The sequence below is a fragment of the Cydia strobilella genome, chromosome 1 (genome assembly GCF_947568885.1).
Source record: "Cydia strobilella chromosome 1, ilCydStro3.1, whole genome shotgun sequence".
Classification (NCBI taxonomy): domain Eukaryota; kingdom Metazoa; phylum Arthropoda; class Insecta; order Lepidoptera; family Tortricidae; genus Cydia; species Cydia strobilella.
The window spans coordinates 6,354,795-6,426,883 of NC_086041.1; the positions used below are offsets into that span (position 1 = coordinate 6,354,795).

A 72,089-nucleotide genomic window follows, 5' to 3' on the forward strand; every position below is an offset into this window, starting at 1 on the left:
CTACTGCCCTTACTTTGATGAGGGCGGTTGCTAATAAAACTTCTATATTATTCCTACATTCTTGCGTAATTGTTGCAACAGTTTTCCGTTTATTAAGTAGGTCGGAAGTATCTTGTTTCTGACTGTAGGCATCATGTACGAGCGTATTATGTTTTCCTTGACACGTGCGGCATCGACTTGTTGAAATACATTCTTTATCGTAGTGATTGTAAAGGCAATTTTTGCATAAATTCAAACTTGCAATAATGCCTCGTTTGCTTTCTGGCTTTGCACCTTGAAATGTTTCGCAATAAAATATGCCGTGATTCTTATTACAAACTGGGCAATGTTTTCTTTGATAATAACTTGATTTAACATCATTTGAATTATTTTGTGATAATGATGTATCTTTAATGCCTACAAATGATTTGTAGAAAGGCTTTCTTGATGCTTCTGATTGTTGGAGTGTTTTTGGTATGTCCAACTTGCGGCGGCTTGCTTCAAATGATGTGAACTTCATTTCTAGGAAATCTAGAAACTCCTTTAAGGTCGGCAAGTCACGTGGGTTCTTCAATGATTCGACATACTCCGTATGAGTTTCCGCGTCCAACTTTTGTGATAAAATATGGACGATGAGCGGATCCCATGACGAGGTGTCCACGCCGAGGTTCCTGATGGCGTTTAGGCACTCGTTGGTGGTGTCATGTAGACGCTTGATTAGTTGATACGATTGTTGTTGCATTGTTGATAGCGACAACAGGTTATTGAGGTGGGCGGTGAAAATCAGTTTTGTGTTGTTGTACCTGTGGTTTAGGATTTCCCAGCAGGTGTCATAATTTTCTGAGCTGATGTTGAGATGTTGAATGAGTTTTTCAGCTTCACCTCTGACCTTATTTTTCAAGAATTGCATCTTTTGTGCGTTGGACATGGAGCGATTATGATGTATGGCTTCATTAAATAGATCCTTGAATGAAACCCACTGTTGGTAATTCCCACTAAACGGCGGTATGTCCATGACGGGGGTTGATTTCTCCCGGTGAGCCATGGACCATATTTTCGAATTGATAGATTTTTTGATGTCTTGGAATTTCTTCTCATATTTGCAGAACGTTTGATTGTAGGTTTCGTCATCTTCGAAAAGTTCACTGTCGATGTCCCAGTAAAGAGTGTCAATTGTTGTCCAACGAGACTGGACTGATTTGAGTAAATCTTCCAATTCCCACTTTTCATTGACGGTGGACAGGTCGATGTAATGTAAAGTACGCGCGAAGGCCTTGAAGTTGCTCTGTTGTTTTCTCATCTTCTCTGATAATTTGGCAGCATCGACGCTTGGGTTTTCGGTGAAATTGAAAATAGGTGGAATTGCGAACCCTGGATTGACTGGAGCCCGGATGTCCGTCTCTTCTTGATTTTCAGATTGTTGTGGTTGAGGGACGGCGCGGCTCTGGTGATTTGATGGCTCAGGGTGCACTTCTTCATTTTTAGTGTTTATTGTTTTTTCTTCTGCCCAATTGGACATTTCTGGCGAAGGGTGTGTTGAACGTTCTGCTCGCTTCGGTGAGATTGGCCTAGGCCTCGGTGATAGAGGAGCCTTTTTAGCTGTATCCAAATGATCTAGCAATACAGACCGAGCTGATTCGTAGAAGGTTTTGGTTTTGTTATAAATCTTTTCGGCATAATAAGTGCAATCTTCGTTCTGGAATGCTACCAACCTTGCATGATTGTTTTGAAACTCTTGCCAAAATCCGTCGAGGCCGGTCAACTTGTTATTGATGTTAGACACAGTTCGGCGGCTTGGACCATCTTTTTTGTAGTTCTCAAATAGCCTGTTCATACTGGCCATGAGCTGATTTTGTTCGTTGCGAATTGTTTCCATTTCCTTTTCTAAACTCATCTTGATTGATTGATAGGTATTAAAGTTGATATTGATAATAAGTATTAATCAACAAATAATTGATAATACTGTGGCCACTGATTTGATGTTTGATATTGATGTTTGATATTGATTTTATTTGCCGTAGCAGATTTCTCTTACTTGGCTTGATAGCAGACGTCTCTTGATAATCTTGATAATGATGATCTTCGATGATGAACTGATACTCCTATGACAATGACAATCCGCACGGTGAGACCCGCTTGTGGGAGGCCGTTTGGACGAACTCACTGCCACAGTCACTGATAAGCTTCGAAGGACCAAAAGATGTACGGGTTGTACATCTGAGTTGATATGATTCTTGATCTTGATGGTTGATTGATATCTTGATGGAAACACTGATTTATGTATATGTCTTTATTTATAACCAAGGTATATAATGAGTACTAGCTAGGAGCACGTATGTACGTAAACTGAAATATAAATCGAATTAAAGCGTAATCGCATAAACTGCAATCATTCATTATATTAAATGCTGACGCGAGAAATGTGCGATGCTTGCATTGTACAACAGTATTAATTTATAATGTCTTCCCAGTTTCCATTATAAATATTCATGATAATAAAATACAAATTACTAGACACTTGCGCTAAGGGAAAAGTTTTTTCTGAATACCGTATCAAGATTGTCCTTTGGATTCCGTTTAAGTGTGTGACGTGAAGGAGAATGCTGTCTACTGTAGTCACGTGCTAGTGGCATATGCACACTGTCTCGAAGTCTAGTCATGTATTTACGCGTTTCGTCGCGGAGCCCAGATGCAAGATGCTGGAAAACCTAGTTTAGACATTTATACTCGACGAAGCATTTGGAAGCAGGATTTTCTCGATATATTTACAAATGACGTATTTACTTTCACATTACGATGTTGCCACTGAATATGGCAAGTTTATTTACGTTTAAATACTTTGAACTACCTACTTTATCTAAGGACATAACAATATATCACATCTCTAATGTGTTTGTCCCTTTCTTTACACCGATGAAAGCAAAGAAAATTTTAGTTCATATTGAAATTAAGTATTAGCTATGTTTACCTCACATCTTTTTTATCAGAAAATCCGAAAAAGACACCTTATTTCGTATATACATATCAAGTTTTAGAAATTACTATTCAAAATGTACCTACCTTTAGAACCAAAACAGTACCTATAGTTCTCGAACGAACATGGAGATTTAGGAGGGTCAGTACGGAACCCGCAGTTTGTCTCACGGACAAGGGTCTGCGTGCGGTTAGAATTAACTTGTCACAACTGGAGAACAATATTATTTGGATGTAATCGAAGCACTAGTAATAAATTTAATTAATTACGGCTTTAACTATCCGGATTTAGTTGTTAGGCAACTTTGTGAGGTTTAGGAATGGTCCCGTTTTCTAATGAATCAGTGTTTTGCATGTAGCGTGTGAAGAAAACTTTATTATGTTGTGGCGACCATATGTTTAATTTAATTGGATGTTGTTTTGTGATAGCAAATTAACATTTACTCGCAGTTGGTAATTAAACAAAATTTTTGATACAATTTGCTCAGGAAGGCGAAGTGATAAGTATACGCTGTCTATAGCAGATAACTATAGCCGTACGCCATCTTAGCTACTACATGTGTCTAGAAGTTTTCATTTCAACAGTTGTACTTAGTTTATACAATGTACCTATGCTAGGTATAATATAATATTCCCGAAAGTATAACAGTCATCATAGTAAAGTAACAAATATTTGTTACTTTACTATGCAAGCAACATCACGGAAAGAACCCTTTACACTTATGCACACTTACGAACATGTGGCATCCAGTATTTACAGTTTCCGGGAATCCTCGTACTCGTTAAGTGGTTCTATTCCACTATATCGTCCCATATGTATGCAGCAACCTTGCCGAGTTTAGAAAATGCTGCAGCGGCTTATATTGGCGCCCATCCAAGAGGATAGCCCACACGGCAATTTTGAACAGATTAATTGTTACTACTTTTGCCAAATGCACTCTGGAGTCCAGATTTATGAAACGAATTTCGGATGTAACATTTGGTGTCATATCTGTGTATTTTGCTAGCAGATGTTTCGGCGGCTTAGCATTCCGTGTGAGACATAAGTCAGGGGTTTTGTGGTATAAATTATTGTGGGTATTATGAATGTACGAAGACGGGTTTTATTTTGTTTATTTTATTTTTGCTGCTTATGTAAACGGTAATAAAATTGTGTAGCGTATAGATTCTTAATACGTTAGGTACGTATTAAGAATCTACATATACAAGCATTGCATTTCATCTTTTAACTTGTGTCAAAAGGGCATTTTTCCAGGGTTCTAGATGTGATTAGGCGACAAAAAGGCATTTTGGCATTTAGCAACATTTATTTGTTTTTTCAGCTTATAAATCTTTTAATGTAGTCACGATTGAACACCGTCAGTACATAGGTTAGAAAATGGCTAAAGTAAGCAAAAGGTTTTTTTAAAAGTTTTATTCAAAGGAATGCAAATCAAATTATTTTAGACAACAAAAACACAATAATATTCAATGATACAATATTATATTGTAGGTACCAAATATTAATGTTAATGCAAACTTATGTAAAAATGTTACCTTATTTCATTAAATACCTACTAATTGTAATGTACGTAACTTTATATCTTAGATTACGTTCAATATACTAAGTATTTCTATATTTTTATCTTGCTACCTTCCTCAAACTCACCAATTCCAATAAACGATTCAGGATTCATCAAATAGGTGTTGCAGAGCGTTTTACTAGCAAAGCATTGTTTTGTTTCCTCGTCGAGATAGCGGTTGATGATGGCAGCGGCACGCAAGTCGTTGGTTGCATGTGCGGGCGGCGAGCGCAGGTCGTGCACGACGAGAGGCATGCGCGAGCAGTTCTGCAGTTCGAGTGGGCTGACAACAGGCGAATCGGGTATGGGTGACCGCAGGAGTACTATGCGGGATTGAAGTGCGCGTGGTGATGGTCGTTTGTACCGCAACGCCTGTATCACTCGTGCATACGCCGCCTCTATAAGCAAACGCGCATACTGCATTGAGTGAGCTACGCGCCCTCGTAGCGCGCGCACGCTCACATCTACCTTCTGTTGCCATGATGGCGCTTCACGTAGCGCTGCATCCAACTGAGCTGACGCGACGCCCATGAGCGCACACATGTGACGGGCAACTGCTTGTTGGAGAATCGACTGCGAGTCGATTGCGCCAGCGCACGCCACAAGTAGCTGCCGCTCCAGCTCGCCTAAGAATTGCTCCGGTCCGCCGCCCAGGCAGAACACCGTGCCCGTCATACCTGTGATACATACAAAATGTTTGGTCCTAACATTTATGGCTCGAACTCTAGAGTAACTAACGTAGTTTACAGGAATAAAAGAACTTACCGTGATCTTCCAATTTGGCGGCCATCTCGAGAACTGACAGTACACCTATCTCGTGACCCAATAAGTAGAATTTATTTGTCCCGCCTCTTTTCTTTAGAACCATCTGTAAAATACCCAAGCTACATTTAGTAGGTGATAGCTACTCCTGTGTTTGTATGTCATCTAATTTTGTAGATAGTAAGAATAATAATAACATGTTGCTGAGTATCATACCGTGATATATCTAGCCGTCATCTCCTGGAGAGTTTCATCGGGATGGTCGAGTCCGGGCTGCAGCACGACTGCGGTTAACTGCAAGCGTTCACATAGCGCGCGGTACCGCTGGTGTAGCCCTTGCAGTCCCGGCACTATGTACAGGCACGCTTCGGAAGCGTTGAACTCGTCATCTCTCTAAAAATGTTTTTAAAGTGAAACTTTTATTCTATCGCCTCAAATTTTTTGTTCCGTCTAGCATGTCGCATTACAGAATTACAGCATTAGTAAAATTCTACTTTATTTCTAGTACTAGTCTTTAAAATAAGCTTCATTATCGGACTAACGTTAATAATACTTAATTAACGAAGGCTGACATTTGCTTGTAATTTCATACAAAACTTTAAGGACAGTAGACCTTATTAACCTTAAATACAGGCGTTTGTCATGAAACATTAATCATTAGTTAGAGGGTCGACACTGAATTATCAATTAATAAATTTCAGAATTATGTAAAGCGTAAACTTATTTCTAAAGAAATAAAACTACGAAAACGGATTATATCGCGTGTATTGAATCAGTCACCCGTTGACCACGAACGCTGTAAAGGGTTCGAAACGTAGGGATGTATTATAAATTCAATATACGCGATATCATCCGTTTTCGTACTTTGAACAGGTTTAATTCATCAAATTCTATCTGTCAAAATCTACAGTGAATGGCAAATAGTCATATGGTCATATCATAAAAGGAAGTTTACAGTCACATACGACTTTGTTTTCAAACGTCACGGACCCCACGATTCCGTCAAACAATTCCCAACGGTAGGCTACTCGCAAGCGCGTAGATATCTCGAAAACCCCAGTATAACGTGACCGTGAGATCCTTAACAACCTATGCGTAATCAGAGAGCTTACTTATACCGGTTTCTTTAGTCATTGACTCGCGTATGATAAATTGATAAGTAAGCGATATTAATCATTGATTACAGCCCCATTCCGTGTTGTATGGCTGAATTACATTGGCGTTGGGCGAGCTTTTGTAAGACAATTAAAGAGGATATTTATAAGATTAATAACGCGATATGTTTTCGAAAATTTTCAGTTAAATCCGAAAAAATATCACTTGCATCGTGGTTTCATAAAACCACACAATTACTTTTTTTTAAGTACACTTCCAGTTCAGTTCTAGTTTTTAAAGCTGATTGATCTTGGCCAAAAGTTGATTTTTTAACTTCGTCTTAAAAGGAAATTAATTATTGCTACTAGCATAATAGTTTTCCTACAAACCATATCGCTTCCTTGTGTAAGTGTGGGCATCACCACTGTGTCAATCGTGGCTAAGAGTTCATCAGAATCAACGAAGGGAAAGAAAGCACTTAAGCCGCGGATAGGCGCGGAATTTTCTTCTTGTGACGTGGCATCAATTTCCCGTAATCTTGAAACACAAATCAACATTTTATTAAATAGGCACATAATCAATTAATCTATAAATTTTAAATTTCATGTGTTAATTTTGTAGTACATACTTTTCTATACTTAACATTTGCACCTCATTTTCAGTGATTGTTACATTCTGGTTGTCTAAAAATACCCTAAGGGCTTGAATTTTATCCGCAGTTAAGTCAAAATCTTGCAACGTTTTCATATTTGATGTATTTTCTGATATGGTGATACCTGGAAATCATTGGGAGTGTTTAGATATTATAGTTAGAAACAATAGTGTAATAAAAAAAGTTTTGAACAAGTAAGGTTAAATGTTGTATATTCGCTGGCATAAAATCAGTCTTGGCAATTCAGTGAGCAAATCCGTTGGGTTATCTAAATGATTAAATATCGAATAAGGGCAAGTGTCAGAAGTCAGCTCATCGTCAATATAATCAACATAACGATCAAAGTGGTTGTTAGGATTTGAGAGTAATTTAAATTGCAATTTTGTGTCCTTTACTTAGTGTAGAATATTTGAATAGGTACCAATGATATTGTAGTTTGCTTTGTTTCGAACTCACCAGTTATTTTTTCTATTTGCAATGTAAGAGAACCTTTGCTATCAGAGGGACGCCGACCAAAAATCACAGGTTGCATTGTCTGCAAACCCTGCTCTATTGCATTAACAATGACACCGTAACTCGTTGGTAAAATACCTCCAACCTGCAAGATATATCGAATATAACATTCTTTAATTTCTTAAATCAATAACGAAATAACAACTAAGTATATTATATTTCAATCCGATTCTACCTTTGTATCCATCGATAGGGAAAGCATCATTGCCGGCAACTGATATGCTGCCCTTGAGACACAAATATCTTTTCCTACAGATGTATTGATACCAATCACTGCGAAGTACCTGTAGTGAAATAATTGAAAGTAATAAAATCCAGACTATTGTATAAGAGGCATCTATATTGTACCTACATTTTATATTCTAAAACCTTACTTGATAGAGGGGCACACTTTTCTAGTCTCTGCATCCAAATCGGCCAAAAGGGATTTATAAAGGGCTTGTGTCTGACCAGTCTGTTGTTCCGCCATCACTATAAATATGCCCTCAACTGGACCCAGGCCTGAACTTAGTTTCAGCAGGTTTGACGCGCAATCGTTCTGCGCGAGATCTAACGAGGTCGTTATAGCATTCACGCCTAATTTCCGCCAGGATCTGTCAAAAAAATAATGGAAGTTACAACTAAACTTTCTAAGACAGTTTACTATTTAATTATTTGGAACCTTGGATCCTTAGTAACTGGTCAGTTCTTATGGACCGACATGTGAATGTCGTATGTGTGTGCATACATTTTCTTGGATTTATTATTAAATATCTTCTAAGATATCTCAAATTTATAACAGTGATGCATATATATTGGATGAGGTGCTGCTAAAATCATTTGCACCGCAGCCTGTGTCAGTAATACGTACAGCAGTTGTCTACTGAGACGCGGCCCAATGTGGGCGAGCTGCAGATGGAGTGCGCGTGCGCCCCGCTGCACCAGGCACGAGGCAAGGCACATGGCGAGCCCAGACGAGTCGCCTATCACCAGCTGGCAGTATGCTTTTGAACATGTTAGTCTGCAACACATTGACGAAGAGCTAAAGACCGTTAAACTATAACTAAACTAAGTTTATCGATAATGAATGAATTTAAGCCAATTGTATACATTGTTCAAACAAAGAATACTTGTAGCTTTCCATCAGAGAAGGGTCCTTATGCACATGGAGCATAAGAACCCTTTAGGCATGGAACGCCACATTTGTTGCTGGCCGATTTCAAGTTACGTAGACCAGCCAGAAATGGAAGATGTGACATTTTCTCGCTAAAAAACATTTTTCTTCTCGGTAAATCCGCGTCGTTTAGTTTATCCCGGCCGGATTGATGGTAAACGATCACAGTAGCCTATGGACGCCTGCAACTCAAGGGGTGTTACATGCACGATGCCGACCCTTTAAAACCTTGTTCTGTATGTTAATTATCGATGACGAAAACCTGTATTGTCTATAGATATTAACCATTAAATATTAATAATTATGAACCTGGGCTCCACAAGTGATGTCGGCAAGTCATGAACGCGCAGCATAACGCGGCCGCGGTGTCGACTGCGCGCGAGCAAGCGAAAAGCGCGCGTAGCGTCGCTGGGCGCGTACACGACGCGTGACAGCGGACGCACCCAGCCCCCGCTGATGCCCTCCGCCACCAAGTGACGCAGCCTCTGTGTTAAACTTGTGTTGTTACGTTCGATCTCAATTATTTATAAACTGAGATAAAAGTGTTTCGAGTCATACAGTAGAATTTTCTTAAATGAGTTTTTCATAGAAAATTTTATAAAGTGAACTAATAATTAAGAAGATAAGTACAGTAAACATAACACTTATAAGCCTCACAGCAAGATCATAGTACAGGCCATTTTATCAAGGCAAATCAATTTGCGATAAATCCGTGTTTATTTACTCTTCTGCACGGCGATGAATTTAAATATAAATTGTAAAAAATCCTAAGACTTGGGCGTTCCAATTAGTCTTGATCTAATATGTTCAGTCGAGTGCACAAACATCTTCTAACGTTCCCAAAATACATTTACATGCCCGTAAGGCACTGACATTAGGGTCGTGTAAATATATTTAGTAAACTTAAAAGTGGAAAAATTACTACCTTGGGTGAGACTTGAACTCACGGCCTCTGGATTGATACTCCAGCGCTCTGCCAACTGAGCCACCAAGACCTCATCCATAGTCAGCAAATCTTCCCACTATATGGGTCTAGGGGACCCTAGAGACATCTACCGTAAAAGCGTTACACTTCTTAAACGGCCACCGGAGTTCCAAGTTATATTGGAAATTCATCAGTGACGATGTGCTATCCATTCTAAATTAACTCTTAACAAAGTATAAACGTCTGCGAGCGATGCTATGAAGCTCAGAATAAATTTAAAAGTGGAAAAAAATACTACCTTGGGTGAGACTTGAACTCACGGCCTCTGGATTTATTCTGAGCTTCATAGCATCGTTCGCAGACGTTTCTGCTTGTTAAAAGTCAATCTATTTTGTAAACGTTGGCTTGTAAAGGTGTTTGAGAACTCGATCGTACTATGTAGTCAAATGTGTAATTGCCTATTTGTATTTATTAAACATGTCGTACACAGGTACCTTGAAAGTTTCGATGTCATTATGCAGGAAAAGACTGGAAAAGTCCACACGAATGTAAGATCTTTCTTTGGTCAATGCTCCCATTCTGAACGAATACACTTCATTATTTTTCACTTGATGAATATCCAATGTGTACCCGAAATGCGTACAGCACTGAAGGTATGCCTGATGAAAAACAATGAGTGATTAAGAATATTTTTTATTTATTTATATTACAACGAATACATTACATATGCTCGATAACTGTAGCTACGGCTATAATTGATATTTAAACGAGATTTCAATTATTTACTGACTTTTACGTGCTTACTTCTTAGCTGGCAGTTTTAAGGTTACTGTTAGCTTTTAAACATTAAATACCGTTTTACCGAAATATTGTGTGTGTAACAAAACTCACATCTTTGTGATCACCTCTACCGCATATAACATACTCGCAGCCCCATCCGCCAGTGGCCGGCAGCACGCGATTCATAAACGTGTCGTCTCGGCAACAGATTATATCTTCAGCTAAAAAAAATCTTTTTCACCTCAGCAGCTCGAACAAGCCTACTTTCGTCACTCCCTGGAGTGAGGAAAGTAGCTTTTTAATTTAGTGAAGGCCATGAACTGCCACTTCATACTTTTATTACAAATTCTTTTTTTTATTTTTATTTTCTGTATTATTCTGTGTAATTCGAAATACATTTTGACCTTTAATATGTTCTCACTACTGAGGTGAAAAATTATGTGTGCAACACGAGAGCAAAGTTATTTTACATCTCGTGTTTTTGAGTCCCTCGATCGCTACGCTCGAGATTCTACCTTGGAATGACTCGCTTCGCTCGTGATTCAATTATAGAATCTTTCGCTTTCTCGGGACTCAAAATAAACACTCGCAAGAAAAACCAACTTTCCTCTCTTGATGCACAAATAACTATAATCAAATCCTTATATTGAAAATAGTTTATTTAGTGAATTTTATTCTAGCACAAGTAATAGTTATGCCAAGTAATCAGAAACTTATAAACGTTATAAATGAAACAACTTTATACCCACCATCCAATTTAGGAAACATTTTCATTAAGAACTTTTTCTTCGCCGCATCACCAACAACCACAAATACGCGACAGTCTAAATGAAGCGCCATGGCGATTATGGCCTGTCCTGTTGCGCCTGCGCCACCGCTTACGAGGATCTTCGAGCGTGGCATCAGCCGCGTTTTAATAGCCTAAATTTTTAAACAGATTGTTTAGAAGCAAAATATTAACGCCAACGGCTTAGTGCATAAGGCTGATTCTTATTCTATTTTTAGGGTTCCGTACCAAAAAGGTACAAAAGGAACCCTTATGGTGCGACTCTGTCCGTAAGTGTCTAACACATTGCTAAATATCTCGAGAACTACTTAAGCTATCGATTTGAAATTTGGAAATATTTGGAATAGTTATGAACAACGCTAACCCAGACATCTTGGAAGTTAATCGGAGTAATGAAGGAAAATGTGAAAAAAATACTCTCCGAAGTTTACCACCGAAAAATTATTATTTTTTACATAATAATAACATCATAAATATTGCAGGAAAAATATTATAATCACACTTATATCTAGAAAACTTTTTTTAAATAAACAAAAAACATTTACTAATTTAATTTGTAATTGAAACCCCTTTGCGGGTATTTATTATAATTGAAATTTCTATGAGATTGCACTATAACTTCTTTCAAATAAATCAGAAATTTATTGTTGAAATCGGTTCATATGATAAAGAATTACCCTAAAAAAACAACATACATACAGGTCGCGCAAATTAGTTAGCCAATGGACGCTGTAAACAATTATGCTTATGCAATTGTGCTTGAAAATTTTAAGTGTACGGAGCCCTCGGTGCGCGAGTTAAACGAACTCGCACTTGACCGGTTTTTTTTCTTGGGATTAGGTAGTCCTAATCCCAAGAATTGGCTTAGACTGTGGATTCTATAACAGCGACTACCACCTGACATTCCAATTGTTGGTGTTAGTCCGGTTTACTCACAATGTTTTTCTTGTACATCATTAATTGTAGGGACTACCTTAACGAATATGAGGAGACTCACAAGGCAGTAAAGTGCGTGCGCGAAGGGCAACGGTACAGTCGCAGCGTCCTCGAGAGTCCAATGCGCAGGCACCGGCCACAACAACTCGGGGCGCGCGCGCACATGCGAGCGAGTCGAGCCACCGCGCAATAGGCCCATCACACGAGACCCGCTACAAATATAAGGTCAGGTCAGCTAAAAGGATACTTTTTCGAGATAACGACGACGCAAGTAGGTATGTAAAAATATAAAGTTTGTCCTTTACTACACTTCGTCAATTGAAGAACAAATTTTTCAATGTGTATTCCAACAATAACTGCTAATCAATTCACATCTAGGTACATTTTTAGGGCAAACTCTCTTGCCAAGGGTTTCATTCAAAAGGAAAATAAAAAAATAAGAGAAATATTGTGAAAATTAGGGATGGGATGACTTGTATGACGATACAAAAAGGTATAAAATAATTAATAATAATGTACATTGTGCAACATTTTATTAATTTAATAAAATATTGCACAATGCTTACATAAATACTTATCTAACTCTTTATACCTAAGATGAACTAATTACCTACCTAACCCATATAACTAAGAACAGCTGTAAAAAGTAATGAAATAAATGCATTTCTATTTGTATTTGTATAACATCCATGACAAATTGAAAATTCACATCCAACGGCGCCATGATTAAAACCCTTCTTCTAACTATCTAAGAGACCTAATGGTCCAAATTGCCTTGGATGAGTGCAATAGGTCCCTAGTAACTTGATTTGAGCAACTTACTTTTGTAAAGTTCCGCTAAAATCCATTCCATAGAAACCTTCGAAATTTGTTTGTTTATTAACAAATGGTTCATTCGCTGCCAATATATCGCTAGCGTTCAGTCCAGCAAAATGCACCTGTACATGCCAAAAAAAACACCTAATTAAGCTTCAATTAAATTCAATTCGGATGACGTCAAATAATAATTATCCGTACCAACTGCAATGTGCAAGGTATGAGTTCAAGGAAAGTGGCGTATTAAAAAAGTCGTTACGCATCATTAGGTAGCAAACGTATCAAACCCTACCTTTACCAAGATCCCATTACTTTCGGATGCCGGGGCTGTCACCCAGTGTAAAGTGTTTAGGTCACCAACTTTCCTGCTCTGTAACATTTTCTCATCTTGACTGTTATATCCACTCTTATCCTGAAAAAGTACAAATATGATATCAATTCATGTGTTACATAAGTAATAAAAACAATTGTAAGTATATTTAAGAGCTTACATTTAAACCATTTTGAGGTTGATATCTATTGTCAAACTTGGATGTGTCGAACACAAAAGAACCTGCGTCTGGTTTGGCAATATGACGAAATTTGATGCCTTTCAATGTAACACCACCGCACCTGTGAGTAAATATATACTTAATCACTTAATGATATTTATGGTTATTTGATTTTATAACGGAAAGGGTAAATCAGAATTATCGCCAGTGGATTATATTTCTAAAATTAGATTACTAATGGAAGAGTGCCTAACCCAACTGGCTTCCAATATTAAAGCAAATCTTATGTTTATCATTATGCATTTTGACGCTTCTAAAACTTAAATAGGTTAAGTTAAGCTATAAATTTTATCTACGCACATATCATTAGTGCTCTAAAATGCTTTCAGAAACCGTAGGAAATGACCAGCATTATTACAACCGATTTACTATGAGAACTTTCTTGTCTGTGGTAGTAGGTAAAATCTATACTTTAATGTTATTACACAGACGATTTTTGTATGGTTATGAGTTTAAATTTGGAACAGCTGTCAAAACTCAAGTGGGTCTCTATTCTAGTATCCAGATATATAAAACAGTTATCGATACGAAACGTTAATTCAGTAAGTTTTTTTAATATAAACCGCACGACATTTGATCTCGAGTGACATGAGAATAGGGACTTCATTCGTTTGTCTATGAATTTAAAAAAAAAACTGCGGATGCATGACATACGTGAAAAAAGTTTTCATTTACCGCCATTTGACGTACAGTTTATCTTTTAATTAGTTTTAAGTATAAAATGAATATGTCTTGTTGTTTTTAAACAAAGCAAAAGTTTTGTGTAAAATGAGCGAAAAAGATTGTTATTTCGGAGACGCCAACTCTCAAATCTGCGTGTTCCGCCAGAGAGCAACGTCGCCCCATATCGGCTGAAATATGAGGTAAGTCAATATATCATAGAAAGTTTATAATATGTGTGTAGCTAAAGTAATGTATGTAACTGATCTGATAACTCGTGTGATCCACACACTCGTATTTCGATGCCTTTCATTATGTAATAGCAGTCACATAAACTACTATTAATGTATTTATTTTACAACTGATGTTTGTTGTTTTTGACTATACGTTTGTTTGTTATGTTTTACCTGGTATGGTCCTGTACCGCGCACACTTTGAATGTCAAATCCTTATTTATTTGTATTGATTTCGTGTGCAAATCTGTGTTTATTGTGATGGCTCTGATGAAAGCAGGCCGTGAGACGTAGTCGTGTGTCTGACGGATTATGTTGAGCTGCAGCAGAGCATCTAAGAATGGCTCCCAGCGCCCAGTCCATGACACGCTACCCGCTGAATATGACCCGTTCATTTCACGTATCCCTTGGAATTCTTCCCTGTTGGTTGGCATTAATAATTCGCTTAAAACTGTTATAGACTGGATGGGTGAAAACAACCTAGTAGTAAATTTAGAAAAAACAAAATGCATGCAATTTCACCTCCAAAAGTCAGGGTCCTCGGATGATGTTGTGGTCAAATATAAAGAACAAAATATAGAACACGTAAATGAAATTAAATTTCTTGGCATTCAAATAGATAGTAATGTGGGATGGAGAGGGCACATATGTAATCTGTGTAAAAAAAAAAAACAGTATGTCTATGTCATAAGAAGACTGACAGAAACGGTTTCGCAGCAGTCAGCTCTCACTGCTTATCACGCTTATGTATCCTCTAATCTCAGATACGGAATTATACACTGGGGCAATGCTGCTGATTGTGATATCATGCCTTTATTTAAAGCCCAAAAGAAAATTGTACGAGTTATGTTTAAAGTTCACCAAATGACAAGCTGTAGACCTTTGTTTAAGAAATTAGGCCTGTTACCACTCCATTCAATCAATCAATCAATCAATATCATTTATTTGCAAGAATACTTAATTTTAGTTACAGGATGTTATTGTAGTATATTGAACAGTATTCTATCGTGATTAAACGATGCGCAAATTTTATAGTCCCTACATAACAATTAATTATCAGTCTAGCACATATGTTAGACTGAAAATAATTCTATTATTGAATTTAATTTTAATGCATGCAATAACAATTACAATTACGATTAATATATTTCACTTGGACTAGTATCATATAATACATCACATTGGTTGATTATAACTACGTTCCATAACATTTATATTGAATTTGATTATTATAAGTATGTAATATTAATTATTCGCATTATTGTGCTCAATATACTCCTTGACACTATAAAAACAATGTTCTAATAGAAAGCTTGTCATTTTCTTCCTTAATTCAGTTGTGTTTAGACTTCTTAAATTGACAGGCATACTGTTGTATAGTAGGATACACATATTATACGCGTTATTTTTGTATATAGCCGTGTTGCATCTTGGCTGATATATTAGATTTTGATATTGAGATCTCTGAGTCCCTGAGAAGAACTCAGATCTCATTTTAAATATGTCTGGGCGATTTTTTACAAATAGAACCGCTTTTAAAATATACATGCAAGGTAATGGTAGTATGTTTAATTCCTTAAAGAGTGGTCGGCATTCTATGTATATTTACGAAGCATGTGTATTTGTAAAACAATATATGGACCGATTCACTGTACATGTAAATACTCATCCTCGCCCAGCTACAAATACGCTAAAAATTCTTCCCCCAGGAAATTGTATTTCAAAAACAAGCTTTTATACAAATACCATCTACACAATGGCCCCTAAATTGTTTAACAAATTACCGGATCTGCTCAGAAATGAACATCTGTCGACATTTAAGATTAGGTTAAAAAAATTATTAAAAGATAAATGTTATTACAATATTGATGAATTTCTGATGGACACTTTGACAAATGAATGATTGACTTATATAATTAACCAGTAATCATTATTTATTTTAAATTATTAATTACAACTTATTGATTATTTTTATTTTAAAATTTTAATATAGTAACATTTCTAATAATATTGCATGCGCTAGGTAACCAAAATCATTGTACGTCGCAAGACATATTACAGAGAACAAATTGTTTATAACACTTGTATTCATTACCTGTAATGCACAATTGATGAATAAATGATTCTAAATTCTAGCATTTATGGCCCTTTTTAACATGTATACACGGATCAATTATATAAAATCAATTAAAAGTCGAATTTTCGAACTGATTAAGTAAACTAATTAAGTAGGTAAGGTAATTTACGACCGGTCTGGCCTAGTGAGTAGTGACCCTGCCTGCGAAGCCGATGGTCCTGGGTTCGAATCCCGGTAAGGGCATTTATTTGTGTGATGAAAACAAATATATGTTCCTGAGCCATAGGTGCTTTCTATGTTTATAAGTATATCGTCGCCTAGCACATATAGTAAAAGCTTTGATTAGTCTCGGGCTAGGTTAATCTGTGTAAAATGTTCCCTACTATTTATTTTATTTTTTTATTTATTGAGTAGAAGATGCATGATATTTTGAGGGTGAAAATGTATGATACGTACCGGTACATGTAGCCCCTTTCATATAAAGTTTGATATATATCCTCTGTCTTTAATATGTCTTCCTTTAATTCTTCGTATTCAATACTCTCTGACTTAACAGTGTTCTTCAAAACTATAAAACCTGAAGCCACTTTTGTGATTCCGTCATCGATCTAAAAAGTTCGATTTGTATGTAAACGTACCTATTTCATAAGCAATAATTTAACAGGTAACTAGTTTGTAAAGGTAGGCACGCACTTACTCATTCTGCACTAGTTTTTAAAATAGAATCCGAATAAGAGGTGGTAATTTTATAGTGTAGCCCAAATTTGACCCTCAATACACTATTTATGTTATATTATAGGCAAGCAGAAAAGTACTCGTACGTACAGCGAAAGTAGTTTAAGGAAACTATAAATCTTTATGACTCGTACAAGCTTGTAATAGTTGTAACAGGATTAAAAGAAATATAAAATAAAAAAATAACCTCAAACCGTCCATTCCCGCGGTGCAACGCCACAGTGAGCCGTAGCAGGCGCAAGTCGTGCAGAGTTGGCTGCGAATACAATTCCACGTCGCGGAACTCCACAGGAAGTCCCCGTCGCGGCGCTCGTGCGACCATTGTGAGTGTGTCCCATGCGCACACCAATGCGGAAGAAAATGGGAACAACGTCTTGCCTAGAAACATAATTAGCTATTACAACCAATAATCAACATTTTTACTACAAACTAGGTACATTACGAACATCGCCTGATAAAGCTGTAGCTTACACTGCGCCCGCGTGACTGACCAATAGCCATTGGTTCTGTGGCCCTATGTTATTTATTTAATACTCCGGCATGCTCACACCAACCACGTTCACATATACGAGTACGTTCTTGGATTTTTAAGGCATACCTACCTCCAATTCGGTGACCTCGTAAGTAAGCATATTCAGCATCGTGTAGAGTTATCTTGAAAGTACATGTTGAAGCCGATTTTCTTTCGGGACTTGCATATAACGCCAAATGCCTGTCGATTGTAAGTTAAAAGTTATTAATTGTGTGAGCACCGTAGACTGTCACTTTATGTAGCAATACAGCATGTACACATGATCCGCGATTCTTACTGCAGCACTTTATTAAACGTTCCATTTCCGATGTCTCAAGAAGTAATCCATCTGTGTCTATTGAAACATTCTCGGAACATGTTCTTGTATTGCTGCTACAAGTTGTTGTGTGCGACGGCTTTTCATACTTCTCGATTACAATTATATAGATGTTTATGTGGTAGCATCAAAATTGCAATGTGATTATATCTACTGGTTTTGTTTTTAAGTATTTTATAATTTATTTACCATTTTTGTTGATGAGCCCATTCCACTAAGTGTGACAGATGAGGAGTCCCAGTTGAAACAGGAAATTCGACTTTTGGGTATAAATGACGTATATCTGGATAATGTCCTTCCATGAACAACCTGCAAAACAAAACATTTCAATACCAGTGTTATAGAATTAAATTAAAAAAATATATTTTTTGCTGCGTCACACTCACTGTCCAATAGCTTCGAGTAGGAAGCGAGAAATATCAGGGTGCCCACGGCGTGTTAGCGGCACATGCGCACAGGTGGGCAACGCGCGCTTAAGAATAGCCTGCAGTAATCCGTGCGGTGCCACCTCTACCAGCACCGCGTTCTTTGGAATCAGTCGCGCACTTTCCTCAAAAAGCACTGGATTCTGCAACATCAAAACACAATTTTTTTTACTCTCTTGAGATCCAGAGGCCTATATCCCGCAATGACCGTTTTTTTGACTGATTTGATGATGATTGCCTAATTACAGGTTTGGCAAAGGATATTTTGGCAACATAATTAATTCAAATTACCAGAAGATTATTAGTATGGTACTCGGCCGAAGAATACTTGGCCATCTCTTCGTTCCATCTGTCCTGTGGTACAGATGTTGACACCCAACGCTCACTGCGAAGTTTCGGAGTTTTAATTACTTCTTTCAAGTATTTTAGGAGTCCAGGCCCTGAAACAACAAATAGTTAATAATCTAATTCAATTTTTGTTTTTTTATAAGCATGAATGAGCGACGTCCCGTCGGTTGCCCTGACGTTGCCCTAAATATTATTATGTAGCAAGTTTGTAGGATAAACCAAATTTAGGACAACTTGACTTTGGAGCTAGCGTAAGTTCAGAACAAACCGCCCAGGCTTCAAACCGTACAAAGTGGAGAGGAGACTAAAACTCAGTTATGATCATTTGATAAATTTTCAGAAAAATTAATTGTTAGTCACCTGCTTCGGCGATATATCGTGAATGGTATGCTATATTTGAGCATGGAACTTCTTTTGCGAAAATCCCGTTAGTGGTTAACTGAGCAACAAATTGACCCATAATTTCTGCCGGACCTGAAATGGTGCTGGAATCGGCCGCATTGTGGCAGGCTACTTCTATCTCCGGTGGACACATCTTAGACACCTGATGAAAATATGTAGTTTTTTTATTTACCAAAAGTTTTCTATCATAATATTTAGGTACTCAAAGTCAAAAAATTCAGGTGATTACACGGTAAATTATTTGATTGTCATACGCACTTCTGTAAATCCTATGCCAACGGCAGCCATGGAGCCGTATATAAAGGGGGTTTCCACAGAGACGAGCCCGCGGCTGTACGCTGACAAAATCATCTCCTCGGCCGTAAGGCAGCCATCAGCGTAAGCGCACCCCAGCTCACCTACGCTGTGTCCTGATGTTTAATTTTTTTGATGAAAATTCAATCACTAAGTTCCCAGGTGTAAGTTGCAAAAGATAAATTTGAGCATAAATTATGAAATTATAAAATTATACTGACACGTTACCTATAATTTTATCCGGGACCAAACCCAATTGTAAGAGGATATCGGTCAAACCAATCTGGACAGCAGCAATTCCAACGAACGAATGTAGAATATTGTCGTAAATCGTTTTGTCGGGCGACGTTATGATATGGATAATATCGATGCCTCTTGGTTCCAATACTCGTCGACAACTATTTGATAAACGAATCACAAATATTAGTTTTAAAATTCTTAAAGATTTGTTAACGTGTTCCCTGCTTTTACTTACTGGCTATATATTAGTAAACACATCCAACAGGTGGTGATATTACTTTATGTTCACCATAGTCCCGCAGATAGCGTCAATATCAAGGTACATTTAACTATAGGCAATAGTGGGGTGCTGTGATATTTTATTGCAACTATAAGTAGCAAATTCTAATTTTATCTAGGAGTACGATCATCTTGTCGGAAGATATAAATAAGTGTGAAAATCGTTTGAAACTTTGACGACTAATAACTGTGACTTGATTGCATAATACATATCTCATAATAAAATATCAAATACCGTTCTATGGCAGCAGCAAAGATTGGTAAGCGCATGAGTTGTGTTCCCATCCCAGCCCACTGTGAGCCCATGCCGCTGTACACGAACCATAGCGGCCGTTCGCCGCCGTCGAAATACTCTGCCTTTTCAACCAGGCTCGTGGTTTTCGATTCATTGTCTGTTCCTAAAAAATGATTATTTATTTATGTTTGTTTTGAGGGTTTTCTAACAATTTGATTTACATTATCCCCTCCCTATCCCTATTATTCCCTCATTCTTTTACCATTACCAACATTTTCAAAGAAAAGTGCCTACTTGCCTAAAATGGTAAATCCTCTACCAAGGTGACCATTTATTTTGTAAGAGTGGATATTTTGAATCAAGGCTAATTCCTCGGCGTCTATAGGTCTTGATTTTAAATTATTGATAATATTTTGCACAGCTGAATCCGTTCGACCCGAAATTAAGACTAATCGTGGAATATCGCTGTGATATTTTGTCAAATCCTAAAATAAAACAAAAAAGAATTATTGCACAAGATTAAGTAATAAATTTTGCAAACATGACCAATAAATGCAAAAGAAATACTTTGTACAGTACCTTGGGCTTGTAATGTCCATGTAAAAGTATGTGAGAATTGACGCCGGTCAAAGACAAACCATTGATTGCAACATAGGTCCTTGCGGTCGGCTTATGGTCGGTCAAGATCTTGAGGCGGCCTTCTCGCAACGCTTCCACGTCATCACGAGGTCGCTCGCAGTGCAGGTTGCCCGCCAACCGTCCCGTGTGGTACCCCAAAAGCACCTGCGGGTCAGCAAGATCCCCTTATGATAGTTATTCTATCCAGGAATAAACTGCTTTACTAACAAAGTATCAGTAAGTACCTACATCGTGGAAAATCATTTGATATTTATCATTCCCTTTTCGGCGGAAGAAACGATCGTGAGAAAACCGGACTCAATTTAAAAGAACCGGACAAGTGCGAGTCGGACTCGCCCACTGAGGGTTCCGTACTATTTAGTATTTGTTATAGTGGCAACAGCTATCACGGTTCACGAGAGGCAGCCTGGTGACAGACAGACGGACAGCGGAATCTTATAGTAATAGGGTCCCATTTTTACCCTTTGGGTACGGAATCATTTTTTAAATCAGGTTTCCAAAGAGAACCGTGATTTATTTTAGGATATGGCCGGGAATACGATAAGAATGAGGAGTAGGATAAAAAATTGACGATTATTACTATCCATGCTTTTGTACGAAAGAGAATAAATTTGTATCCAACGAATATCCAGAATTTTCTGATTAAGTGTAAAATAGTAGTAAGTAAATACACTTCATTGCACTACAAAAGAAGAATTCTATAACACATTTACAATGCAAATAAAGGTAGCAACAGGCTGTAAGCGATCTCTTCCAGACAACGTAGCTAAGTGTACCTACTATTGTAACACTATAAAATTTGTTGAAAAAAAGGTTATTCTTTACTTAAATCTCTAACTAAATTATTTTAATGGTCAACAAAATAAAAGAAACTGAAACCTTGGTAACTCCCATTATACCCGTGGCGGACTCGCAGTAGCCCACATTGGACATGATGCTGCCAACATACAGGGGCTCGCGGCGACTTCGACAAAAAACTTTATCTATCGCATCCAGTTCTATCTTGTCAGTCTCAAAATCGGCTAAAACACAAACAAATAAATTTTCATCACACTTGCTTATTATTTATTATGTTTCTAATATTATATTTGAATAAAAAGACATACATATATGTTGCATAAAAAGTCACGGACACGTGTTACCATTACCTGCTCCAAAACCTTCAACGAATTCTACATCCCTTGGTGACACTTTTATTTCTTCATAGAACTTATCTAGAAATGTTGTCATTTCTTCAGGTTTCCGCTTAAAACTGCCAGTGTTTTCAACAGATACATAAGCTGTTTTTACAAAAACTACATCGGCATAAATTCTAAAAAACAAATGTGTTTGTTTGAGATGAAGCGTAAAGTTAATTAGGTACATATTACAGTTGCATCGTAAATCGATATGTTTTACCTGAGAGCATCCTTAGCTTTTTGTAAGAAAAGCACTGAAATAGCTTCAGATTTCACGCATCCGTCAGCTGCTTGATCGTAGGATTTTGTTCTTCCATCCATACATAATGTTATATTTCTGTAATATAAATATATGAAAAAAAGTATTATTTTTACAATAAAAAAGTCTCTTGTTCATATTGGATAGGTAAGTGATTCTATGTTCCGCCTTTTTATAAATTATTTCCACATATTGTTTTCTTATGTGCCATTTTCAACCAAAAGGGTACTTATTGTCGCTTGTCAGTAAGGCGCTATATCCATATAGCTTCAATTAGAAATCAACCTTATCGACAAGCGACAATGTGGTACCTTTTGGTTGAAAACGTCACTTATATGTAGCTTAGCGTAAAACATAATAATAATAATATATATGTATCTTAGCAGTTCCGTAATTAAATTTTACCTGCTGAAGTGTACGGAAGTCTGCGGGTGCATGCACAAGTTGCAGCCTCCAACGACGGCTGCTTCGCAGTCACCCCGAGTCAGCGCCTGGTAAGCTTGCTCTAGAGCCACTGCTGAGCTACAGCACCCGCCGTCGATAGCCAGCGAGGGCCCCTTTGCGTTCAGCCAGTACGACACCCGGTTGGCGAACATTGTCTTGCTGCATCTGAATTACAATTTACGAAGATCGTAAACAGATTTAAATACCTATTGTTTCTGTTTTACACAGTTTTTACTCGACGGCTAACGTATCAAAACTTCGAACCGGACGGATTAACTTATGGCTTTTTACAAGTCTTTGTCTTTAGTATGCCTTTACGTGCACCTACGGATTATAATTTGTATGCCGTTTTTTGAAAGTTTACCTACAATATAATAGTACGATATGACACTGTGTTTTGTAATTTTATAGTTTACTTTCGTACATAGTACAAAACATTGTATTTAACTTACCCTGCTATACTAAAACCAGTCTTGCCTGCAAAAGCTGCATAAAACAAAGCTTTCTCAGTTTCAGATAAGCAACTTCCGATATAAACACCAACTTTCTTCCCGGACAATTGGTTGGGGTTGACTCCTGTTAAAATAATTCTGAATATTAATTTCTTATAATACTCGCTAATTCTAATAATACTCGGAAGTTTGGCTTAATTGTCGTCAACGGTGAGACAATGACAAATATAATTTAAGGAAAATTGTTTCTAACTGATTTACATTAGACGGCAACAATAATGGCAGTATCAGCAATAATTGTATTGATTTTAGTTTAGGTAAAGTATCCAACTATTAATCAAGTGCCTCCTCTTCAATTTATGTAATTAATTACCTACTCTGTTTAATGTTTATGTATTTAGTTGTGGAGAATCTACATACACAACAACAGTCATGTGTAGACTTGTAACTGACAGCTTCATTTTAAATTTAGAATTTTTACCTCCATACTTGAGTGTATGATTTTGTTCATCCATTATTCATTTCATTCACCCCTCTCTTAGTTTCAAAACTTACCTGCATCATAAATAGCTTGGTAAGCATGTTCAAGAATTTTCCGGGACATCGGATCTAAGTTTACCCCAAGGTGATAATGTACTCTGAAAAACTGAGCGTCGAACGTGTCCAGATCGGGGATCAAGCCCACGTGCTGTGGAACTTCTGGGTGGTTGTAGTTCCATCGAGGTGTCTTTTCTTCGGCTGGGTTCACCTAAGTAATGTTATAAATTTGAGTAATGAGATATTATTAAATATTTTATTTCTGAATCTAACAAAAGTGGCTAAATATAAAAGATCTGCCACATAGATTTCTATCATAAATAAACCTATGCAGCAAGCGAAATAGGTGCTTGTGGTGATTGTATCTACCATAAAATTACCCAACTGAAACATGTTTGGGCAGCTACAAATATCCTGGTTGGTTAATCACATTTTCCTCATGCAGCTTGGTATGGAGTTTCTCATTTCATCAGAATCCTGTTTGATGTAAATATACTCCCTGATTTCTCAAAAATGGCTAATCTATTTAGGTTACGTAGTCTACTAGGAACCCTTATAGTTTCACAATGTCCGTCCGCGGCTTAGCTCATTGAATTTTAGTGTTAAAAATCTAGAATTTGGTATGGGTATATTTATATATATCACGCCAACAAAACAGAAGAAAAAAAAAAAAAAACACGTAAAGTGGGGATGAATTTTGTTTTTAGCTTTAAGCGTTTTGCTTGTTATCTAAGAACATACTATCTACTAAGGTACTACTCCATTCAAGGCTGCCTATTGTAGCGGATAATTAACTACGGGACCCTACACTCAACACTGAGCATAGCCATGCTCTTCGTCGGTTTTTATTTTAAACTGGTAACTTCATCGTTGGTGCATTATCATAATATCGTGAATACGTGACTACTAAACCTTTGCTATTGTTGGGTTTCGTGATTATTTTAATATATTTGTGGTTTTAATACATTAATAAAACGCGCGAATTTAATTTTAATACTGGCAACATTGGACATGCCGAGAGGTGGCGTGACCGAGCGGCGGTTTTTAGAAAGTTACGAACAGTTGGCTGGCGGGTCATTCTTGGCTTGACTTCGAGAGTGTGAACAACGAGTTGTCTGATTATATCTAAAAGTGTGTATACCTAAGTGTAAATGCAAGTTTAAGTGGTAGTTGAATAAATTGTAGTTCAAGTGATTGAGTTGTTTTACTGATCATCGGGTGGTGTCATACAACAATTCAGAAATTGGGATAACCAACGCTAAATTGCGTTTAAATCATGAGTGACATTGGCGGTGGAGAACCAAGCCACAAAAGGAGACGCTTGAAAACGCCAAACAGTCTTAATGATGCTTCTCGTCGGACGTCTCCAGCGCGATCTCCACGTCGGGAGCGCACCCCCAGCCGTCTAGAACGAAGAAGCCGCAGCCGTTCCCGTCGTCGAAGTGGCACAGTACGTACCCGAAATAGTAGGTCGCATGGACGTGAACGTGAGTTGCTACATTTACGCGCTCAATTGGATACTTTGCAACGCGAGTTACAAAAGGATCGCGATAGTAGGGCGCGATCGCGGCTGTCGGAGGACATACGGCGCTCACCTCGTAGATCTCGCAGTCCTCACAATGGCACCAAGTGCACTGATACTGATACCGTGAGGGCTAGTGCTAGTCGTGATGGCGAGCAACAGCAACGAAGGTCAAGGAGTCACAACTTCTCTACCGATGATGTGGCACAAATAGTTAGTTCTATTAGAAATAATCTATCATCTCAACCGCATACATTAAACAAAGGCATAGACCATAAAAACATTCTCCCGAATTTTGATCCCTCTTCTAAAAGTCAACGTATTGTGGTATGGCTGAAAAAGGTCAATGAATGTGCGTCTGTATACGGATGGGATGATAAGACTACGATACATTTTTCCATGCAAAAGCTCCAAGGTTTGGCCAAAGTGTGGTACGAAAGTTTAGATACTATATTGTACTCATGGCCTGAATGGCAAGAGAAATTGATCAAAGCATTTCCGTGTGAGGAAAACTATGTCCAAATCTTGGAGGAAATGCTGAAGCGGAAGAGCAAATTTAACGAAGCTATAGAGGTTTACTATTATGAAAAATTGGCTCTCCTGCATCAGTGCGGCCTTAGTGGCAAGAAGGCTGTAGATTGTATAATTCACGGTATAACCGACAGAACAACAAAATCGAGCGCTGTGGCCGTGCGATGTTCTGATCCAGAACAACTATTGCAATTTTTGATGAGTAATAAAGAGTTAAGTAACTCAGATCGAGGTCATATGAGAAACAAAAGTTGGTCTGGCAATTCTAATGCTAATAATCAAGGTTCTAAGAATGAGGCACAGCCACAGGGCCCATTTTGTTTTAACTGTAAAGAGAAAGGTCATCACTTCTTACAATGCCCGAAACCACTAATTAAATGCCATCATTGTAACAAGGTCGGTCATAAACCTGAGGACTGTTTTAGTAGAAAGTCTGACAACAAGTTTACTAAAACCCCAGAGGTCAGGTCATTGTGTGCATCAGAGAAAGGTAACGCTAAATATTATAAAAATGCCTATATAAACGGTAAAGCGATGGAAGTTTTTATTGACTTTGGCAGTGAACTTACCATTGCTAAACAATCTCTTGTTTCTTCTTCGGGTATTGTATATGATCAGGTAGAGTCTATAATGAAAGGGTTTGGAAACGGATTGGTGAAATCCATTGGTGAAATACGGCTCGATATCGACATTGATGGTGTTAAAGCTAACGTCCCCTGCAAAGTAGTGGAGGATAGTCTCCTTGACAGACCTGTTCTGGTTGGGCAGTCGTTTACCGAGTTGCCTCAAATCATAGTTATCAAAGATTGTAAGAACTTACGTTTCATAGATATTGGAAATGAAATGCCACAGCCAGAACCAAATCGTTCTTCTATAGCCAAAATTTCGATTGCCAATGATATTAAACTGTACGGTCCTGCGTCAATTAAAGCTGTCACGGAAGACGAATTTAGTGGAAGCATCGTGGTTAGGAAAAGTATAATAGGCAAACCCGGACAGCAATTCTTTTTAACTGGGGGCCTTTATACTGTAAAGAAAGGTTTTGTTCATGTAGTCGTAACCCCGTGTTGCTGCCCCTGTTTGATGATGGAAAATTTCACTGTATGTCGTGTCGAAAGAGTAGCATTGGTGAACCGAATTACTGCGCAGTCCCCTACAATACTTGAGTGTGTAGAATCCAATCATATAACAGAGTCTCAACTTCGTATAGGTAACGATGTTGCTGAAGAGCACAGACATAAGCTTTTACAGTTAATAAACAAATATAAACATTGCTTCGCGTCTAGTTTAGAAGAGTTAGGATGCACAAATGTTACTCAAATGACTATTGAATTAAATGATCAACGTCCTATAGCATCTCGACCATATAGGCTGTCCCACCATGAAAGAGAGCAAGTTCGTAACATGGTTAATGAAATGCTGGCAGCTGGCATAATCCGAGAATCGGTATCGGAATATGCCAGTCCCATCATTCTTGTACGGAAACCCGAGGAAAAGAGTTACCGTTCATACGAATTGGAAACTTTAGCCGTTGTCTGTTCCTTAAAGAAGTTTCGTGTATATTTGGTCGGAAAGGACTTCAAAATCATGACTGACTGTAGCGCGTTGCGTTCCACATTCTCAATGCGAGATTTAATACCACGTGTTGCTCGTTGGTGGCTCATGCTACAAGAGTACAATTGTTCCATAGAGTACAGGGCTGGAATAAAAATGTCACATGTCGATGCACTCTCCCGTAACCCAGCTGCTGATCCTGTCACTAATTTTGAGCCCTTCCCGTCGTTTATGAATATAAACAATAATTATGAATATGTTTTAGTCACTCGCGCGACATGTTATGTTATGTTAGTATGTCTCACAACAGTTTAAATTCGATCTGCAACATATTAGGGATAATTATGTTGAAGTGTAGGTATAGAATATTAGGCATTATATCTTCAGTATTCAACCGACAGTCTTGTGTTTTACTTCTGTCTTGGGTCCCATCTTTACATGGCGATCCTGCCAGTGGCGTAAAGTCTACGCCATATGGCGCCTGCCGGTGCAGTAGGTGGTTCTGCACTGGCGGGGCGCGCTTCAATGGCAAAATTTCGAGTAAATAATTCAAGTAAATAATTTAAAACTCTTAATATGTGGACATTCGCAAGAAAAAAAAAACAGTGAAAAACTAAAATATCAAAAAGCAAAAACTGAAAGTGAAAAACAAACAATAATTTAAATAAACTAAAATAATGTCTGGGAAAGTGGACTCTAGTGATAAACATACGTAAAATTAAATAAAACAAGACATGTATGTGGACAAGAAGGCGAGTGATATACCAGCGCCGGTTTGTCAATATAAAGTAAATAAAACTATGCTTATGACAATCTATCAGCTATCGACGTGAATGTGAAATTAAGATTCAACTATTCGGATAAATAAAGTACTGTGCATATCCGCGAATTAAGACTGCATGTGTATGTGATGACGGTCATTGCTAGCCAGCAACGAAAGCTATGGGCGCGGCTGGATGACTCTACGTGGACTCAAATATCCAAGAAGAAATGGACTTATAATATTAAGGTACACTCAATAATTGTGTTCGAGATTTTAATTATTTTTGTAAGTGTACATGTGGATATTTAACTTGCACTTTATATTAAGAAAATTTTTTTTTACCGGATTTTACTTTGTTAACACGGACTTGATGCATAATAAACAAATAACGAGGAAGAAAATAAGTGATATATATAGAAAAATTAAACGTGGAATACATATAATATGTAACAAAGATTAAACGAAAAAAGGTTCAATATGTCTATGAAATAAAACTTGATATTATTTTACTATGGGATATGGAAAATTAAATGTTCGTAGGTAACATTTTGTAAAGTGAAGTTAAATGATTATTTTAGAAAATGAAGTTATTACAATGTAAAGGACTGGTTTAAAGAGAAAATTCGCAAAGATAGAAGGTTGAAATTGTGAGGTTTATAAAGTTGTGTTAAAGATGGCAAAGCTAAGCAGATAAGTTTTTATGATGCAATTAGCCTGATCACCTAAGAGCGAATTAAATCCTTATATGTTGTAGTTTTGATGGTTTGTGAGTAATATGAAGCGGATAATAATTGTTTTTAGATTATGAGGAAAATTAATTATTTTAAAAGAGATTATATGAGAATAATGAGAGCGGTAATAATGATATTCGTTAGCTTCAGTGGCCCGAAGGGAACTGTTGTGCGAATTAAAACAATGTAGCAAGGTACACCGGGATACAAGGGCAGGCACGAAATCCTTGTTACCTGATCATGATTCGGTCGAGCTACCTTTCGTGAAGGTCCTTGGACACGTGGTATGTTTGTTAAAGAAAGGAAGTGTTAAAAGAACTGCCTGTTAAGTAATAATTAATGGTATAAATAATATATGCGCAATAAAGAAAGAAATAATAATAAAAATATACCTTGTATCCTGAAAGAAATAATGAATAAAATAATAAATGAGTGAATTAATGAATATATGATATATTGAAGAGATATTGTAGCGCTACAGAATAGATAATTATGCATGTTTTATAAAAGAGATAGTATGAAAACAAATAATAAACATAATAAGCATGTGAAGACGTCATAAAAGAGAAAGAGATACATAAATAAATTGTGAAACATTATTTTCTTGCAAGTAAATAGGAAAGACGATACTATGAAAAGTTATGCATACTGACAATATGAAAAAAAACCTGTGTAATTTAAGGTACCTAGGATTGTGACAAATACGCGTATTAATCAATGACAATGACAATGAGAAATAAGAGAATTAATAGAAAAGGAGATTGAATTAAGAATTACTTTGTTATCAAATAAGTTTAATTTTATTAAGATAAGAGATTTTTGTATTATTAATGGTTTTATTTTAACATGTAAGTAAAATTTTATTTTAGCATAATTATGGTTATACTAAAATAAAATTTCCACTATAGTGGAAGACATATGAATATTATTTTTGTGTTATGGATAAATAATTATAAAAAAAAGTGTCAAAAAATATATATAAAAACAATAATATAAAAATTTAAAAAAAAGAAAAAATATATTCAATAATATATTTTTCCTTTTCCAAAAGGAGGGAGATGAAGTGTAGGTATAGAATATTAGGCATTATATCTTCAGTATTCAACCGACAGTCTTGTGTTTTACTTCTGTCTTGGGTCCCATCCTTACAATGTCGTCAAAGACGACAAATTGTTTAGGTACCTTAAAGGTGACAGAAATGACCTTGGGCCCTCTATAAAATCAAAGAGGGGAAATTCTTACCTGTTAGTAGTTGTCGACGCCTTTACCAAATTTACATTCGTACGACCTGTGAGAAATACCAAGACCTTGAACGTCATTAGGGTTTGAATGATATATTTTATACTTTCAAAGTTCCGGTTCGCATGACAGATCGGGGTAGTTGCTTCACTTCCCATTCCTTCCAACGGTATTGCGTTGAGAAGGGAATTAAACATATACTAAATTGCAGTAGCTAGTCCACAGTCAAATGGACAAGTGGAGCGCTACAATCGCACCATTTTAAATTCCTTAACAGCGCTAAACCTAAACCAGCATGAGAAGGATAGTAAAAGTAAGAAATTACTACCTGCATATGTAGGGCCATTTCGGGTATCAAAAGTGCTAGGAAATGACCGCTATAAAATAACGTCAGTACCGGGGTTCAGCAACATGAAAAGGGATATGATTCCACTGTAGCCGCTGAACGTATGAAGCCCTGGGTTCATGTTGCTGCCCTTGAAATCCATGACGATACTGATACTGAAGAGGATACAGATACTCATTGATGAGTATCTGTATCCTCTTCACTGTATGACTCATTGAGTTGATATAATTTTGTACTATAAGAGACTATTTTGGACTAATGAATAAGTATAATTATAAAGTTTATTAACCAGAACGTATGATTAAAATGAGTTTTAATAAATCCTTAATGTTTTATAATAAGCTTATTTTGTTAAATGGTTGTATTCTAACTATACCTAAAGAGTATATTTATATTTTTCTTCTACAGTGAGAACAGTTTTGCTCACTGGAGTAAATAAGAAAGTGAGAACAGGTTAGCTCACTCTAAATAAGTAAGGTAAATAAGAAAGTGAGAACAGTTTAGCTCACTATATGTACAAAATATGAAAATAACTGATTATTTAGTGTGTTGGGTATAACGAGACCAGATTTGCTCATATATCAACACATAAAGTTAATGTCAAATGCACTGTGGGATCAGATTTGCTCACATAATTATAATTTATTTTAATATTTATCCTTTAAAAAAAATTTTTTTTTCTTAGTTGTAGCAAAATAAATTATGTACTTTATTTAAATCCTGTCAGCCGATTGTTGGGTTTCACATGATGCGTGCATGGGGACATGCACGTTATCAGGATGGACGATTGTTGGGTTTCGTGATTATTTTAATATATTTGTGGTTTTAATACATTAATAAAACGCGCGAATTTAATTTTAATACTGGCAACATTGGACATGCCGAGAGGTGGCGTGACCGAGCGGCGGTTTTTAGAAAGTTACGAACAGTTGGCTGGCGGGTCATTCTTGGCTTGACTTCGAGAGTGTGAACAACGAGTTGTCTGATTATATCTAAAAGTGTGTATACCTAAGTGTAAATGCAAGTTTAAGTGGTAGTTGAATAAATTGTAGTTCAAGTGATTGAGTTGTTTTACTGATCATCGGGTGGTGTCATACAACTATGCTTAGTATGAGAATAGATCAATAATTGTCAGATTGGGTCCAAAAAAATTACTAAGGGTCGGTTGCACCAAACCGTCTGTCACCGTTTTACCGTTCGCTAAATTTTATTGTATGAAAAGTTTCATAGTTCTCTGCTGCTTGACGTTAATCAGTCTGTTAATTGTGGTTGGTGCAACTGGCCCTAATTCAATTTATCACAAATACGGAATGATTACAAAGGTAAAACACTATTTATCGTCCATATTTTTGTTATGGACTTTGAGAGTTACTGTGTTCGTTCATGATAAAGAACCAACTTGCCTTGTTGTAGAGAATGTCGGAGAGATCCTTGATGTGATGTGATTGCGGGTAGGTACCCGACACGCCGGAGATTACTACTCGGTTTTCGTCTAGGCCCTCGCTGAGCTTGCGCGGCGCCTCGCCGAGATCGCACGGGACTTCTTGTGGTATTGGAGCCATCACTTAAATTAGAACACACAGTCGATAACAAAGGAACAAAATGTTTGATTACTGTTTCATATTATTGACTAATTTAGATAGGTATTACTTTGGTGAATTGTTTAAGTATGTAAACAGAAATGGCAGCCGCTAGACTAGGGCTACCAGAATCAGTGAGGTGAAAAAAAGCAGTGCGCAATCGTAATGAATTGACTTGTCATTTATATTGCTTTTAAATACATGTAAAGTTATACAGGCTGACTAAATTGGCGTATTATTGAAACCAACTAAGGAACAAATCAAATTATTTTATGAAAATATTAAGTTTTTTTTTTTTTAAGTAGTCATACTACTAATGTTTAAATTATAAACTGAAATAGATATCACACATTAAAGAAAATGTGACCAAGTCCACCGGTGGCCGAGGCGGGAATCGAACCCGCGTCTTCAGCTTACGCTGCTAACGTCCTGAACACTAGACCACCCGGCCACGACGGCCGCCTAAGGCGCCTAGCAGGCAAGACTAGTGGGCAGGACAATCTTACCCAATTGCAGCTGGAATCATTGACCTACAAAAAATAGGAGGATTTCACTTGAGATTCACGTATTTAAACATGCTTGTTATTATTTTCATCTGTCTTTGTCTCTGTGTATTTGTAATCAAATCTAATAAGTTCAATTTAACTTGACCCACTTTCCTGTTTCCAATTGAGCTCAAATTTAACATACCTACGTAACTTTATAATGGAGACCGAGGGGTGGCCAAAGTACCTAATTTTCAATAATCAACACAAACTTGAGTTTGAGCTCCTTAGAATTTGTAAGTTAAAACGTATGATTGTACAAAGAAAAATAATGTCAACAATAACCTTGTACCAAAAATGTCATTAAAAAAAATACTGCTTTTGATTGTTACTTAAGAATTCGTCGAATTTCACCTTCCCATATAAACGGAGTTTCGTTCTTATTTTAAAACTACGTGTTGGAATGTAATGGAACTTTGCACATACAATGACATGAGGTATATCTATGTCTGTAATAAGTTTATATAGCTCCAGCTTATAAAACAAACGACACAGAGCAAAAACAAGTTTTCTATGAAAAACTTAAATTGGCTGTATTTTTGTAACTATGGTATCTAAAGCTAGATAAACTAATTACAGGCATAGATATAAAGCCTGACCAGAAATATATGATCATTGTCAAGAGGGCGCTGTTATTCTCATGTATAGGGTGACAGTTCAGTATAGTATTAAAAAATTAGTTTCGGTGAAATTCCGCAACATGGCGCGTGATCATATATTCCTGGTCAGGCTTTACCTTATCCTATTGTAAGTACAAAGTTTCAGAGCAATCTAGCGAGTCATTTTAAAATGGCAGATGGAGAACCTGGCATGCCGTTCCGTTCGCTGATTTGAAAAAAAAAAAACCCTTTGACCGCTACGGTTGGCCGTAGCTATAGTAAACGAAAACCAAACTGAGGATCGGGGTCATATCGCTATCTCTCTTACCCTACCTACGACCACGCGAGTGTGAATGGAAAGTTTTACGACCCCGGTCCCCAGTTTGGTTTGCGTCTACTATAAATAACAAAAGTTACAGTATGAAATGAACTTTAATTTATCCTGCAGCGGTATCATGGTCCCATTTTTATCACCTGTCATGTCATGCGTCACTTTCGCACGTATATATTTGTTAGAACGTGACAGGCATGGTGACAAATGATAAAGAGCCTGAGAGATCTTTGCCCTACTGATAAAGTTTACTATAAAGCGTCTTTGGGTGATGATGATGATAAGTGTTGTAACTAATAAAACTACGGATGTTATGTTTCATAAAAACCGGCCAAATGCGTGTCTTTCATAATAATAAAGAACAAAATATTATAGGTTTAACTTTATAATGGAAACCAAAAGTCATAATATTTTAATGGGTAGTGACCCTGCCTGTGAAGCCGATGGTTCTGGGTTCGAATCCCGGTAAGGGCATTTATTTATGTGATGAGCACAGATATTTGTTCCTAAGTCATGGGTGTTTTCTATGTATTTAAGTATAAATATATTATATATATCGTTGTCTGAGTACCCATAACACAAACCTCCTTGGGCTTACCGTGGAACTTGGTCAATCTGTGTAAGAATGTCCTATAATATTTATTTATTTATTTTAAAATTCACCTAGTTTTTTTTCCGCGCTGTATACCCGTAAGTACTGTATACAATTATATAAGTATGCACGTAAGCAGGTAAAGTTCAAGCTCGCTGAATCCATTTATGAGAAATAAGACTTTAATCCAAATACATAAATGAGGATTATATAAGACTTTTTAGAATGTATTGTTTACCGGGTGTGAAAGGGTAATTGATGCATGCTGATTTGTTCAGTTCATACATATAGTTAGTATGCTTTTGAATTATTCATGATCAATTTAAATTCATTTATTTTTAAATTATTTCAAACTTTATTTTAAGATTATAATACCACTTGGTAGCTCAAATATCTTATTTTTAGACAAAGTCAACTCTAGCGGCAAACAAAAGGTATTGTTCACGCGCCTATGAGGCGTGAACTATATTCTTGATTTTATTATTGTAATAATGAAAACTTGTTAATATAATGAATCAGAATATTATTTATTGTGTTTAACATTGAATGTATATTGACATATCTTATTGTTTTTATAGCGAATGTTTTATGACATATATTTAAAATTATAGTTTTATAAGTAGCATCCGCGCTAGACCACAAAGGTTGCATCGCTAACATACTGCCCCACCTTGAAAGCTTGGCTTTCAAGAGGCTCATGGGAGGGATACGGCTCGATTTATAATGCCGTTCTTTGTTTGTAGGTCGACTACTCTGCAGACTCCATCATTTCCAGTATAAAGTTTGACGATGCGCCCTAGTAGCCATTTTATTGGTGGCAGCTGATCATCCATGACTAGGACTAGGTCGTCGATCTTGATGGATCCCTTACTGGTTTTCCACTTGAAACGTTTCTGGAGAGTAGCGAGATAATCCTTAGTCCACCGTGTCCAAAAATGTTGCTGAAGTCGTTCTACGAGCTGGTATCTATCGACCGTCATCATCTTCACTTCAGGCGATGGCATGTGACATCAATGGTCGCCCGATAAGGAAGTGCCTAGACGTGAGTGGAGTTGATTCCAATAATCCTCAGACAAATTGTCAGAGGACGCGAAATCATGATTGCCTTTGTCCATGCAAACAGATTAGGCTAATTTCTTAAAGGTTAAATGGATATTAGCAGTAATACATTTAAATTAATATTAGCTAAGCAGACATGACTGCTGCCTTCCAGACTCCGCCGAAGTTCGGGGCGTATACCGGAAAATAATGAAAGATAAGTTGCTCACTACAAGTAAACTCTCCGATTTGCCGTATGTACACGTTTGTAGTAACATTCTGTTCAATTCATTATAAATTACCTATAAAGTTTATTTAACTGTCACAAAAGATGTTTAGCTACATACTAATAATTATTAATAATAAAATTAAGCAAACACACAAAGATACGTTGTTAGGCCACTTAACGAACTATACTCTACTACTTCCTTTAAAGTAATATAATAAATGTGTAGTAAGTAATAAACGATTTAACATCTGGTAATTGAACGTCAAAGTGTTTGGCTAAAGGCCACTCAGACTGGTTTCTCAAGGAAGCAGGGTCCTTCCCACCACAGAGTACTGGCGAGTATATTGTTGAGGTTTGACACCCCTTGAAGCCCGATCTGGTGAGTTCAATTCTGATGAGACGTGATGTCTTGCATTAGGATGGACTACAGGTCCATTAACATTTCGCGAATCACGTAATGATGTATTATAAAATACCCGAAAACGGGACGGTCCATTTCGGTCAGGTGCTCTAACCTTTCGTATACTTTGAAGGAAAGCATAATCATGTTCGTGGTTAAATATACCGCCTTTAGAAGCATAATAAGATTCGCTTAAGGCGTCCTCCGGGGCCTCACGAAGTGGAAGCTTCTCTTGAGAAAATTGGCATCGAGTAGAAGAGCTTGAACCTTGACCTGTCGGACCAGACACAAGCCAACCTAGATAAGATTCTTTTAGAATTGGTTTGTTTTTGCCTAATTTAATTTTCTTGGATCCTACAATGTCCCAAAACACATCACCTCCTAGTAACACATGTATTTCAGACGGACGATAAAAACTGGGATCCGCTAACTTAATAGATGCAGGAATGTCAAAGTGTGATGTGTCAATTTCTAAACTTGGTGTAAGTCCTGATACCTTTGGCATAACCAAACAAGACACATCTATTTCAAATTGACCGATTCTGGATTGCACGAGAACATCACAAACCTTTGAAGCAGTGCCAATCAAGCAATCATTTAAGCCTGTAATCGTATTGGGCTCAATTTCATCGTGGGTAAGGTTCAACCTCCTTTGCATTGTTGTAGATATATAAGAAGATTGACTCCCTGGATCTAATAGAGCTTTAGTAATGTGAGTTTCTTTTGTTATAGGATTAACTAAATTTACCTCAGCAGTACATAACAGCACATAACCCTTGTTGTTTGGGCTGAATGTAGACATTGAAGTAGTATTATTTGTGTTTTCAGGTAAATTTGTACTATTGCTGTCATTTATTTCAATGTGCAACAGTGTGTTGTGTTTTTTATGACATGTCTTACATGGGCTTAACCGGCAATGAAAGTGGTGATGACCAGGGCGCAGACAATTTTTACATAATTTGTTTTTCGCAACTTCATTTTGCCTGCAATCCAATGACATTTCCTTAAACTTGTCACACTCAAAATTGAAGTGATTTTCATTGCAAAACGCACAAGTTATTTTTGTTTTTGTGTCTAAGTTATTAGTACTAGCTGTGTACTTATTTTCACTTGTACCTAGCATTGTTGTAACGTATTTGTTTTCTCTTATTTGGTTAGTAGGCTTATCATGTTTTTGTGTAGAAGCACTAAACTGTATTGTTTCCAAAACATCCGCTCGATTACGAAGGAATACTAAGAAATTATCGAGCTTAGGAGAAACTTCGAATGTACTTTTGTGTTCTTCCCACTTCCTACTAGTGGCGCCATCTAGTTTCGACACCATCATGTATATAACTAACGTATCCCAACTATCTGTGGGCTCTTTAAGTGTGTGTAAGGCTCGTAGGTTTTTGGAATAAAAGTCAATCATGTACCTTATAGCCTTATGAGATTCCCTAGTTATTGGTTCAAAGTTGAACAGTGACTTAATGTGGTTATTTATTAATATTCTCTCATTGTTGTATCGTTCGCACAGTAAATCCCATGCGATTTTGTAATTAGTACTTGTAAACTCAATAGACTTTATGACTATCGCTGCTCTACCCTCCAAAGATGCACGCAAATAATGAAATTTACTTATTGTAGGGATGGACTCGTTTTTATTTATTAATGAATCAAAGCTATCACGAAACTCCATCCATTTTGAATAACAGCCGTCAAAGGAAGGTAATTTTATAGAAGGAAGCCGAATGTGACAGTTGACAGACGCCTGAGAACTGCCATTTGAATGAATTGAACCTTCGGCCCGAGAAACAGCGGTAGCATATTTAGTAGTCGCTGGTTGGTTCGACTCAAGTATCAATTGTGACAATGAAATCAACCTTATGATAGAATCCTCAACTTGCTCACGTTCTAAAAGCTGATCGGCTAAGTTGATGTCATCTAAATTTTCAATTTCTGACTGAATTTCATCAAACTGAGATAACAATTCTTGAAATCGACCTAGTTTCAACTGGAGTTCACCGAATAGAGCCTTAGTGAAGTTCTCAGTCGAAATCGCCTTTATAGTGTCAATATATTTTTCAAATAAAGTAACCTTTGCCTTTATAGTGCCGCGCTTGCGAACTAGCGGCTTTAGTTCTTCAGACATTTTGTAAATACAATTAAATTCACATACAATTAAGAAACTGGCATAAATAAATTGAACAGACTGTACTAAAAATAAATTAAAATTCAAACCGTGCAGGCCACCGTATTAAACAGGCGGCAAATAGGAGAGCTGTCCACGTGTAGTGATGATATCCTCGCGATCAAGCGGAAGAACTACGCAGAAAACCAGCTTACACCCGTATCTCCGGAAGAATTTCGAAGGCAACATATAGTTTATTCCCTGAAATTTTAATTACGCTATTATCAGAGCATACTATTTAATATGCTGCAAATGATGCGCAAGTCTCGTTTCTTGCGTATGCCTTGATTCTTATATACTTTTAGAATTTTGAAGAAAATTTTCAATATTTTTTGTATTTTATTGGACTATCAGTCTGAAGTGACTGGACTATTTGTAATTTAAAATAAAATTGTTGTAAATCTAAATAAAATTAAATGTAAGTATTAAATCAATGCAATATTTTGCTTTTAACGTTATAATAGAAGAATACAACCTGATGCAGAGCAGGATTAAGGCAACCATGAAATTCGTAATTTACGTTACTCAAACACTTCACGCAAGGGTTCCTGTATAATCTCCGTGCTCCGTGCTCGTGGTTGATGGTTGATGTTGGTTCATTGAAGACTGACTCAGTTGTTATCCGTGCGCCGCTTCGATAGAAGATTGTTGCTCAAAGAGCGTTAGGGTCACCAAATGACCTATACTATCACGTCGGGGTCACCAAATGTTCACGCGCCTATGAGGCGTGAACTATATTCTTGATTTTATTATTGTAATAATGAAAACTTGTTAATATAATGAATCAGAATATTATTTATTGTGTTTAACATTGAATGTATATTGACATATCTTATTGTTTTTATAGCGAATGTTTTATGACATATATTTAAAATTATAGTTTTATAAGTAGCATCCGCGCTAGACCACAAAGGTTGCATCGCTAACAGGTATTGTAGCGGCCACTTTATTTTGGACCGACAAATACCTATAAGTTTTAATGAAACTTAAATAAGAAAGATAAATACTATACATAGGTACCTATAGTTACTGGCAGCATTGTTGCAAGCTTATCTTTTTTTTCTACTTAATATTCAACAGTAGTTAAACATTAAACTCTACTGAGTGAAAATAACTAGCACAACCTTAAGTACTTTGATTTTACGAATCCTCTCATTAACTCTAGGTATTACATTTTTAACTATTTAATACTTATTAATTACTTCACTAACAATTCCTAATTATGTATTTAGAGCCTGAATGGTGCGTGCGGGCGTGCGTGCGTGCGTGCGTGCGGGCGTGCGTGCGTGCGTGCGTGCGTGCGTGCGCGTGTGTGTGTGTGTGCGCGCGCGCGCGCGCGCGCGCGTGTGTGTGTGTGTGTGTGTGTGTGTGTGTGTGTGTGAATGAAATATGTTAATTAAATAGGTTGTCATAATTATTATTTAGTTGTGAACAACTATGTAGTATAGGTAAGTAACGCCTCAGTATTTTCATAGGTTTGTGTGTGTTTCAATGGTATATATGTGTATAGTAGGCTTTAAGATATCTAAAATTACGCCTCAGAAGGATCACCTACTGATATGCACTCAAATTTGATAGCTCGTTGGGGAGCAAAAACCTCGCGTAAATAAAGGTCAGGGGAATGAGGCCCGCCCAAGATCATAAATCAGGTTGAGGGACGGTCGCCGCTCAGCTGACGGGGTCTACAAGTAACGGAGATTGCATTGGGGCATATATACTAACTGCCCTAGAGAGCAATGCTCAAATTTCAACTTACTGCATAATATAGGGTCAATTCAGTGTTTCGAAGTGGATAAATTATTAAGCTGAGAAATAAATTAAAAGTGGAAAAATTCACTGTCTTGGGTGGGACTTGAACGACTATTCATTCCGAACAAACAAAACAATATCATTCCTATTCAGCAAGAGACCCAGCTGATTTAATCGAACGAGCGAGCGAAGCGAGTGAAGTTCTTACATTCAACATGGAACACACGGCTGGCAAGGGGCATGTCCCGGCATTTCGATGTTTTTAAGCTGAACTATCAGAGGACAGTTTGATGGACAATAACTTTAGTAAATTTATTCTAATTTAAAATGAAATTGGTTAAACATGTAGATGAAGGCATTATATTTTAGTCATTAAATTATGAGCAGGCTCGATCAAGGGGTTATGGAACTAGAAGAGCCTAGAAGGCCAAATAGCTATTTCTGAGGGGTCTTGCTATTCTGGTCATCTTATTTGCAAGAAAGTATGGTCGAGTTTGGTATCAAATGAAAGTGCTCGGTTTACACATTGTTTTCATTATTTTTATTTACGATAAATATTAAAATGATTGGCAGGATTAAAAAAAACATAACATAATACGTATTTGACATTTGGCAATAAAGATTACGGCTTATCACAGTTTATTTTAATATCTATGGTGAGTTAAATCTATCAGTTAAGGTAAGGGCACCACATACCTTGCAATAAATCGCACTCGGTTTTCCATCATTTGCCGACTAGGTAGATGCATTCGATTGATCTAACTTTTTGGCGAACCGCTAGTTCTCAGTTCGCCCGAACTACTAATATAGGGTGATTCATGAGACGTGAGCAGGACTAATCCTGCACACTCAGTAACTGTTCACTGATCGATCACCGTCGTATTTAGTTGAAACATACCACATTATTCTTTTTTTTTCAACTTTTAGGTAAGGACAAATTTAATTCTCTACAAGCATGGTTACTCTACATCCCTACAACACCTAATTAATAAGCATAAAACCTCTTTAACCGCAATGACAGCATTTTGAATATGAGAAAATCTGACAAACTTGAGTGAGATACGAGTTTTCAAAAGTAACCAGACTGATGACAGTGATGACACTCAATTTGACACAGAATATCGGTAGCTTAGTACTTTTTAATTGTAGGGCGACCATGCATGTTGTAAATAAATTAATAACTTTTTTTTTCAATACGACTAAAACATTTACGTTAATCTCACTAATACTGATACGAAACAGTTGCTTATAAAATACTGAATGTGTAGGCTTAATCCTGCTCACGTCTCCTGAATCACCTTTATAGCAAACCATATTCTAACACGGGGTGCGTAACGCGATGCCCGTCCGCAGGTGATTTGCACCACAATAACTAGAGGCCGACCCTTTTTGCAATTTAATGCTTCACTCCCGGCTGACCAGTTTCTTGGGTACAATGAACGCATTAAGCTTGGTGTGAGCCTTACCTTCTTCTTAGGATAAATACTTTATAATGTTTATTAGAAAGGGCGCTTTTAGGTAAGCGCTTGTTCACTCTCGATTTAAAAAGATCCAGCAAGGACGACATTGACCCGCTTGTTCCTATCGTTGTTGTTGTATTGTCGTTGATCGCCAACATCAGCATGCTTTGCGTCCTTACTTTAGGGCTGGGAATAGATTTGCAGGAAGTGAGTTCCACTCCTTAGCCGTTCACTTCCTTTTATTTGATCATTTGGCATACAGTCTTATTCCGAATATTAATTAATTAAATCTGAAATATAAATGCGACCACTATAACAATTTAAACACTATATCATTAAAATTAAGTTATATTTAATCACCTATCAAATTATCCTGCAATAATATATGTACAAGTAAATTTAAAACATATAATTTACCCGACAGCGATAACTATGCATGACATCGTTATAAATCATAAATGAATGTTCATAATTAAAAACCGGCCAAGTGCGAGTCGGACTCGTGGACGAAGGGTTCCGTACCATTACGCAAAAAACGACAAAAAACTCACGTTTGTTGTATTGTATGAGAGCCCCACATAAAATATTTATTTTATTCTGTTTTTAGTATTTGTTATAGCGGCAACAGAAATACATCATCTCTGAAAATTTTAACTGTAAAAAGTTTAATTTCAAATTGTAACTAAAAAAATACCGGCCAAGTGCGAGTCGGACTCGCGCACCGAGGGTTCCGTACTTTTTAGTATTTGTTGTTATAGCGGCAACTGATACATCATCTGTGAAAATTTCAACTGTCTAGCTATCACGGTTCATGAGATACAGCCTGGTGACAGACAGACGGACGGACAGCGAAGTCTTAGTAATAGGATACCGTTTCTACCCTTTGGGTACGGAACCCTAAAAATGAGCAATAACTAAAGATGATTTTCAAATCCCTAAAAAATTATGCCTCACTCGACTGACTCGACATAGGATGCGTATCATTAGGGTTCCGTACCCAAAGGGTAAAAACGGGACCCTATTACTAAGACTCTGCTGTCCGTCTGTACACCTGTCCGTCTGTCTGTCACCAGGCTGTATCTCATGAACCGTGACAGTTGAAATTTTAACAGATGATGTATTTCTGTTGCCGCTATAACAATAAATACTAAAAACTACGGAACCCTCGGTGTGACGTCCGACTCGCCCTTGGCCGGTTTTTTTTAATTCTTTTTTACAATTTGGCGTCTGATTGTCACCATATTGTTTATTTCTTATGCCTGGGCCACCCTAACGGGAAACGCCGTTGTTTATCGCGATATTCCCAATGTGGCCGTATGAGAAACATTTTCCCCCATGCCGGATTGTTGCAAGTGCCGGATTATTGATTTGTATGGAAATAACAAAACTACCGTCAGCCATCTAGGTCAATATCGGACTGCCGAGCGGGAGCATTGCAACCGCTCTGTAATCCGTCGTTCGGCTGTGTTACTGCCGGATTACAGAGCGGGCCATCCAAGACAAAAACTGCCGGATTACCGAGCCCCTACTATTTTAATGACCCCTTTAGTCATATTTCTCGCGTTGCCTTGCTTTTTTGCCACGACTTACCAAGGGAGCTCAGTCATCATCCCTTGGCAACCTAATCCCAAGTATGTATAAACAGCTTTTAAGAAAACGATTGTCGTCTGGCAATGCGTTCGCGATGGGATAGGATTCGAATCAACGATTTTTTTGTGTCATTTGACATTTATATTTATACAGGTTACGGGAACCATTTGTGACGCCCGTATGCCCCTTCGGTTGAAGGGTAAAATTTATAAAACGATCATAAGACCTGTCGTCATGTATGGATCAGAGTGTTGGGCCCTAAAGGTGAGGGATGAAAAGAGATTGCATGTAGCGGAGATGAGAATGTTAAGGTGGATGTGTGGCGTGACGAGAATGGATAGGATAAGGAATGAGTATATAAGAGGAAGCCTGAAAGTTGCACCCATAACAGAAAAAGTAAGGGCAAATCGCCTAGCATGGTACGGGCATGTGATGCGGAGGGATGAAAGTCATGTGACAAGAAAGGTATTAAGAATGAATGTGGAGGGAAGTACGAGGAGAGGAAAACCGAGGAAAAGGTGGATGGATTGTGTGAAAGATGATATGAAACTAACGCAAGTGAATGATGAGATGACGGGTGACAGAGATGTATGGAAGAAAAAGACATGCTGCGCCGACCCCAAGTGAATGGGACAAGGGCAAGCGAATGATGATGACATTTATATTTATGTAATTTTGGGTTAATTTTATTGTTTGTAACAATTGACATGTAAAAGTGCCCCTGTGGCCTATTTGCTGAATAAATGTTTGATGTTTGATCTTCGGTTTGCTTGCACGCCTTAGGTACCACTATTTTTCAAGCTTAATATTCATATTTAATTATTTTGTGGCCGTTTAGCACGGCTATATTTTAAGATACCTACGTATAAGTATGTAACTATGTTCCTAATCCTACTTAACTGGTTACTTGATTTTTAGTGTACCTATTTAGTTTAAGATTATTTTAAAGCTCACCGCCAACAAACTGCTTTACAGTTTGGCGAAACATTAGATTAAGGTACTTATAATGTTGTAATTTTTGATAAATTTTCAAAACAAAGAAATAAAACATTACTTTATCAATTGTTGACTTTAAACTTGACTTTTTTATCGTTATTTATTATTTATTTATTTATCGTTTTTTTATTATACTTTATTTATTTATCGATTTTTTAATCGTATGGCTTCGATAAACAGCCGCTTCTTCAGCCAGGATATTGAAGTCATTCACATGGCCCATATATTTTGTGAGGGGACATTCTAGCACTATGCACTTTATCACAGTTTACTATTGCAGACTATTGCCATCGCTTACTTGTAATAGCATCATTTGTTGTAGGAGCCATTGAATACTTTTATTTCTCCGTACGAGCCTATAATTTCAAAATGACAACTTTACGACCCATTAAGAGATTTAAACCTCACATTGAGGTGCGAAGGATGTAAGGTCGTAATGCAATTTGGCTTTGTGAAATTTTATAATCGACATAGACTACAAATAGTCTGTAGTCTCGATAATCTGTAGAATCGATAGTATAGTATATGTATAGATTTTTTACACCGTGGTCATTATCACGATTTGCGGTTAAATATTCAATACCTTTTTTTCTAAAAGTGTAAGTTCAGCAACGCAAAAAATAAACTGTACTAAAAATATTTCACAAAAGTAATTCCTTCGGCTTTCCTTACTTATTGTATCAGCATTATCCATTCTAAAAAAGAAAAAGGTGCATGACTTTTTACTAAACAAGATTAAGAATTAAAAAAAAGAATCCGAGTATATAGTAGTGGATAAGACACACACAGTGACGCGTACCATTCTTTTATGGGTTTACAAAAAGATACATTATGTAAAACAAGATTGTGGCAGATACTTTTGCGCGAATTTCAGCAATATTATAATCAAACTATTAAAGGGTGGCTGATACTTTTGATCAGTTTTTTTTCTACTACCGAGCTACAGAGAATGGCGCTTACAACATTTTTTACTTAGTAACCTCCATAGAATAGGCAGTTTCACACCGAGAGCAATCGGTTTTTATTTTCACTGCAGTATTTACGAGTTCGGTTTACAACGAACGTAAAGATATGGAAGACGTTTTTATTGGTTGTTATGTTTTTACAGTTTTGCGGGAAAATGGGTATAGACTCTCAGGATTATGCTGAAAAATATAATTATTTAACACGCAGCAACATCCGGGAAATAAGACTTGAATTAAATCTCTCTGCTACATATTAAAGTATGCAACTTGTCTCTGTAGCGTGTTAATCTTATCCAAGTGACCAGCAATCTTCCGAATGTCACCCACTCATCGAAAAAACAGATGGCACGCGCTAGGTTTTTCTAAAACTCCGCCACCAATCCGTTACAATTTTTATTCACCTATCATCAATTCATCATTATCGGGCAACATATCCCTCCCAACAATATTTGATTTTGGAATGACATCTTTGGCGCTCCTTAGTGCGGCGTCTTATCTCAACAGTCATTACTGTAAGTTTAGTCCCGAGTATATGGCGCGATTCATGCATAAAGAGCCATGGATCGGGAAATATGAATATTCGTGTTTAAAATGATTTTTTTTAACGAAAATATAAGATGTTGAACATAAGTGACAACAAATTTGAGGAGTATTTTTAAAAGTCCGTATCATGTTTTGAACAGCTTTTTAGAGAAATATCACGTCGTATAAAAGTAAGCAATAACTATTTATGAAATAAAACTATGAAAACAGATTATATCGCGTATATTGAATTTATAATACATCCCGACGTTTCGAACCCTTTACAGCGTTCGTGGTCAACGGCTGACTGAGGCCTTTTACAAAGTGCAAAAATACCCACATACTAAAACAATGAACAATCATAGACTATAAACTTTAAGGCTGGTTGTACATGCAAAATCGGTTCATAAGGCTAGTTATACACTACAATTATTTTCAAGTAAAGATATATATATATATACGCGATAAAAACTACGTCGGCTCCAACCCTACACCACGGACCCGAGAAGATTTAATTCCCTCCTAAATTGTAGGAGGGTAACCCAATATGGGACCGGCAACAAACTCGGCGGGACACATCTTTTCAAAACATATTATGCTCAGAATGTCCAACATCATCCAACACTAAGGTCTCACAGTCTATGTCTCGCTTGCTCCTTTATCAGATGGACTACAGGATCCCAAGCTGGTGGTAGAGAAAAGCCATCTTCCCTATTAAAGTTTGGATATTTCTTAATCTCAATGGCCTCGCGCAGCATTCTGGGTATGTAACGCTTCTCCTTGGCAAGAACCAGAGGCTTATCAAACTTGATTGAGTGATTGGCTTTATCCATGACATGCTTACAGACTGCAGACCTAGGTCGACGGTGCTTGACATCAGCTATGTGTTCCTTCACCCGAGTGGAAATGCTCCGTTTCGTCTGCCCGACATATGATAGGCCACACTCATAGTCCAGCCTGTACACTCCTGCAATCTGTAGAGGGGTATTGCATTTTACAGGCCTCAGGAATTGTGACATCTTCTTCATTGGCTTGAAATATGTTTTTATAGAAGCACGCTTCAAGATGTGGCTGATCCCGTCTGTGACCCCCCTGACAAAAGGCAGAATAGCAGGCCTGCGCTCGACTGTGGGGATCTTAATGTGGGACCTCTGGTTGACCCGCGGTATCCTGAGCTCGTTCGCCTGGAGCGCGCGCCTGGCATGCTGGAGCTCCGCGGCCAGATGCTGGTCATCACATATCCTCTGGGCTCTCTGAAACAAAGATTTGCCTACTGTAACAAGTTGACTGGGATGTATTATAAATTCAATATACGCGATATAATCCGTTTTCATAGTTTTATTTCATGAGTAACTATCGCGGTAACCGAAGACAATATTAATAACTGTAATGAGACGACAACGTAGTAGAATGAAAATTATAATATTTATTTTATGAATTAACAGTTAAACGAATGCGTTAGGGCGAGGCGTCCACACGGATGGCCGTGGTAGGTTGCCTACGTATGTACTGTCGCGGGTGCCGCGGTAGTACAGGGGAGAGCTCTGTCCGTCACGGGTGGCCGCGGTGGACTGAATGCCGGGCGCTGCGTCGGCCGGGTTTTATAGGGGTGCGGCGCGTGAGTGTGTGTGCCGTGTCGGCGTTCAGATGGCTGTGTGCGTGAGTTGTTTACTCACTCCCGGCGAGGGCGCGTTGCTAGGGTCTTAGGTACTACATCCTCCCCCTCTGGATCCGATGGCGGCCCGACGAGGATACAGTATAGTAGCTACTGTCGGCTTCGGAGCTTTCTGATCACAGGCGAAGAGGCAGCAGTCTTCCTTGGGCGTCCTCGTTTGCGTATCGCCTGTACAGGGTTTGGCAATGGCAGGTCATCGTTTGAACCATGATAGGGCTCCAGAGCGGATGCATGGTATATCCCCACGACAGTATCAGGGTTGTTGGTTGCGGCAAGCTGGTAAGATGATGGACCGTGTTGCTTACTGACGACATACGGGCCATCTCGACGTGGTGCAAATTTTGCACTTACTCCTTGGGCAGCTCGGCTGATTGGATGAGTTTTTACCAGCACCAGGGAGCCCGCGGTGTATGGTATCCCGCGTCTTCGAGTTTTATCCCCATAAATCTTCCTGGATTCCTCCTTCTGTTCTTGTATGTCTCGTGCTCTCTTAAGCGTTTCCGACAAGAGAATCAATTTTGGGGTGATCTCAGCAACAAAATTATCATTGAGGATGATTTCTCTTAGATCGTTAGACGTATCATCAGCCGTTCTAAGTTCTCGGCCGAAGGTTAGGTAAGCCGGAGAGTATCCGGTAGACGTCTGCTGAGCCGTATTCATGGCGAAACGGATTATTGGAAGTTTCTCGGCCCATTTACTGTGATCATCTTGCACTAAGATGCTAAGCTGGGTTTTTAGATCACGGTTTCTTCTTTCGACCGGGTTCGCCTCCGGGTGATAAACGGGGGTGAAGTTGTGTTTGATTCCGAGACAGTAAGCGACTTGTTGCATCACAGAGCTCACGAATTGAGGGCCATTGTCGCTAATTAATCTCCTCGGCATGCCATATCTCAGAAAAATCTCATTTATTAGGGTGGTTGCACACGCTTCGGCAGTCGCCGTTTTTAGGGCAAACAGTTCAACCCATCTGCTCGCTATGTCTTCCGCTATAAATATCCATGTTTCCCCATCAGGAGTGGGGGGTAGTGGCCCGAAAAGATCAAAGGAAATAGCTTCAAATCTTTTCGCGGTTGCGGTAGTCTGAAGCAATCCGGCTGGCTTCATATTAGAGGGCTTAAACCGCTGACACTGGATACAATTTCGAACGTAACTCTCGATGTACTTGCGCATTCCCTTCCAATAGTAGCGCTGGGATATTCTTTGGAATGTTTTGTCGGATCCGTAATGTCCTGAAGTCGGTTCATCGTGATAAACAGCCAAGAGATTAGCCCATTCGTGTTCAGGAACTACTAGTTGAGCGTTTTCAGCGTCTGAACTGGGACTGTGCCGGTAAAGGATGGCGTTATTCAACAGATACCCTTTATTGCTCCAATATGCTGCGTCTTCATATTGCTTTGGGTCTTCCATAGACGCGATTATTTTCCGTAAGGATGGGTCCTTCAGTTGCTCCTCCCTGATCTCCTTTGGATCTCGGGTAGGCATGTCTACAGCGATCGAACATATGCCACACGTTTCACTCGTTTCCTCGCCACACGTCGGCCTTGATAAAGTATCAGCTACTACGTTAGTCTTTCCGGGAGTGTACTTGATTGTAATGTCAAAAGCCTGTATCTGTAGTGCCCATCTGGCCAGTCTGCCTGTTGGTGATTTTAGCTGCATCAACCAACGTAAGGCCTGATGGTCGGTGACGACGGTAATGGGTAATCCTTCTATGTAACCCCGGTATTTCTGTAGGGCCCATACTACAGCCAGCGCTTCCTTCTCCGTGGTTGAGTAATTGCGTTCCGCAGGAGTGAGCAGTCGACTAGCATACTCAACTACATATTCTTCGCATCCCTCCCCCTGGACCAAAGCCGCCCCGAGCGCGTAGTTACTGGCATCAGTCTTCAGTATGTAGGGCCTAGTATGGTCAGCTTGACGTAATATTGGGGAGGAAGTCAACCGGTGTTTCAGTTCTGTAAAGGCATTTTCCTGCTCTTCAGTCCAAGTCCAAACAGCTGATTTCTTTGTCAGTCTTGTGAGCGGTTCAGCGACTGTCGCAAAGTTTTCTATAAAACGTCGATACCATGAACATGTCTGTAGAAATGTGACCAGGTGTGTCAAATTCTTTGGAGACGGCAGACTAGTAATAGTGGCAACTTTCTCAGGATCCGCCTTCAGGCCCTCAGGTGTGATCAAGTGCCCTAAGTACTTGATTGAGGAAGCGAAGAATCTACACTTATCCTTGTTGATAGTGAGATTATATTCTCTCATTCGCTGGAATATTCTCCTCAGGTCTGCCAGGTGGGTCTCGAACGTCGTAGAGAAGACTATTAGATCGTCTAGGTACCCAAGCATCTTAATTTCTTCTAGGCTCACTCTGAACCTGTCTATCATCCTCTGGAAGGTGGCAGGCGCGTTGCGCAAGCCAAACGGCATACGAATGTACCTATATATACCAAAGGGCGTTATGAAGCTCGTCTTGTCTCTATCCGCTTCAGCGACCAAAACTTGCCAGTATCCAGCCTTTAGGTCTAGGGCAGTCATGTACGGCGTAGGCTTGGCTTCATGGAGTAAGTCATCGATGCGGGGTATAGGATATGAATCAGGTACCGTAATAGCATTTAAACGCCGGTAATCCACGCAGACCCTGACTTCGCCATTCTTTTTTGGTACCATGACAACTGGTGAGGCCCATGGAGATGAACATGGTTCTATGATGCCTCCTTGAAGCATTTTCTCTATTTCTGCTTTAAGGATTTCTCTACGTGGTGGAGACAATCTATATGGTGGTGAAGCTATGGGAGGGTGATCTTTAGTGATGATACGATGCTCCACGTCGACTACAGCTTCACCCTTTAAAGAGAAGACGTCTTCGTATTCCAGTAGAAGGTCCTCAAATGCCCCTTGCTGGTCTTCAGATAGGTTTTCAGACATGTTTACATCGATTGCGTCAATTCCCACGTCCCAATCGAGTTCTCCGTCGAACAAGCCTTGCTCGTGTAGAGTTAGGTCAACGGCCTGAGAATGTACATTCATCTGTGCGTCTCGAATCATGTAGTCCAGACCTGGGGAGCTGGCTTCGAAGAACCGCCTCTTCTTGGGTGACTGGGTTTTTATGGGAATCAAATTCCAAGCGGGGGTGTTCGGGGCTATAATGGTCTCTTCTACGGGTGCTACGGTTGTCATCTCAAAGCCTGATATCTCTGTTCCATTATCTGCAGGCTCTGGTAATGATGGCGATGAGCACGATGGCAAGGACGGTGAAGCCAAAACGTTTCCTGGCAATGTGGATGATGAATCCCAAGTCAAAACGGAAAGGGGTGATGGTAACTGGAACTCTTCCATCGAAGGTTGTCCGAAGGTGGCAAATCCCTCGTCGTATAGGTCGTAGTCCTCTTCTGGCCGCTCAATGAAGGACATCGTGAATTGAGGTAAGTTAATCAGTATCCCTGCATCTTGGATGTAGCCGACACCGAGTAACGTTCGATTTTTCTTACAACCAGGCAGGACGACGAAAGTAGTGTCTATCGTTTTCCCATAAAGTTCTACGGGAGCTCTGACAATTTCCACGTTCTGACGTTTGCCGATGCCGTCCGCGAGAGTAATCTTCGCTCTTTGTTGCTGGAATACGTACCCCTTTTCCCGTAATTTAGTGGCCAGTTGGTATGACGCAATACTGGACTTGGCGCAGCAGTCGAGCTTAGCGCACTCTTCAATGTTGCCAATCTTCGTGAATACCATAGGCCGGGGCCTTACATCCAGCTGAATGTCTATGGAACATGCACTAGTTTCTACCAGTCTCTTTTTGTTGCAAGTGGAGCACTTGGATCGAACCACTCCCGGAGCTCCGCATCCGTAGCAATAGAATCGTGGCTGCGAAGGTGATGGAGCCTGGGTCACCGCTTCTTGCTTCGGTACGGCAACTGCTCCAAGTGCCTTTTGTCTCCGTCTGCATGATGCCATGTCATGCCCTATAGCACGGCAAAATTCACATCGCTCTTTTCCCCGAGCGAATGTTTGACGCTTCGATTCGCTCGCACTGCTGACCAGAGGTTCATTTCTCTCCTTGATGATACTTTCTGCGGTCCTTGCCAGCTGTACCAGGCTGTCAAAGGAGCTGACAACTGACCTGGGTACGGCAGATCTTATTTCCAGGCGGAGAAGTCCGTACACCATGTCCAGCTGACGGATCTCAGGTATTTTCGGTGACGGCAGCTGGGCAAACAACACTCGTTTCTGGGCCACAAATGTTTCCGTGAGCATAGATTTTGGTTGCTCATTGCTCGTTATCTCACGCAGCAGCTGGTAAGCCTCTTTTTGGGGAGCAAAAGCAGCGTGCAGCCTCTCCTTGAAGTTTGCCCATGTCTCGACTTCGTGCTTGATACCTTGCCACCAGATGCCTGCTTCCCCCACCAGAACCAATGGTAATCCCATTATTGCTTCTTTCTCCGGGATCTTCTCCACCATTATGTACGTGTCTACTGCCGACAGGAATCTGGTCACTACACCAACATCCTTCGCTCCATCATAGTGGTGAATGCAACTCGCCAATGTGGCGTGGCGTGCTGATGATGATGATGAAGATAGCGTAGACATCAGGCGAGTGAACTGGTCTTCGCTGAAAGATGCCATGGTTTCTCTCTTCTTTTTCGCGTATCTACTCGTCGTGACACGTCCTGCCTTTGTGATATATTTTGGACGTGGTGAAACGTGCCGCTCGTTGGACGCCAGTGTAATGAGACGACAACGTAGTAGAATGAAAATTATAATATTTATTTTATGAATTAACAGTTAAACGAATGCGTTAGGGCGAGGCGTCCACACGGATGGCCGTGGTAGGTTGCCTACGTATGTACTGTCGCGGGTGCCGCGGTAGTACAGGGGAGAGCTCTGTCCGTCACGGGTGGCCGCGGTGGACTGAATGCCGGGCGCTGCGTCGGCCGGGTTTTATAGGGGTGCGGCGCGTGAGTGTGTGTGCCGTGTCGGCGTTCAGATGGCTGTGTGCGTGAGTTGTTTACTCACTCCCGGCGCGGGCGCGTTGCTAGGGTCTTAGGTACTACATAACTATAAACTATTAATTTATATGAATTTCATGTTATCAATTTTTGTTTTGTACAATAAAGTGATTTACTACTACTACTACTACTACTATTTACATAAATTAATTGATATAATAACTAGTTTTTATATCAATCAATTTATTAATGGTTACGAAAAAATAAAAAAACCGGCCAAGTCCGAGTCGGACTCACACACGAAGGGTTCCGTACCATTAACTATAAAAACGGTCACCCATCCAAGTACTGACCCCGCCCGACGTTGCTTAACTTCGGTCAAAAATCACATTTGTTGTATTCACTTAAATCTCTATTTTATTCTGTATTTTTTTTTTAATTTATTTAGGAGACAAACAGTGACATACAGATAAGTTTAAACTTGCAGATATACAATAAGACCTATAGTTCCATTAATTATAACATACTGATATTGATAACAAGTAGAAACAGGGCTTGTTCGGCACTGCCTATAAATAGGAAGATACACAGAAGTAACAATTGGATACACAACTAATAAAGTACCTAAGTATCAAACATGCTTACAAACATACGTTACATAAGACTATAGAACAATTACAATATTTTTTTCTTTTTTTTTTTAAAGCAAAGTGGAAAATTACACTGCTATGGAAAAAGTAAGCTCCGCAGACCACTACTATATTTACCGAAAGACATTGAGAAGATATCTAGATTTATGAAATTAACATTGTAATCATGACAGGCTCGTCTAAAAAAAGTATTTTTGGCGAAATTAGATCTACAAAAATCGATATGGAATGTTTGGGGGTGGCGCGAGGGAATACAACGAGGCAATTTAAAGACAATTTTTTCAAGAAGAGTGGAAGAATCAGTAAGGCCCTGGACTACGACGGTGTGTGCTATTCTCTGACATATTCAGACCGTGGCGGAAATTGAGCGACTTTAACTTTTTTTAGATTCTTTCAATTCTTTTTATGTGAACGGTATATTGAGGGGTCCAGACGACGCTACCGAACTCTAAAATGCTGCGAACGTAAGAGGAGTATAATACTTTTAGGGTGTTTGGATCTTTAAATGGTTGAGATAGTCTAAGTATCAGGCCCAGTTTCTTGTAGGCCCTCTCGGAGATGTGGCCTATGTGTGAAATGAAGTTAAGCTTAGAATCCAAAATAATGCCAAGATCTCGGACCTTGGTGATTCTATTTATGATCTTTCCTGAAAAACTATAATTGAAAAGAAGGGGACTTTGTTTATGAGTGAAAGTAATACAGTTGCATTTATCAAGGTTCAGAAGCAATTGGTTATAACCGCAATATGCGGCAAAGCTATCAAGATCGCGTTGCATGTCCAGGCAGTCGTTCTTTGTTTTTATGATTTTGAAATTTTTTGTATCGTCTGCATAAACTAGATGTCTTGAACTAGAAAACGATGAACCCATGTCGTTTACATATATGATAAATAAAAGCGGTCCCAAATGAGAGCCTTGAGGGACCCCTGAATCAATGGTTAAGTATCTGGAAGTATAGCCTCTTAGTGATACTGCCTGGCATTGGTTCTGGATGTAGGATTTAATCCACCTGTAGAGGTCTCCGTGTATACCGAGTTCGTATAATTTGTGTAATAACATAGTGTGATTAATTTTATCAAAAGCTTTTGAGAAATCGGTATACACGGCGTCAACCTGATGACCGTTGCCAATAGCGTTTAAAATAAAATCAGTGAAGGTAATAAGATTGGTGTCAACACTACGGCCACAAAGAAAACCGTGTTGGTCAGGGGAAATTATACGAATGATACAATTTGTCAATTCGGATGTAACTATTTTTTCTAATATTTTGCCAAAACTGCATAATTTTGATATGGGTCTATACTGTGTAACATCATGTTTATCTCCGCTTTTATGTATTGGTGTTATTAAAGCCGTTTTCCAAACAAACGGGAAACAACCCTCGGATAACGATTTACGGAAAATAATAGTAAGAGGAGTAGCCAATTCCTTACTACAGCGAGGGATTAAAATTGGATGAATACGTCAAGTCCCGCTCCCTTATTTGTGTTAACCTGTTGGAGGTGTTTAAGAACGAGTTTATTATTTATGTTAATTGAAGAGATATCTACCGGGCTATTGTTTGTATAAGAATTTGGAGAAACAGGGTACGCGATACCTTTAACAAAAACTGAGTGGAAATAATCGTTGAAATAATTAGCTACTGTCTCACTGTCAGTTGAGGAATTGCTTCCATAATACATACAGTCTGGGGTTTTATTTGCGGAAAACTTTGATTTAATGAAAGACCAAAAATATTTAGGACACTTACGGATATTTTTCTCAGCAAAAGATATGTATGAAATATAGCAATCCAGTTCCATTTTGTGCTCTCTTATTCTTAACAGCTTGAATGCAAGATAGTCAAAAGGATTTTTGAAAGTTTTCCACCTGGTGTGAATTTTACGCTTTTCTCGACCTAATTTCACTAATGCCCGGGTGTACCAAGGGGGACGATTACTAGAGCAGTTTGTCTTACTAAGAGGAACGTACTTTTTAATAAGAGTATTTAAGATTGAGTAAAAATGAGTAGTAGCCTGTTCAGTATTCATATATTGCATTGGGGTCCAGTCAGTAGAAGAAAGAGCGTCACGTATTTTTTCCTAATTTGCAGCATAAAAAAGTAATTTCTCTCTAGGAGGATCATACGCGGCCGAAAGAAAAGGAAGCTTGATATTAATGTCGAGAGATTTGTGATGGGAGTCCTCAGGGGTTAGTCGTGTCGTACAATGCGTAACAGAGCAAGACAAATCGCTTAACACCAGGTCCAAGATCCGATTGTTTACATTCGAGCACCCGTTGTTGTTTTAAACCCGAGAGGTTTAAAAAATCGGAGATTAAGGTTGCAGTCGTATTGTTATTTGTGTCAATAACTAAGCTTCCATTAAGAAGCGTCCAAATGGCATGACTAATATTAAAATCGCCTAGAATGTAACTATCGTTCGGATTACTAATTATAAAATCGGACGCAGAGTCAAAAAAGGATTGCAAGTCGGAATAGTGTTCACCGCCGTGAGGGAAATAACAACAAGCAATAAATAGCTTAGCCCGATGCGCGGCAGCGCCGGGCGGGCGCGCCCGCGGCGGCGGCGCGACGGTGCCGGCGCGTTCGATGCTCAGCCACAGCTCCTCCCGGCGCGGGCCAGAGCGCAGCTCGGGGCGCTCGCGCACCGCCAGGCCGCGCCCGCGGCGCACCGCCACCAGCACGCCGCCGCCCCGCCCCGCGCCGTCGCCGCGCGCCGCTGTATTTGTTGATAAAGCAGCAACCGAAATACATCATCTGTGAAAATTTAAACGGGATACAGCCTGGTGACAGACGGACAGACAGACGGACAGCGGAGTCTTAGTAATAGGGTCCCGTTTTATACCCTTTGGGTACGGAACCCTAAAAATTATTACAAAATGAAAAATTATAATTTTTTTCTAAAAATCATCATTTCTTACATAAACATCTATAAGACACAGCTAGGGTTTGCAATCCGGATATCCGAATTATCCGGATATCCGAATTATCCGGATATCCGTCGAATCTAGGATCCGGAGTCTCATATGATCCGGATAATTCGGATATTTCGGATTCCATGGATCCGTTAAATATTGATCATGGAACTCATGGACCTATATCACAAACAATTTTCGAATAAAATTAATGAATGATTTCGTACACTTTGTCATAAAAAAATGTATTGTACAATTCAATTCAATATATTCTTTATTCAAATAGGCCTAGCAACAAGCACTTTAAAATTAATTTTTTAACATGCAGATACGTCTGCGAGCGATACTCCAAATTTTATATTAAAGGAAAAAATGGAAAAAGTTACACTTCCGGCAGGATTTGAACCCGCAACCTCCGCAATCCGTGCGTTGCTCTTAACCAATTTGAGCTACGGAAGCCTACCAGAACCTTGCAAATCTTTCCATTCCTTCCCTTATGTATACACGCCTTTGGGGTGGCGTAAAGAGACATCTACCGTAAGACGATTACATCTTTTTAACGGCACCGGAGTCTCAAGTTGCATTGAGAATTCACCAGTAACAATGTGCTAACCCATACTAAAATAAATTTTTTCATGCAGATACGTCTGCGAGCGATACTCCAAATTTTATATTAAAGGAAAAAATGGAAAAAGTTACACTTCCGGCAGGATTTGAACCCGCAACCTCCGCAATCCGTGCGTTGCTCTTAACCAATTGAGCTACGGAAGCCTACCAGAACCTTGCAAATCTTTCCATTCCTTCCCTTATGTATACACGCCTTTGGGGTGGCGTAAAGAGACATCTACCGTAAGACGATTACATCTTTTTAACGGCACCGGAGTCTCAAGTTGCATTGAGAATTCACCAGTAACAATGTGCTAACCCATACTAAAATCAATTTTTTCATGCAGATACGTCTGCGAGCGATACTCCAAATTTTATATTAAAGGAAAAAATGGAAAAAGTTACACTTCCGGCAGGATTTGAACCCGCAACCTCCGCAACTTTTTCCATTTTTTCCTTTAATATAAAATTTGGAGTATCACTTTAAAATTGTCAAGTTTTAAATATTACCTTAATCTAAATATCAGAGCAATTTATTGATGCAGTTATTATTATTCTTAAAAACATTGAATTATTATAGATATGTCAAACTTAATAATAAGAATTCACAAAAGGATCGTCAAACACCAACATTGTATAAAAAATACTAGTCTAGAAACTTTCTAGAATAAAAATCTAAATGTCAAAAAATACGGATTACCTAATATAGGCATTCATTGAATTATCAATTTCATCATTATTAACACAATAATAAATAATTAATTATTTTCAATCACAATCCCACGGTGTTACATCATTCATGTAGTCTTGTGTGCTATAATAGGCTTTAGAGATAAGTTTACGTTTAACATATTTTTTAAATTTATTAACAGATAATTCAGTGATGATATTTGGAAGTTTATTATAAAATCTTACACAGTTACCCATGAATGTTTTTTTAATTTTATGGAGCCGAGTGAAGGGTACTGCAAGCTTATGCTTATTTCTAGTATTAATGTTATGTATCTATGTCACAGTTTTTCTTAAAACTGGCAATGTTTTTATGTACATACAGAATATTCTCATAAATATATTGACAGTGCACTACATTTATTTTATTTAAATTCAAATACCTCCAGCTAGGTACATCACGCGATAACGTCATAAAATAAATACAAACATTGCTTAAACGAAACAGTAGTACTAGTAACACTTAAAACTAGCTACCTGGATACCATCTGACTGGAATAAGGGTAATTATTAGTATGTTTTAAAGTAATAGGGTATTACTCTGTATTTAAAATAAATTATTTCACACCACGGCGCGTTGCCCTGGATCTCCACGCCGCGGCGCGCGGCGACGTGGAGTTCGCGGCGCCGTGATTTTCCACGGTGCGGCGCCACGGTGGAGACACGTGGCCTGGCCCATATCTTTTTTTAATAAGTTTTTTTTTATTATTTATTTCAACCAATTAGCAATAAACTATTAGCTCCAGGAGGTAAAATAAACCTGTCATAATTTCAAAGTATTATAAACCAAACCATAAAGTAATTAATTCCCTAAAAAAACTTCGAACATTGCGTAACAGAAAAGCCACGCTTCGCCAATTTAATGTTGTTAAGATCGAAATTCTGGCCACGACTTGAAATGAAATTTCAACATCTGTTAACATTATTAACGAGAAGAGAGGGAATCAACCCGTCAAATTGAAGAAGTTCAACTTAAAAGGCCGAAATACCTATTGCGAACTTTTTTGTACGGGCGTATGTACAAAAGGTCCGTTAAAACATATGCTGCTTAAACTTCATTATTTTTTTAATTCTTCGATTTATCGTATTCGTGCATTGACATCAGATATAATGAATCTGCTTTTAAGTTAACATGTCTGTAAACCATTCAATGTGATACTGAAACCATAGTACAATATATATAATAATTCTAACTTTATACATACATAATTATGTTAGAGAAAAGTGATAACAGGGTCACACAATATTTAAAATCATAAATGTAATGTAATGTGCTGAGGGCCACTTGCACCATTCACTAACCCGGGGTTAACCGGTTGAACCTGGAGTTACCATGGTTACCAGTACAATTTGACACTGGGTTAACGGTTTAACAGCTTAACCCCGGGTTAGTGGGATGGTGCAAGTGGGCATAAATGTGTTCTCGTAACCTATCCCTACAGCCTAATTCTAACGTACACTGACATCGAAATGATGTCATTCAGTTATCGTTCATTTCTCTCGTACTTGTCCGTACACGTATTGGGGTGAGCAAGACGCAAGATAACTAAATGACATCATTCAGATATCATTCTGATGTCATTGTCAGTGTATGTTCGAATTAGCCTACTAATTGAGCCAGGAATTTCCAAACTTGTTTTTCATTTACATGAAAACCTATTTTATTTGCGAACGTTCTATTGTTTTATTGCATAATATATTCAAATGCAATCAAATATAACGAACCAAAACAATTTGAAAGCTGTTAGGGCTGAATACTGGATCGGAAGCGGTCAAGCCGCGTGAATTATTTAACGCGGTATTGTCGCGCCATGAATTATGCAGGTGGTATGGCGGTACGGGCTTATTCAGAAACATTAAATTCAATACAAAAATGGTACACATTTTTATACTACGTCGACGGCATACAAGCACACGGCACGCCTGATGGTATATAGTCCTCCACATCGATTTCGATGACGGCGACCTCAACAATCAAGGTTTTTCCCTCTCATGAGCTCTTATGTGGCTGGCCAGGCCAAACTTGCTCTTAAAAACCTGTCTGATGGTAAGCAGTCTCCGTAGCCTAAAGAAACCTGCAACTTCAGAGGTGTTAGGTAACTGTTAGATATAATTTTATTGTAACTTTTGAGCAAGCAGGTGCTAATTCGATACGTTAAATGCAAAATTCAGTCAGTAAACATAAGTAAGTTTTATGTTTTCTAACCATACCTAATTAAGAGAGAAAGGGATAATTTTTAGTTCGTATAGGTAATAAGTATTTGAGTAGGTCTGCATACTTATATAGCTTCCGCCCGCGGGTAGCTGACAAAAAAATCTTTTAAGGAGCTCTACAATATTTGAAAAATACAGCGGGTATTTCTTGTTTTATATTTCCAGGTCCTCAAAAGTTAAGGCTCTGCATTGTTTATCAACATATAACATTTTTGTGTTCTACATACGAGTATCAAATTTTTATTTACTCTAACCATATGTATAGGTATAGTATAAGTATAATTATGTTAATTTGTTAACACCTATTTCAGCAGAGTCCTTGCGCAAACCTCTTACAACCGATTGACTTCCCTCTTTATGACCATTTCGTTTCAAACGAAGACAATTTTATTTTGTGCCAATTGAAGACTTTCTTCAAAGTCGATTCTCTAGAAGTAGTTTTGTTCGAGTTTTCGAGCATATTGTATTACAGTTTCGTTTTAGTTCGATACAATTTGTTTCTTATCTTGTTAAACACGAGGACTGTTGACACTGACTCGAGTAGAAATGAGTTTCTAAGATACTCGATAATCAAGACATAAATGATTCCAGCTACTGTATAATTTAATTAATTTGCAAGAAAACAGGTTCACGATGTAACTGGCGCCAACATTTATATTGTTACACTCGAGACACGCCGACACGAATTTCGTCGCTTGAAATGTTATTAAAAAGTTACAATTGTATATTGTATAGCATTTTATATATAAAATATTACGGGGAAATATTAACGTATTCATTATTTGTACAGTGGTGAGGGCGTTATAGAGCTGTATGGCCCATTCTTACAATCTTCATTAATTAAATTAAGCCTGCGAGCTCCGAACATTGACGGACAGAGGTACCTATCATATTTATTAGCACTGGTAAATACTGCGTCTCTAACACAGCGTCTAAACAACAGCAAATTTTACAGGCGAAGCTTAAACATTGTAACTTTATTATTTTGAAGCCTACGTTTTCCAATTTTACCGGATAAATGCCTCTACAGGCATGATTCAATACTTCCTGTGTAAAAAAGGAAAAAGTAGCCTTCAAAATAATATAGTTACAACGTTTTAAGGGTCTCCGGCAAGCTCGGTTCTCCGCTCTCATTTTAAAACTACTAACTAGATTGCTCTGAAACTTTGTACTTACAATAAGAGAATGTATATCTATGTGTGTAAATAAAGTTTATGTAGCTTCAGATACCATAGTTTAAAAAATACAGAAAATTTAAGTTTTTCATACAAAACTTGTTTTTGCCCTATTTCGTTTGTTTTATAAACTGGAGCTATATAAATTAAAGCTATATAAACGTAGATATCCCTCATATCATCGTATGTGCAAAGTTCTATTACAATCCAACACGTAGTTTTAAAATGAGAGCGGAACTACGTTTGTATGGGAAGGTGCAATTCGGCCGAGCTAGATGCCGGGAACTCTTAAGCTTCTCCTGTAAAGGTTGCTGTTCTGTAGATACGCAGTATTTAACAGTGCTAGTTACGCGGATTTGCGCTATGTCCGACGGTATGCCTTCTGCAGTAGACTAGCTGGTTTCCTATGAGTAAGAAACTAAATTGTTTCGTATTGTCAGGCGCGGCTCACTCCGCGATTTCGTCGCGTCGCTACAAGTACATGCGGCCCACACCAATTTCGGTGTCTAGCCATAGTAGTTGCTGCGCACCGCTACGGAACGGACGCCTGCTTGCGCTTGCGCCACCTAGCGGTCATATCTGTCGTAATTGACGCGTTTTGTTAGAGTGACCTAGTAGTAGTAGTGACCTACCTAGTACCTAGTACTATTATTTATTTTGTTGGTTTCATAAAGAGTAGCTTTCGTGACAATTTTATTCCACTAACTTACTAAGCTTACTGGTGAATTCTTAACCGTAACTACTAGGTATGCGATTTATTTTAAGACTTGCTTTCTGTTTGGAACTTTTCTGTCGGAAAGGCGAAATCCCCAGTGATTTAAATGTTCATTGAAAAGTTATCTACACCGACATGTAGGAAAATACAATTGTGAACCTCAGTTAGGACTGTTAGGAGTAAAAAAGTTCGTTTATTACATTTAAAAAATCTTGAACTAAAATTTCTACATAGATTTCTAGACGATAAAATAGATTTAATAACCGGACAAGTGTGAGTCGGACTCGCCCACCGAGGGTTCCGTACTTTTTAGTATTTTTATTGTTATAGCGGCAACAGAAATACGTCATCTGTGAACATTTTAACTGTCTAGCTATCTTGGTTCATGAGATTCAGCCTGGTGACAGACAGGCGGACAGACAGACAGACTAGTAATAGGGTCCCGTTTTTACCCCTTGGGTACGGAACCCTAAAGACAAAAACATGCCCACTAAAATCCACATTTTATGCCAGACTGTTAACTTAACAACGATCTATAGATAAAACGAAAGGAGCAACCCGAAGGATGAAAGAAAGTTTGCACCATTTTTTACCCTACCTTTAATTGAAATCAACTTTTCTTAACTGAGTCGTTAGGACCTAAGTTTTCTTAAGAAATAATTACTTACAGGTCATATCAGATACGGCTGTTTTCATGAAAGTGTTTTTATTTTAGTACTAGCTTTTGCCCGCGACTTCGTCTGCGTGGACTTAGTAACCCCAGCTAGAGTAAGAAAAGCGCCTGGAGAAAGTCTTATAGCAATCATTCAATTTGATCATAATATGCACACAAATATTAGGCAACTCATTAATTATCTCAATTCCACCCCGCTTTTCACCCTCTTAAGGGATGATTTTCGGGATAAAAACAATCCTATGTCCTTCCCCGGGACTCAAACTATCTCTACGCCAAATTTCAACTAAATCGGTTTAGCGGTTTAAGCGTGAAGAGGACAGACAGACAGACAGACAGACTTTCGCATTTTGCATGGATTACATAGTAAGACGGCGCAATCTCTTAGATTGCTCAACTCTGTAGCGGTTTACGGGATGTCTGACGCCACGTTGCGCAGTTACTGTCGGTTACTGATATTGACCACAAATCACAATGAAATTCAATGAGCTTCCGCCGAGTTAAGAAGCAGCTCCTCTTAAAGTAAATTAATATCTGGGAAAGTTACTTTGGAATAATAGGAATATTTCAATGTGACCGCTGTTGATTTGTTTACTTAGTTGCCCCCAAATTATCAAATATTTGTAGAAGTGGTATTACTTATTGTTGTTGCTGAATAACTTACTTAATGAAGTTGAGTTGATGAAAATTAAATTTAAGGCACAAATTTAACTTCAGTAGTGAAAATAACAAATTCACAATATACTCTGCCAAGCCAGCTTTGTCAGTATATTAAGACGCTAAATTCAAAATTTGTTTGGGCGATCAATCTTTTTTTCCCTAGTTTCAAATTTGAGCCCTTTTTAGACTGACAAAGTTCGCTTGTACATAGATCTATAGACATCGCGCCAAGTTTATAAAAAGGTATTAATAAAAGCAAAGTAAGCACCAGAGCCTTAACACATTTTCCGGAAACTATACTCGTAAAAGATTGCAGCGGAGCACTAAGTGCACACCTTTCAAACCATTATTAATGTTTATTTGTGCCGGGATATATTTAATGCCTACTCTGTTTTTTATTATCACCAGCATGATTTTATTGAGAGCCCATCAACGTGCTCACTAGCGCCACTGTTAAATAATTGTAATTATTTAAATTTAACGATAAATATTTAAAAAAGGGGGCCGCTACATACTGTATTTTGTATTTAAGTACCTTTTGGATACATCAAACTTGTTTTTATGTTGCTGTATTCGTCGATCTATGAACTCAAAACAAAACGGCCGTTTTAACTTTGGAGGCATAGATTGACGAATCCAGCAGCGTAAAAACTATTATAATGTATTCAAAAGGTACTTAAATACAAAGTACAGTACATAGCGGCCCCCTTTTTTAAATATCTACCTTTAAATTTAAATAATCACAATTATTTATCAGTGGCGCTAGTGAGCACGTTGATGGCACGTTAACATCCTGTAACTAAAATTAAGTATTCTTGCAAATAAATGATATTGATTGATTGATTGATTGATGGGCTCTTAACATATGTACTTCCATTTTAAGTTACAATATAAGTATACATCGTTACGTTGTTTATCTTCCTTATACCTTCGTTATACATATTAATCATCTATTTTTTTCCTGGCATCTGGCTATAATATTTAACTCAGATTTACTTGTTAAATCGAATAGTTAGAAAATACTATAGGTATATAATTTTAGGCAACTTATGCTTCACGTGGGTGCAGGTTGAATATTTTAGAAAGATTTTACAAATAAGTAAAAGCACAAATAAAAATATGTTCATCAAACACTTGACGTTATAAACGAACTACTTATACGCAGGAAGAATCATACTAGTTCTGTTATGTAGGTACTAATCACAAGAAATCAAAAGTCCTGTCTTAGCAATTTTAGAATACCTACTTTCCTTCCTCTGATCTAAGTCTGCTCCACTAATTTTAAACAAGAACAATATAAGCTAATGTAAAGGTGCCAAGTTTCCCACTAACAGCGCGAGGGCGCAAGGAGCCGATAACAGGAAAAGTTGAACCTCTATTGACTGTGTGAACACTGCTGAAGAATCTTAAGAACGGCTCTCAACTTCTCCGAGTAGGATTATTCGCGGGCCGCAGGAAATATTTGTGCTGGAAGTACGGATGCTTATCATTATTTGAATATACAGGGAACTTTAAGAATGCGGGAAATGAGATTATGAAATTTATAGACAACAACAAGAAAATGTATATACCTATATATATATATATATATATATATATGTCCGTGACTTTATCCACGTTGAAACCATTAACACATTGAGTGCCGGGAACCCGCTCGGTGGGTTTTATATTCTTAGTCGCTTTTCTCTAAAAAGCAGGAAAACGCTAGTATCGGCTACGAGTGTAGCGCTATGAAAACGTTAGCAGTGAATGTGTTAAATGGGCTATCTTTCCCTGACTCTCAGTAACTTCTCCCTGACTTAGACCTCTCGACGAGATGGTTCATAGTAAAACGTAAGCGTAAGTAGCAAACATACAAATGTCCAGCATATGGTTGCTAAGTACAAAATGTACAAATCTATTTTTATCAAACTTTTGTAATTGCGACCCTTTTATAACAAATACATTCATTGTTTGTACACGAACAGATATGTTAAATAATTGACAATTTAATCGCTGGCCCACTAAAAAATACTCTCTCGGCTCCAGCAAACGGGTAAAAAGAACCACCCATTTACCAGACGTTTCAAAACTCGGAAGTGTTTTGTATTCAGCCATTTCCAGTAACAACGATTCCGGTTTTGCCTTTGTACCTTAACAGCCCACTGTGACACAATGGAAAATAGGCTTTTATCCATTCATGGATGCCGAGTAATGTATGCAGTTTGTCTTCGTTTACTTTTATACTTTTTACGATACCGAACAAAAATTGAGCGCAATAAAGTCCCATTTAGATTTGAAAGACCATAGCTCCCTTTAAAATAATATGTTGTATTGAGTTGTTTTGAAAAAAGAATTTAAATTTTATTTCATGAAATTACGATATATTATTCTCATGCAAGTAGATTAAATAAGTTGACTACCGTCTAATTAATATACACGTTACAAATGTTATTCGATAATTATCATAACATGACTATCCACGTCCAAGTGCAGTAAAAAAAAATTCAAGGCGGCCGAGGTGGTAAATGCAATGTGATTTTTCTACTCCTTGCATGGATGGAAGAAATGAAAGAAAAATCTTCGTAAATTTAATGAAAATGTGAGTACCTAAATTTGAACCCGAGGAAATTAAATCTGCATATAACACCTCGGATACGGTCACGGTTTAGGTATTTCCAACGCCTACATAACGTAGACGAGCGATTGACCTATTTTTTTTATACCACGACGGTGGCAAACAAGCATACAGCCGCCTGATGGTAAGCAGTCACCGTAGCCTATGGACGCCTGCAACACCAGAGATATTACATGCGCGTTGCCGACCCTTTAAAAACCTGTACACTCCTTTTTTGAAGAACCCCATACTGTAGCCTCTCGGGACAACCTCGGCAGGGACCTATGATTGAAGAGCACGTGTAGTTGTTGTGGGTGTTAAAATATTGGTTTTATATGAGTCGAACTATCGCCTGCGCTCAGTAAGCGAGAATAACAGCTTAAAGAGAGAATATGTAGTTGACTATCGTGCAGTGCGGTCGGCTGCGGATTGATAAAATAGTGATTACAAGAGCGTCCAACACGTGTCCTCCATTATTTAGAACACGACACGTGTATGAACTAAATAGTTATCAACTACGAGGCATTCATAGAACTTCCACGGTGAAATGTTTTTGAGAGCGGGAGTTGAATTAGCATGTTATTTCATTACAAGAAAAGTAATTTCAGCGTTTTAAAAAATTCATCCTCTAAAGGGGTTGAATTTTTTTATTACAAATGCTTTAAAACTTCTTAGAAAAGCATATTATAAGATTTTAAAAAAAGTTATATCTACGCTCTTTATAATTCAAACCCTAAGGGGGTTAAAAAGGGGATAGACGTTGAATTTTGGTAAAAGGGTATTACATAACCACCAACATACTACCAATCCACGCGTACGAAGTCGCGGGCAACAGCTAGTACTTAACTACATAATATATGTAGCAAAACACCCACGACTCACAGCTACTTATTTAATTGTACCTGCGTACTCACTTAAAAATAATCTCGTAATCCGCAACATTTATAATAATTTTTTACACAAAAGTGTTATTTAAAATTATTCACTTTAGTTAGCTTTCACATTCATGAATTTAATAGTGAAGCAATCAATCATTGTAAAGCTCATACGAAGCTTATGCTAATGTAATTCAACACTAGCAAAGCAATCTAGCAATCAAATTCAATCAATCACATCACAAACTTGCTGAAGGAGAATTGTTAAATCAAACATAGTTCAAGTTCAAATATACTTTATTCATGTAGGCCTAGCAACAAGCACTTATGAATGGTGAATATTATGAACATATGATAACTGTAAGGTAATTTAATGGGAAGTTGTAAATACTAAAAACGTGGTAGACATTGGATACCCCTGGCCTAGGTCAATAGGGTTACTAACGGAAATGACTGGTAAATATAAATCTTATTAGAAACATCATTAAACATTCATCATCACTTGATATAGTTATTTAACCCTTAAATGTAAAGTGTAGGATGCAGCCTACACAACAAAAACATCGAATTTTATACATAATTAGATAATATATATTTGTTCCTATACAGGTTGGCTAAAAATAAGTCCATTTCTGTTGCCAGGGAGGTTTTAGGATTATACTGAGCAACTTCTACTATGGGACCAACCACGAAATCGCGAAAAAAAAATTACCCTCCCATAGAAAATGGACCAGCCAAAATGTATGAAACAGCCAAATTTTTTTTTCGCGATTTTGGGGTTAGTCCTATAGTAAAAGTTGCTCAGTATAATCCAAAAACCTCCCTGGCAACGAGAATGCACTTATTTTTTTGCCGCCGTTTATATTATTACAATAGTAATTAACTAATCCGTTTTCCGAATTTTTACTTAAATTTACGCAGTATTTTAATTTATTAATATTACATTCGTTTTAGGACGAAATGTCGGAAAACTAGGAAAAATCCAGAGTATGTGATTTTAAACGTTTTTTTTCGGGATTTGTAATTTATTTTATATTTAAAATCTTTATCATAGGTATATCACAAAAAGTGTACCTTTCCGATGGTAGTAAAACTTTTCTGATATATCTTACTGAAAATTATATATTTACATAAATAAGATTTAGCCTATGCAACTTCTAACACTGATTTCGCAGTGAACGTCGAGGTTATAATTTTTTTACCATTTTTCCCATAATCAGCAAACAATAATGCAACACATATTTTCATTTTGGTCAAAAAGAAAAAATCATGCATTTAAGGGTTAACGGCGCCCTATCTTAGTCGTCGGTAGTGATCCTGCCTGCGAAGCAGATGGTACCAGGTTCAAATCCTATATGGGGCATCAAAATAAGGGGATTTTTTTTATTATTTTTTTATACAACGTCGGTGGCAATCAAGCATCCCGCCTGATGGTAAGCAATTACCTTATTAAGTATTTTTTGTTTATAGTTAGGGCATTTATTTGTGTGTTCATCACAATATTTGTTCCAGAGTTATGGATATTTTCTATGTATTTAAGCCTTATTTAGCTTACTGCGGGGCTAGGTCGATTTGAGTAAGATTATGCCATACGCTTTTAAGATAATAAATATATTTGCGTAATTAACATGAATAGTTTATTTCCTGAGTTGAGATGTGCAAAATTTAAGTAAATATGTATTTATATATAACTATGTATTTCGTCGCCTAGTATTTACACATAAATAAATAATCTGCTTAGCGTAGAGGTTATGTAGAGGTATTTAGGTTAACCTATAAAAGATTGTACCAAAAAAATAAGCTGTAGCGTCCTTATAGTTCAATATTCAAACATAGGCTAAATTGGATTGAACTCGTATACGTGGTACGATATCAATCCAATTTAGCCTCATTGAAACAGAAGACCCTGGTAGCTTTATACTTGCAATTCATTTCCCGGATTCAAACAAAACGAATGGAAGTTTAACGGCGATGACAAAAGGCTTTTGCGTTAGTTTGTTTGAAAACAACTGTTAACTTTACAATGTATAGCGAACTATTATGCACCCGAGTAAAAAGTTACATGACTTTTTTGTTCATTCTAAAGGATTAATACCTACTAATAGAAATTATAACGTAAATGTTTAGAGTTTTGAATGATTCACGGTTAGTTTCACTAGACTTATATTAACCGGGATATAGACCGTGATTACCTTTAACTTTTCGAAATATCGGGAGCTCACAAATAATACAAAAGTTAATCACGGTCTATATCCCGGTCAATATAAGTCTACGTAAATATTTTTTTATAAATATAATACTAGTCACAAAACATAGCACACGACATTACATTGTAATTAATGATTTAATTAAACCCACCTATTATTTTATCGATAACCTTATCTGTGTAAATAGTTATAAGTTATACACAGCAAATCAATTGCTTAAGTGTTTATACACGAAACGATTGCAAATGCTATTTTTGATATAGGTAGTTAAAGCGCGCTGTTGTTTTGTGCGATAAACGCAGCGTCGAACGCATGCGTCAACGGAATGTACCTATAACAAAAATGACAATGCGCTTACTGCTACGTTTATCATGTAAAACAATGTAGTGTCATTCGATTATCTGATATAAAATGGGTGTGCGGCAAAAGCATCGCGTTTAACGCTGCGTTTATCGCATAACATAACCGCGCGTTTAAGTAGTAGGTACATTATAGTTAAAGCAATTTTAGGCGCGGGATTTAGATTAAGATTTTTTTGTGTATATCAATTTGTATTAATTTATAGCTTTAATTTAAATAAAATAATTTAATTATAAACTTTTTTAGATAAAACTTATTACTTTAAACAATGGAAAAATATTTTTTTTTGCGACATTTGAACCTGATCTTCTGGGATACCAGCCTTCCACCGTGTCACTCGATCTGTTGGAATAAATGATTGGTATTCCAGAAAAAAAATTGTAATATCGTATGTAGACAGAAAGGAACAGAAAAAAACACTTCACACATACCTTACTTAATTCAGTTAATGATGTCAGAGACGAAGCAATACATATAAATGATTCAAATATCTCTACCGTGCTTAACGTACGAATATCAATATAGCTGCCATCCTTGTCGTCAGTTACTGAATTAAGTAAGAAGCTTATTATTAAAATCAATAATTAAATTGTGTCAATAATATAAATAACACACGTGATTAACCAGAACGTATTAAATTATATGTATTCTATATACCTTATGTGTTATCTCAATGAACATTATCTTTAAAACGTAATATCTAATCAGCATATTGTAATATATAGTGTTTTTTAAGCTTTATATCTCTCGTGGTAGCTGCAATGCGTGTACCTGTCTAAAACCTCATAGTATTATTTTAAAATGTATTTAGTAATTTTAAGTGCGTGTTTTTTACTGGTTAGTGGACAGGGGACTTATGAGCTAAACATATTACATTACAATGACTTCCATGCAAGGTGAGTTTGCTTGAATATTAATTTGCTGAGCTCAGGCAGCATATATTGACTTTAATATACATACATACACACTGAAATTACTAAACTACTTTTATATCAACCATGTGTTAGTATATCTTAGTATTCTTAGTAAGTATAGGGCCTAAATAATAAAAGTCCGATTCCAATCTTAGATTCATATTATTTAAAGTATGCGAGTTGTTTTTTTTATGACTGACGTGTTTTATCATAAAGTCTTCTTTCCACATATTTAATGGTTATATTTAGTGTAGGTATTTTAAAATGTGATGGCGCAAAGCAGTCTTAATCTGTACATAAGGCCGATAATAAAGACGCTGGCAAATAAACTTTTTACCAAAATCGCATATAAAAAAAAGTTTAAGCTTATATTAAACAAATAAACAAATAATAACAAATTTAATTAAACAAATAATTTAATTTTTATTTTCTATATTATTTTAATCATGCAAACAGGTTTTAGGTAAAAAATACTACTTAAATATATTTGTAAAATGCATTTTTGCGATTTTGAATTTAATAAGGCCATCAATACTTACATTACCAGGCCAGAAACATTCATTATTATATACCTTGTATACCTACTATATACATTATATACCTACTGAAAAAACCGACATCACAACGTTCATAGTGTCATAAATAAGTTAGACAATTTTTATGTTAATCATAAAACAAAACTTTTTAACCAGATTTTTAGAAACAAGTCCGTGGGGGACTATCTGTAACCCAGAAGCAGCCCCATGTATTGGAGGCTTCGCCCGCCTTACAACGGCGGTACGCAATGGCTTGGAAAGGGAACCTCATTCCTTGGTCTTGAACGCTGGTGACAGCTTTCAGGGTACTATTTGGTACAATATATTAAGATGGAATGTAACACAAGATTTTATGAATATGTTCCATCATGACGCGCATGTAAGTATGTCTTGCAACATTTACCACACAATAACAAAATCATTAATGCACGCTCATTAAACATTATCAAATACCTGTTGCTGTGCAATTACCGTATTATTTGTAATCCGAGTTATCATAGCCCCCTGCTCATATTTGGGGGTTTTCAGAAAAAATAGTACCATTTTTTTTTTCGAAAAACCATAAATTTTTGGGTTATTTCGATTCAGAATCACGAACTATTTAATGAGACAAACAAAAAAGTGTCTCCAGTTTTTCATAAAAATTTTGGTCAGTTTTGTAACGGTCCATACAAAATGTACGTGAAAATGCGTTACAAAACTGACATTTTTTGGGGACTTTTTTTTTTAATCGATATTCTGGGTAGAAATAACCCAAAAGTTTATGGATTTTCGAAAAAAAGTAAATGGTACACTTTTAAGTGCCCATTTATCAAAGAAATATTGATGGAATGAAAATGATGGATTATTTCTAGGTACTAGGTAACCATGAATTTGACAATGGCATTGAAGGAGTAGTGCCCTACTTGCAACATTTAGAAGCACCGATGGTTACCGCTAATATAATCGATGACGATGAGCCCACAATACAGGGTTTGTACCAGCCCAGTATAATAGTGGAAAAGAATGGAAGAAGAATTGGAATCATTGGCGTCATAATAGCTTCTACTAATGTAAGTAGTTATAATCGTATAAGGTAAATCAATTTCATATTTTACGTAACCAATTCTAGAGTTCATTAGTAATGATGGTTTATGAGCTTTTGGATCATTGGAGATACGTTATTACATTATATACTTACAATACATTACCTAACGATATGAAGAGACAGTTGCATCAATGACTAAATAACTACAATTTCTATAGCACAAATGAATTCTTGGACATGAAATTTATTTAATTAGACTTGACTTGTGTAACATTAATATATTGTAATTAGAGACAGTATTTTATATGTTTTGCATGATAGTTTATAAGTTTTGTACATATTTTGCATACCATTTATGGTTAAACATGAAACCTACCACCTATCGCATGAACACCTATGTACCTGGTAATGTTTATTGCGAATACAAGATTCTTATTCTTTAATAAAAGACAAACATTACGAAATATATTTTCAGCGAGCGTTGATTCATTGTTAGCATAAATTGACTTGACTTTTCTTATTAACTCAAAAACAATGAATTAATATATTTTTCTCAAAAATGGACGGCAAAGTCGACGTTGCCGGTTAAAAATTAAATCGCGAAGTGCGTAGTTTATGGTCAGTCAAAAAATTAAAAAGTTAAAAACATTGCAGTCTCGATTTCGGGACTGCAATGTTGCATACAAATTCCATTATTTATCGAGTTCCAAACTTTTTAAAAGTTGAAGTGGTCATATCAAATGAAGGCATAGGTCCATTAAACAGCCAAACAGACGACCAGTACTTATTATTATAATGTTGTTACTGCGACTATTTAGCTGTCTCAAATAGGTTGGCGTATTTTCGGCAGAAAAATACACTTCGTTTTTCAATTAAAAAAAATAAAAAGGCGGCAAAGCAAATCTTCTGTGAAAATATATACGTAAGAACGTTGCTTCTGTAAAATATTTCTATCATATTTGTGTTTATTGCGCCATTTTTGAGAAAAGCACTATATATGACTCGGCAGGAGGGTTCCTGGCTGGCTTCGGATTCAATTAAACGGACTCCCAAGGTCGTCCGTTTAAAACGAATCCTCAGCCAGCAAGTAGCTACTTCCGAGCCTCGACAATAATGTACTATTTTAATTAAACCTCATCAGATATCTCAGATATGGTTTCGACACGCAAAACACCTACTATCTACTACTACATTTCGTATACACTGTTGTTATCCATGGTCAACGAAAATGTGCTATCCCGAAAAAAACATTTAACTATACTTTAAAAATCATTGAAAGAAAAACGTGTGCAACAAAAATATTAATCCAAATCCTTGATTTTCATTAAAACTGCACTGTCGTTTCACTGACACTCTACGCTACACTATCATTAAAACTACATGGACACTGTTTATAAATTATGT

At 37.6% G+C, this 72,089-nt stretch overlaps 2 protein-coding genes across 3 annotated transcripts in view; one reads left to right on the forward strand and one right to left on the reverse strand.

Annotated features, from left to right (window-relative positions):
* Positions 1 to 4,471: 4,471 nt before the first annotated feature.
* Positions 4,472 to 32,087, reverse strand: LOC134755472 (fatty acid synthase-like). The gene is made up of 37 exons (XM_063692030.1): positions 31,859 to 32,087; positions 23,788 to 23,980; positions 23,233 to 23,356; positions 22,742 to 22,945; positions 22,298 to 22,414; positions 22,048 to 22,211; positions 21,779 to 21,921; positions 20,840 to 21,043; positions 20,559 to 20,745; positions 20,261 to 20,423; positions 19,735 to 19,904; positions 19,471 to 19,622; positions 19,171 to 19,354; positions 18,754 to 18,902; positions 18,424 to 18,605; positions 18,227 to 18,346; positions 17,792 to 17,901; positions 17,377 to 17,567; positions 16,911 to 17,062; positions 14,552 to 14,797; positions 13,425 to 13,545; positions 13,226 to 13,345; positions 12,940 to 13,055; positions 12,179 to 12,329; positions 11,144 to 11,315; positions 10,506 to 10,615; positions 10,109 to 10,273; positions 8,999 to 9,174; positions 8,387 to 8,536; positions 7,911 to 8,129; positions 7,712 to 7,820; positions 7,480 to 7,621; positions 7,000 to 7,147; positions 6,761 to 6,908; positions 5,493 to 5,669; positions 5,280 to 5,382; positions 4,472 to 5,191 (listed from the first exon to the last, which is right to left on the reverse strand). The coding sequence occupies exons 1-37, from the start codon at positions 32,015 to 32,017 to the stop codon at positions 4,566 to 4,568; spliced, it is 6,267 nt and encodes a 2,088-aa protein (XP_063548100.1). The 5' UTR covers positions 32,018 to 32,087; the 3' UTR covers positions 4,472 to 4,565.
* A 36,862-nt stretch (positions 32,088 to 68,949) lies between these two features.
* Positions 68,950 to 72,089, forward strand: part of LOC134755483 (apyrase-like) — a 12,752-nt gene continuing 9,612 nt past the window's right edge. For both annotated transcript variants that reach the window (XM_063692041.1, XM_063692048.1), the window contains exons 1-3: positions 68,950 to 69,104; positions 69,815 to 70,037; positions 70,513 to 70,710. In XM_063692041.1, the coding sequence (XP_063548111.1) occupies positions 69,010 to 69,104; positions 69,815 to 70,037; positions 70,513 to 70,710 (516 nt within the window). In that variant the 5' untranslated portion in view covers positions 68,950 to 69,009. The remainder of the gene's footprint in view (positions 69,105 to 69,814; positions 70,038 to 70,512; positions 70,711 to 72,089) is intronic.

Bases quoted from the DNA above. Each gene is read 5' to 3' on its own strand.
- LOC134755472 (XM_063692030.1), bottom strand. From the start codon at position 32,017: ATGGCTCCAATACCACAAGAAGTCCCGTGCGATCTCGGCGAGGCGCCG. The intron at 20,746-20,839 runs GTACTGTACAAA...GTTTTATTTTAG, and splicing joins ATGGACATTACAAGCCCAAG to GATTTGACAAAATATCACAG. The intron at 7,622-7,711 runs GTAGAATCGGAT...TATATCTTGCAG, and splicing joins CCCTATCGATGGATACAAAG to GTTGGAGGTATTTTACCAAC.